Source organism: Anarhichas minor, unplaced genomic scaffold, assembly GCF_050575085.1.
Source record: "Anarhichas minor isolate MPS153535 unplaced genomic scaffold, ASM5057508v1 ptg000003l, whole genome shotgun sequence".
Lineage (NCBI taxonomy): Eukaryota > Metazoa > Chordata > Actinopteri > Perciformes > Anarhichadidae > Anarhichas > Anarhichas minor.
Window position 1 is genome coordinate 7,409,005 of NW_027466449.1, and position 72,089 is coordinate 7,481,093.

Sequence of the window (72,089 nt, forward strand, 5' to 3'; positions counted from 1 at the left end):
TCTGCTTGATTCCTTCCTGGCTGTCTTCCACTTTGCACTCTCTCTCATACTTAGCGCAGTGATACACAGTTTTCCATCCACTCCTCTCCACATCCTTCTGCACCTCTTTACACCAAACTGGTTCTCTGAGAGGCTTCATCCTGGCCGGCACTATTCCAGCCAAGGGGGAAGAGGACTTCCTGACGCTGGCCGCTTCACGGCTCAGCCGCAGGAAACGCGTCATTGGAGCTGCTGTAGGTGTGGCCATGGTTCTAATACTGTTGGTGGCCATTCCCCTGCTGGTCCATACAACCAAAGGGGGCAACGCCGAAAATGCGGGGAGCCATTTTGAAATGCTTGGAAGCTGCAGGATGGTTTGTGACCCCTACACTACGTCTCAGCCTGGCCAGGAGCTGACAGCTGTGTCTCCACCACCCCAGGATTACTCGGGGAAGAAGATTAAGCCTGGGTTTCGTGGGCCTCCAGGGATCCATGGCCCTCAAGGAGCACGTGGACCCCCTGGAGAGCCAGGCAAACCAGGGCCACAGGGGCCCCCAGGTCCAGGTCCTGGTGGCTATTCTCCCTCACTCTACACTCCCAAAATTGCCTTTTACGCAGGGCTACGCAAGCAGCACGAGGGGAGTGAAATACTGAAGTTTGATGACGTGGTAACCAATGTAGGCAACTACTATGAGCCCAGCACCGGCAAGTTCACCTGTCCTCTGCCGGGCATCTACTTCTTCACCTACCATGTTCTAATGAGAGGTGGTGATGGGACCAGCATGTGGGCAGACCTGAAGAAGAACGGACTGGTAAGTAAATGTGTGTGTATGTGTGCATGCAAGAAGGTGTGTGTACAATAGAGGGTCTGCATGTATGTGTTTGTATGTATGCACACACACGACCATGCAACAGATTTTTTTTTCACAGTTGACCATCCTGTGTAACCATTCACTCGCATTCACCCCAGTAACATTGAGCTCTTCAGATTCGGAGCACATTCCACTTAGCAGGTGGCAACATGACAGCCAAAGAATGAAAGAGCAATCTTTCTCCTCATTAAAGGAAATGCATGCTGTACAGTCTAAAATCACAGCTACGGATATTTGCATTCTCATACACACTTTGGCTAAATGACAAGTGGCAGAATGCCGCCGCCGTCAAAAGGAACAGTCTAATTAGTAAGTATCATACACAGAGCTTGATTATCGCCTAAACAGAAGTGCAAAAGAGCACAGGAGAAATGTCTGTCAGTACGTGGACCAGTCAGTTTACATCTCAGCTAAATAAATAATGAATGTAAAATTGACAGTCCACTCATCCACTCGCTCATTCCCCAGACACTAATTAAAGACACGGGCTGATGGGGGGAAGAGGATAGGAGGGGTGGGATACATCACAGGGAATTCACCAGAGGACTCCAAATTCAGGAAACATTCTTCAAGTTGTTTTTTTTACATTCATTCATTCATCAAGGACTTCAAATGCAAATCTCTGCTCAGACCTCCCTTTCTAGACAGGTAGTGCACCAAGGACTCTTAGGCCGTGCACGTGGTCTAATACACGCTCATACATACTGTATGGTTTAATTCGACAGTTGTAAATAAGGTTGATTTAGAATATACCATTTAGATTTGGTGCCACAAAGGTGAATATGTGTTTAAGGCTGCCTACTCAATGTCTTGTATTATCATTCAAGCCATCTTAACCCGCTCAATAATTTTACATCTTGAATTAGATACCATGAACACCCGCTATACTTTCCTCTCCTCACCCCTCCTCAGCTTGTTCATTGATTCTCCATTAATTATCCTTTCACTCAACTCAATCATTTAACCCTGGTCTATCTGACACCCGTCAGGATTCCTCCTTAAACAGTTGTGTTGTAAAGCGCTCTCCGAACAAGGATCTAAGCAAACAGTGCTTCTTATAGATGACAATGGAGTGTCTATAAAGTGCTGAGGCTTTCTTGGATATTTCTTTCTGCCCACTGGGTATGTTTTAAACCCAATAAAGAAGGATTGCCATAGCCACAAATTGCCACCTTCCCTTTTTGGCTTGAGTCGTAACTTCTACACCATAACAGATACGGTCGTTTGTAACGTTGGCTTTGTTAGGCAGCCGGTCCTCCTGCACGTCTCGGGACAGGTTCAGCAAGAATGAATGAAACACAAGAGACTTGACATGACATAGACATGCCGAGGCGTCCACTCTGAGACAGTGAAAGTGAGTAGCAAAACAAGACAAGTGAGTTGATGGAAAGATCAGGGGTGGAGCAGAGGAAGATAGATGACTTAATGGAGGCGTGGAGACAGTGGGCTGGTAGACGAGGCATCAGGGAGGCTGGTGGTGAAGGCCGCGATGAGATCAGGCAGGATGACCAATGGACACCCACTCAACATGTCTCGGGCTTGACAAGTGATCAAGGTCGGCCAGAGAAAGAGAGACAATTGGTTTACAAACTGTATTTATGCACCAACTGTAGATGGGCAGTGTGAAGTGAAACAGTGAATTAATTAATGGTGGATACCAAAAGATTTCCTCTAGGACTTGTTAGAACTCCGATATCTTTGCTAATGATGTTTAAATAGGCACACTGCCTTAGCGTTGGACTCATGTGACATGAGTGTGGTATGATGCGATGCCAGGATCTCAGGAGGATGTGGGGACTGTGGCAGGGCTTCTATGGGATTCCTAGATCCAATACTTATTACCTTTACTAAGTCCCCACTCTGTGAAGCCTACCTGCTCACACTTCAATCTAACTTTCACAAATCATTGCAGCATCATGACAGGGTTTCAGAGTTAGGGGATTTGTGATTGAAGAGGTTCACACTTCAGTTGCTTCCATGTTTGTAATGCAATGGTAATTGACTTACAGTACAATTCCAATGTATGATGTGGATGTTTGCTCAACACTGTTAGACCCCATTCACCCCTTTTTAAATGTTAAATGCATAGTTATGAAACAGAGGGCACACAATGCCAAATTTGATAACCCAGTTGGAAAGATGATGCATTTATACATCACTATAATGCTCAATGATTGAATATTAATTTAGCCTTACTCAAAACAAATAGTTATAAATGTACTTCCCGATTGGTGCCCGTGCTATTATAAATGTGTTTAATCACTCTATTCCTAAATCACTGTCAAGGATATTATGCGTTGTGTGCTACTTAATATTCCAGATAGGTGGCAAATGTTATTAAGACGGTCTATGCTAATGTGGGCATGCTGGATGCTATGAAGGTTGGTAATACGTCATGCGTTCCTTCTCAGCGATCCCTTCCTTTCTCCTCATTAACTGGTTGGCGAGCTGCTCACCTACTTATTTATATTCCCATAGTGCACCACTGTATATCTATAATAAATAATATATTATAATGTACAATGTAGACAAATAGATACTGGCTCGGCTCCCATTTCATTTCCCCTTCTTTTTTTTCCATCAGACTCTTTTAATGGCTCAGTTAAAGGTCAAGTTATTATAGTGTTAAAATGTCATCACTTGCTGTAATGACCGGTACCTGTATTAACTTTCCCAGTACAGAGACATAGATATGCCACAGGTGAAAGATAATAATAAAAATACGCCTCAGAGTGAGGGAAAGTGTTAGATATATATATATATATAACAGAATTTGCTCTAAGAAGATAATTCAGACAAGATGATGTCTTTCAGTCCATTAGAGATCTAAATTAAATGTACAAATGTGCCTCTGATGAAACACATAATTCAAATATGTCAATCCCTTTCACACCGTCCAAAGGTTTTACCATTATAGTGCAGCAGACTACAGACTGTAACACTGAATGGCAGGTAATAGCAATCTAAGGTACGGTTCAATGCTACAGTCGCTTGTCGCCGCGTAATCCCTGGGCTCCCAAAGGAGAGGGAAAACCTATTCAATAAATATTCTATTTCCACAACATCGCCCCCCCACCACCCGTCACCAACCCTCCTGCCATGTGCTGGAGTCCCTTAGGTAAGTTTAACAGCTACTTTTCTATTGTCTCCGCTCTAAGAGGTCAGTATATCACAGTGAATGAATCTTGTCAGTTTTATTACCAGTGGAGCACAGATCCACCGATAAAAACAAGGCTTCATATACCCCCACATCTCACCGGTCTCACAAAATAGCCTCGCTTGATCAGTCTGTTGCTCTAGGCCCCCTCCCCTTTCCTCAACCCCCTGGCCCTTGTTTTTGTTTCTTCCCCCTTTCCTACTTTTTGTCTATCCTTGTCTGCCTTCAGCGCTGCAGCTCCACTTGTACAGACAATGACACTGCAGCTACTCCCCACACCTCCACCACCCCTCTCTACTCCCTCCTCCTTGCCTGTGGCCCCCTCTGCTCCCAGGCGTGTTTACTGGAGGCCCTATAATGAAAGGGCCAGGCAGAGACAGAGACAGTCACAGGCAAACCCTGGGGGCCCCTGCCTCACGGCTCACAACCCTTCAAGCTCCAGGATCAGCACAGTGTGCTGCCTGGTTCACATGGATCAGGCTGTGTCCTCCAGCTGTATCCCTCTCCTCCGTCGGCTTCCTGTCCTAATCCCACCACGGCTCTCTCATGCCTGTCTGTCTGGCATCTGCATTAATGGACGGCTTGCATTATTCCTTCACGCACAGGAACATCAACTGAAGCACCAATTCACATATTGTATATTGGCAAAATGACATCTATACTGACTGATGAATATTATTCTCTTGCGTGAGTATTCAGCCGCACTTTCATGAATTAAGTCATGAGAATCTGAGACGGCCTGAGGGGGGGGAAAGATCTCCCTACATCTCCCTGGGTTACACTGTTTGGATAAAATAATGAGCAGGATGACATATGCCTTGTGTCGATAGGAAGTCACAACAACAGCATAGCTGTCAGCTGCAGCCAAAGATGCAAATTTGATATTGGCTGTCACTACACATGTCAAGCAGAAGAACAATATAACCTTTTCAGATGACAATGGATTGGTGTCGTTATTTGAGAGATGGTCCAGGGGGCCAAAGAAGAGTAGATTAAGTTCATTGTTTAGTTATACTAATTGGGCTGCCTGGGTAACACAAGGGTGCCCCAAATAAAATAAAAATGATATTTTTCTGATTATACAACAAATGATCAATACTCAATGCTCCTTTCTACCTATGACCTGTTCTGAATCTCGCACAGATGTGATGCAATCGCGGTGACCAAATCTGTCCACAGACAAAACACTCAAAACCGCTTCAGTAGATGACTCAAAGATCACATTTTGCCGCGATGACACACATACAGACTCACAAGGTGAAAACGATACCATACACACACTGTCATGGATATAAAGGATGTCAAATAACAGAAGTGATAAAAATAATTCAACTGCCAGATTTATTGGTCAGCCTCTTAACCACAGGATGATGTATAGTGTCTACACACAGCGTCATTTTTTAACATTTTGTGGCTCTACACCAGATAACCACAGGCACACAACACAGTATGTACTGTATGTATCTCTAGGACACGGGTGCATTGAGCATGTCTGCATTCCATATATCTCATACTGGTTTTATATACAGATAACCATACCTTACACTATATAAATTAATGATGTGTGATTTTAATAATATACAGGTTTCTTGTTGTATGAACAGGTGCACCTGCATGCACAGGCATGTCTTTCACTTCTCCACATCCCAGACACTCTCTGTCATATCTAGACAGTTTCTGTAACTAACTTTTACTTCCTCAGCTTTTCGCCACTGAGGCAATGTTTATTCCAATTCTATTTTTATTATTCCAATTCTATTTTTGTTTAACTTGTACTACATGATACGGCTACAGTGCACACTTGTCTATAGAAATGATAAAAGCCGAATAACTCTGCAGTGAGAATTGTAGCCGTTTTAGTCAGGGGCAGCCTAGGATGCCTAAAAACACCCCTGTGGACTACAGAATCTTAAATCTAACAAAACAAGACGGTTGTAGTAGTGTAACAAACGCTGTGGTTGGTTTTTATGTGTGGCTATTGAGCTGTGAAGCCTCAGGAGACTGACTTCTCTGCACCCTTAATCAATCTGTTTTAGACAGGGAGATGCTTAACCACTGGTCACCAACGTGCAGTATCTCGGATGCAACATCCATGACCTGCATTTAATTTAAGGAGAAGACCTACAGATACACAACACCAGGGTAGATAGATGGTGAACAATATGGCTGTCAGACAATGGCAAAATGGATAGGTGCACAGGGATAAGAGCATACTTTTTCTGTGACAGTAATTCAGGCTGTGTTGCTCAGTGATTGACTGTTTTCAAATTGATGCATGCTCGTTGGGGAGAAAGAGGCCCCAGTGATGGGAATGACATGATGGTAGTTGAGTTGCAGATCATATTCTTTGGCTGTCATGGAGATGCGAGTGTCTTGTCTGGCTGCTGACACGGATTGAGTGCTCCCACCGTAGATGGACAGTGAGCCAGACACAAGGCCACTGATGGCTGACATATGTCTGATGATTCGAGCTGCTACACCAGAATTATTGATACACCCTACTTAGGATGTTTAAAAACTGGCATACCACTGAAATAATGCAGTGGTATGCTTGGTATGTCGCAATCCAAGCATGTGTATTTAAATCTCTACAATTAGTAAACCCAATTAAATGTGTTAACAAACAAGTAAAGATCCACTGCTGCTGGGTCAATAACACCGAACCTACACACAGCATGCAGATGTGAAACTGTCTGGCTTTGGCATAGCCACTCAATATCATGCATATTGAATTGGCCCTAGGATCACAAGCAACAGGTCAATAGCTGATGTGGATAGCGATGCTGTTTCTCGGCTGAGCTAGTTTCCCCGCGGACAACCTGTTGTCCCCAATGATTCCGCTTATCTCCACAACCCATTCAGATCTCCACCCTCCGTCCAGCTGTGAGCCTCAGCCACAGCTGATCAATAACAGGCAGAGTGGTCGTGTTCTCATTCCACCTTTGGGGTCACAGGTCACAATCCCATCCATCTGTTTATCCAGCATGACTGCAGAGGTGATGTCATACTCACGAGTGTCTCATCTGAAGGCTGTTAATAATTGATCATGATCCAGCCTGAAAAAAAAAAAATGTGATAAAGGAATGAGATAGTGGTTTTGGTTTTAAAGAGCTGCTGAGCTCCTGGAACTGTTGAATAAGTGGCGGTGACATTTGCAAGTGTTTGTTGAGTTTCCTCCATGTTCGAATTGTCAATGCGTATGTCCTCTGTGGGTGACAGGTAAGAGCCAGCGCCATCGCTCAGGACGCTGATCAGAATTACGACTACGCCTCCAACAGTGTGATCCTGCATTTGGACGTGGGTGATGAGGTGTGTGTGCAGCTGGACGGAGGGAAGGTCCACGGAGGGAACACAAACAAGTACAGCACCTTCTCCGGTTTCCTCATCTACCCAGACTGAATCTAATCCTTCCTCGCGTGGACTGGACACCAACACACACACACTTAGACATAATAACACTTACACAGACATGAACGTATGCCATTCAATGCACATATACAGACATGCAGACTCTCGACATGGACAGACACAAATTTACACACACCAAGGCAAGCAAACACACACATACAGACATGCTGAGATTACAAACAGACTACAAAAGCACGGATCCAGTGAAAGTCAAAGATAAGTGGAATTAAGTCGAGTTGCGTGATTTTGAGCCAATCATAAGCAACTGCAATTAATGGCGCCCTTTGTGCAAATATGAATAACAGAAGATGTACAGTATAGGTGCACATAACAATTGCACGTTGCGGCTCGGAAATATCTAAAATACTTTAATGTGTTCCGTATTAACTGACATTGTGAGAACTAGAATATAACAATCACTATCAGCATAATTTAATGCAATAATGGTGTTGAGGGTGCCATTAATCACAATGACTAAGCTGAGGCAAATACATGGACTGTATTCCAGTCTTTACCTTACACATTCCTGCTGTCCATTCCAGTGACCTCTGACCGAATGGCCTGCCTATGTTCTGCAACTGATCATTGTGAAATATTGTTTTCCCTAAAGTGAATTACACCAGTTGAAATGAAATCCCTGTTGTGATTCAATCTGCATTGAGGCCATACTGATCAAAATAAGGCCATCTGAATGAACACAGATGTCTGACCTCTCTTTCCTGTTGCAATCATGAAGCAGGATATCGCAGCAAGACATATTATAAGGCATCGCATTTTATGGATGGCACTTGTGTGTGATGAAGTTTTAATTGCTAAGTGCATTATTGATAATATATATAATAATATAGTGTGTGTGTGTGTGTGGTCAGTAGTATGAGTGGATACATAGATATTGTAATATAATGCAGCAGTGAAGATGAACATCTGCAGTGTTTGACTTACATTTAATGTTGTACAATACATTACAGGCACGTTACTGTAATTACACTGCCATACCTACTTAGTACTTTATTTTTGAGAGACCCTGTCAAAGTATCATCATATGTATCAGCACAGTAATCCTGGGATGGGCTAACTGCCATGTTGAATAGGCCGAGTAGAGAACTGCTATTAAAAATATCTATACCTACCATGTCTGTGTTCTTGCATGTTGTTTTGGCATGGTGAAGGTCAGGGCTATATAAAGGTATGCATGTTCAACATAAATCGTCAGAAATGCATGCAGACCGTTCAGTTTTAATTGGAGTGACCACTTGGACCGACTGTGGAGAATTGGATATATGAAATGGCTTTGTGGACTTACAGCTGAGATCGAACCAACAGTGGCGGACCATAGCCTCGGTCTGCTACAACATGGATTTCCAATACGTCGTAAGACACAAACATTAATACCGCTATATTGATCTCTGCTCATAACACACCCAGGATCTAAAAAATACAGCCGATGTTTACAAGTTGAATCTTAGAATATAGTCATCAATTGTACAAACAAACTAAATTGGTTCAGTGTTTGATGGATGAGGCTTGACATTGTTTATTAGACTTTTGACCCAAGATCATTTGCTGGCGAGCCCACTAATGACAAGAAATAAATCCAGGGAATTTGTGAAAACTTCCTTAAATAATATTAGTACATTTATCTCAATTTACTGATAATCCCACGCTGATTTTATGGAAGTCATGCTGTGCTCACGCTCTCTTACACACACTCACACACTTATCCAGCCTCTTTGAGAAACTATATTTCTGAATATATATATATAGGGCTAAGGGAAATGAAAAAAACAACTTTATTACTTCCTAAATTAATTGTCGATTAAAATTAATGACTTTTCATTATTGATTCATCTAACAAATCCTTTTGATTAATCTGTTTATTTTTTGGTCTTGTTTTGTCTGACCAACAGCCCAAAACCCAACGACATTCAGTTTAATACCATTAGAAAGAAAATAAGCAAATCCTTACATTTGAGAAGCTGGGGCCGGTGGAGATTTCTTTCCATGAAAATTTAATATTTTGATAAATGGTTAAAAGAGATTAATGATTAATTTTCTATCAACTATCTGACTGTTATTCTGATATTTTCACAATTTGCTAATAATCCGTATTATAGGTGTATTTATTTCAAATTAAAGAAGAAAGGCAATACGTATACAAGATTGGTTCTTGTATATTTAATTAACTCACCCTTAGCTCTTTATTTAAATTACATATGTGTAATACATTTAGTCTTTACGTTTATGAATGGTCTATAAACGCTACTTTGTTACACTTGGCATGAAAGAACTGATGAACACCGAGTGTTGGAACTGTGGGTGTGATTTCACATTACACATAAAACTATATGAGATACAAAACTACAGGCAGTTGATGAAAATGTCCACACTATGCATTGTTTTCTGGTTAATGTCACCAGTTAATTCAAGGGATCCCAATTTCCAATATTGCCACTTTAACAGTTCCTTAAACATGGAGAGATAGAGAGAGAGCGAGGGAGGTCATCTCCATGTTAAAGAAAATGAATCTTGAATACCTCTTAGATTACTGGCAAGAAGTAAAGTGTCTAATTAGAGAAGAGAGCTGACGGCATTCTAGACTTAAAGGATTTGGTGAATCTGTTGCTCCTGAGCGGACACGGAGGGCTGTAGCCCGAGCCGTGCCTGGGCCCAGCCCCCGGCTCTCTCTGCTGGCAGATTCCAGTTGAAAGTTAATTGGACGGGGAGAGGTCTGAGACAGGCCGCGCTGAGACCCATTAGCGATTCCCCTGTCGAATGCAGAGCCACGAGGATCACAGACTCACAAATAGGAGGATTAAAATAATCAATAGCCTTGACTTCCATCGACCACACACATACACACTGAGTAATTAGTAGACAACCTATTCAGCAGTGGACTATGACACCCTCCTGAACCATACCCTCCCACACACACGAGCTGCACACTCCAAACGATGTGGTGCCTAATGAGAGGAAACAGTTGTGGCTGCTTGTGAGGAAAATGAAGAAAAGGTCAGGAAGCCACCAAACAGGCATCTACTGCCAATATCTTCGTGCTTTGTCACAGACTCATTCCTTGGACAATGTACAGCATAGCCACAAAAAATGTCATTGGTTGAAATTTGAGTTTGCAATGTCCCTAAACAATGGCAACCAATTATGAGATACCATAACATGTCTCAAACAAATAATGAAAGAGAAGATTGACTGGAGCGCTAAAGCTTACATTCATGATTTACTTTAAATTATTTATTTAGCAAAAAACAAAACGAAGCATTAAGAGCAGATCAAGATATACCTCTTGTATTATACGCTGAACAATAATTTGGTCCTTCTGACGAGCCGATTCCAGCAGCAACACTGCCCTCTTGTGTTGATGGAAAAGCATCAACGTATTGTGCAAAACCTAAGAAGACTACGCAGTAACAGAGCTCGCACCTTATTCCATCAAATCAAACAAATCAAAACCACCCAACTTAGTTTTCAGGAAAAACATTTATTTAAATGCAGCAACAAAATTGGGGTGAATTAAAACACGGGAACCCATTTGAAATGTTACTTTACATCATGATAGTGTGGTTTTGAATATACCGGTTTACCGCAGGATTAGAGGAGCACATTCCTCAGCCAAAGACGTTCTTAGCCAATGATACAGTAGGTTGCTGACAGCTGTATACCATACATGTACACATTTATATATATATATATATATATATATTAATGTCCCATCCAAAATTGACACACTAGTATCAATATTTACAGTATATCATTATCAATTGATCTCATCTTAATTGCTGCATCTTGGAATGTTATTGCAAACAATGCAAGCATTAAGACTCTTGAATGCATACAAGTTGGTCACATTTGTGAATGGACCTGGCAGCAATAGCCAGGGCCATTTGTGGTCTTTGTAGGGAATGTAAAGGCACTTCTTAAATCAAATGAATGTGGAAAACCAATCCATGGAAAAGGTTGGGTGGGACAGGTGTTGTAAAAGCTATCTGAAAAAAAGAGGGTATATGTGACAGGGTAGAAAAAGCTGGCCGATCTTCGTCTTCACCCGTTCATGACCATCCTGACCAGTTCTGTAAAAGAAGACACAAGAGAGACAGGCGTGAGAGTCGTGCTCTAGATCCTGGGAGGGAGATGCTGCATTTGGAGGCAGATCCCCCACATGTTCTGTTCCCCCGCAGGAGAGAAGGGTTGAAGACGGTACTGAGAGAAAGAGGTGAGACAATCATCTCCATCTCCTATTTAGCCAAAGCATATGGCCATGTCTGTGATCCGAGAAGAGTTGGTTAGAGAAGCCATCCTCGCTGTATGCTTTCCTCTAGTTGAGAAGCAGAGAAAAGGGGAGACGGTCAAGGGAGCTAAGTCCAGTCAGACAGCGGCCAGCTACAAATTCAGCTTCCATGAGTAGAGAGGAGAAAATAATCAGCACAAGAGCAACTCGTTGCATTTCTCTGGTTAGTAGAAAAAAAAGGGACTGGTCCACTCTCCCAAAGCTGGCGGCTATATTCAAATGTAAGGAAATGTCTATTTTATCGGTTTGATAAGAGCAGCACCTCTAACACCAACAGAGGAAAAAGCCTATTTTAATAGCGTAAATGACATGCAAATGAGATTAGAAGAGCTGCCTTGTGACATCCACACCCATCACCTCAAATAACTCGACAGTGGCCACCAGGCTCTCCCCTGAATGAGACCAGTCACTTCCCTGTGTGTCCATCATATCCCCCTTATAAACTGAGGGGAGTCTCAGACACATGCAGAGGGGCATGCGGCAGCCAGGGGTCAAGACAGACGGCCGTAGGAGAGACAGAACAGCAGGAGGCTACACATGGGTCAAAGCCTCAGGACTAAATATGAGAGGGACCACAAGGCTTTCCCACAGGCACCTACAGGTCAAATCTACTTTGCAACAGCACACTGTTCCTGTTCGCAAATTATGAAGAGCAAAACTACAGCCGATAAGCGTTAGGGGATTATTTAACAACTAAAATGCAGGAAAGCCTGGAGGTGCAATCTCATGGTATACCAAATGCCCGTACCGGCCCTCAGCCTGACATGATGTGGCGGACAAATGCTGTGGAGGAAGAACAGTTAACACACCGTTATACACGGCCTCTTACAGCAGTCAATTAACCACAAGTGTAAAGACGCATAAAAGACAGTAAAGAGGATGGATACCCACATCGTAAGACTAAATCAAGCATTAGCTTACTGTGGTGACAGTTTAGTAGTTAAAAGAGGTGCTTCCAATGACTGCCTTCAGATAACTAGGACAGTGTTTTCCCCTGGGTGACTGCTTTTAACACCACAGAAGAATTTCAGCCTGAAAGCACGTTTTTGTTCAGCCTAACATCATTGAAACACAGCAGCGGATATTGGTAGCGGGGCAACAAGTGAACGGACCGCCAGTGTTTGAAAGACATCTTCCTGCTCACATATACACACGGTGTTTATAGAGCCCCGTCCTCAGTGAAACACAGTGCAGATAAATTAGGTAAATAAAATATATATAAATTATATTTTAATCTTTCAGGGGGGCAGGAGGACACACCGCACAGTATAATGCATGTGCCGACTGTAGTTTCATTAACACATTGCTATGCCAGGGTATGAGGTTTCATTGATAGTAGCAGGTATGTGGCAACAGGATTGTCACGCACACCATCAGCCAAATCATGGCAAGTTGTTGTGTATTATACACATTGTTGTGTATTACTTTCCCTCTCACCTTCATAGTTGATGCAGCCATTGGCATCTTCGTGTCCCGCCAAGAGCGTCTCAACTTCCTCCTCTGACATTTTCTCACCTGAAAAAGAAAAACATTAATACATAAGACATGGGTGACATTACCATGATTTAAAAATGAACAAGTAATAAAAGAGAAGTACACAGGTAAGTAAAAGATAAGTAAAAACTAAGATAACACTAAAAACACTTGCACACCCGATTATGCCAAATTAATAACATGCAAATAGGTTACTCTTGATACCATGTAAATTCCGTTTTCAGCAAATACATTTTGCATTGACGCCATGCATTGTGGGGATTACAGTATTTTTGTGTAAGTGAAAAAAAATGTAAATAGTGTGTATACATTAAATCAACATAGTCTTCCCTTCCAGCAGTCTATTCAAGGGTGATAAAAATGCAACTTGCCTAGCGTGGTGAGGACGTGACGAAGCTCTGCTCCCATTACTGTGCCGTTGCCCTCCTTGTCAAAGACACGCAGTCCCTCCACAAAATCCTCCATGGAGCCCTGATCTTTATTCTTAGCAATGGCCTGGAACATGGGCAGGAACTGCTCAAAGTCGAGCATCTTGTGGTTCATCTCTGTGAAAATAAAGAAACATATGAGGAAAGTCTGTTTGCCTCCAGCTGCAAAACACACTATTGCCACCAGAAGATTAAAATCATAAGAAGTGCAGTGACAATTTCATCATGCATGTACATTAAAAGAGATAACTCCCATCAGGTTTATTTTTGTTCCTCTCACCCTCAGCCTTGGGGTTGCCCAGGACCTTGAGCACCTCAGCATTGACAGGGTTCTGTCCCAGGGCCCGCATGACATCCCCACACTGGCTGAAGCTAATCTTTCCATCTCCTGTCCTGTCGAACAGCAAGAATGCCTCCTTAAACTCTGCAGGATACACAGACACGGGACGAGTTAGGGCAGGGATATGAATTATTGTAAAACATGAAGAGATCAGCAGACAGCTATGAAGGAATGACATGGAGATAGTAAGAGACCTGGAAATAGATGAAATCAGAAAAGCCAATAAATGACAACAGGCAGACAAGAAAAGCAAAGATTTTGACATGATCTGGTTTTCTGCCGGTGGGCCTACATTTAAAGTGAGCAGGCAGGACACAGCACTACACTGAATAACCTGCGTATGTTTCATATACCACTCTAGTCTCTCCAGGATAAAAGATGTATGAATAAACTGCACAAATCTACGGGCAAACACAAACTGATGGACACGCTTTGTTCAAATGCTCCAAAAATCAAAAAGTCTTTTATGCATCTCATTACTTGAACCGTTGCATGGTAGACTGTGGTTGCAACAGCTTGCTCTCTAAACACTTTTCTAACTTCCTCAATTCGGCAAATACTGCGTATCCACATTAGTCATCTGGTTGGTCTATTTTTCACTACACCTTGACAAAAACAAGTTGAAACAACTTTACCAGTGCACCACTACAGGTTCTGTTGTAGTTTGAACATGCCAACACTTGTGCATTTAGTTTCCAAAGATTTAAAATATGTCGGAATATCATGGAAATGGGTTTAAATTGTAATGGTAAATATGTATAGCATGCCTTAAATAAAGAACCAAAACAAACTGGTATGGATATAGTATGTTCGATTTTAAAAAATAAACAAAACTCTAAGATAATGGCTAACGGAAGGGACATTGTAAATGCCAAGATCCCCCTGCTTTAGGACTAAACAGAAGCAGACACATTTCCTGCAGAACATCAACGTCAGATAAAAGCTTCAAACGTGTATTTGTAACTCTTAGATTACAGTAAGGGGTGCAAACTCATGTTCAAAGAATATTACAAAATTGCCTCAGATCTTAATGCTTATTTTGTGTGACCAATGGTAGAAAAAAAGAAGATATTTAAAACGTAAAAAGCAGGCAAATCTCAATTGAAACGCTGCAAACAACTAAATATTTGACAATTCCACTTGATAAACATAAAGTATTGAACAAATAAACGAATTGTTTTATGTTAACTGTTGTCTACCAACACCTTTACTCAAGTTACTATGTATTAATAAGAAATAACTAGGCTTTATCAAATGTAATGTTGTCAATGATCACACGGTTGATTAACATAGCTTTGATCCAACATCAGGCATTCTAGTTAGACTCAACAGTCAAACAATAAGCTTAGCTAAAACATAGTAATCAGGGCGACATGCAGTCAGATTACACAATATCCAGGCAGCAGTCTGGTCCAAATGTTATGAGACAAGCAAGCTATTCCCCAAAAAGCTCAGGCACTGTTTATTCCTGTTCTGAGGAATGCGACTCTTCCCTTCTGGCGTGTGAGCACTTTTCCCAACACCATATTTGGTAATAGAGGAGTGGAGCAAAGTAGGTGGAGAGTGAGTGTAGCTATAGCCTATTATGTCAACTGCGATTAAACAAACCAGTCCTAGGACAAACGCATGCACCACTGTATCCAGCACCAAAAAAGGGCACGCTGGAAGATAACAGGCAAAGTGTATGGCTAACTGACACAACCAGGACTGGCTTATAACACATGTGAGCTTTGGCTATATTTGGCTTCATATGTACCGCTAATGCATGATTGACCACATACAAAAACACTGCAGCACACGGTTAAAGTATTATAACGTTGTATGCAAAAATGTGACTGACTTGTGACGGACCAAACAACAGTGCAAAGCGACTCTACTTCACGGTTGAAACAGGTTAACGTTAGGTTTACCCAAAAGTAACATGCAGATCACACCCTAAACACTCCGATCGAGATAGCCATCAGGTCTGTGCTAAGGCGGTCCCCTTTCACGGACTTACCATGAATCTGATCCAGGTTAAACTCAATCTGGAAAGGACAAGCAGTTGCAAGTGGAAAGTGATGAAACAGTACAGAAATTAAGAAGGATAACCTAGAGTTTAGCCTAAAAACTAACGACATGACAGGCGGGCATAGAGCAGGGTGATAGTAGAGATACAGGGGAAAGTGTCATCTCAACCAAGCAAGAATGAAAGCATGCAAAACAAGAGAGATCTTCAAAGTGTCACGACACAGAATCAAAACTCACCAAGGATTTGATCTTCCGAGAAGTCAGACTGTTCAAAGAGAAATTGGGCTACATGATTATGGATCCTTTTGCTCTGCAATAAGCTAGCTTGGGTTAACTTCAAAGGAGTTTGCACATATTTTTTCGGATAGTTAGATTTACTCAAACAATACATTCCATAACAGAAGCACATTCAGCAACAGTTAGTCTACACGCGGGTCTTTGGAGCACATTAATTAGAATGTCGTGTGAATGTTAACTTTAATCCATCTACCGAGCGAGCTAATGTTAGCTTCTCAAAAGTTGCACTTCCGCTAGCAACCCGCGAGCCAATTCCGACATTTCAAACTCAACTTATCATATATGAAAAGCTAAACTATTTTCTTGAGACAAGAAGCTAATTACACAAAGACAAATTGCTACGTTAGTCGAGGGAAGGTAAAAAAAACCCACCATGGCTGTGTTGGCTGAGGTGTGTCCGAGGGGTCGGCAAACCAAAGAATGTGTGACGGTTCTCAGAGAAGGGCTGGGTGGGAAGGAGAAAACCTAAACTATAGCGGCGGTGCGTCATGACGCATGACGCACGACGCACGACGTCAACGCATGAGGCGAACAACTAGACTCCATATATAGGAATAGAGATCAAGGTATGTTTTGTGATATGCACTACATTATTTTAAAGCCTTAACGCTTGAACTACTCACTTTATGATTGAGGTGACAGGTAGGCTACATGTAATACGCAACTGTATACTTTAACTGTTTAATTTCACATATTCTGATCAGGCTGCCTTTACATTAATAATGCACGGATTTAAATACGGATTTAAAGCCTCCCCCCTCTCAGAAATACGTGTTGCTTTGCTTATTGTGCTCACCTTAAATCTTAATCTTAAATCCAAGGAAAGTAAGACTTTGTGACATCACAATATGGGAAATTTGAAGTCTCCAGTGCACATACGGACGGAGTGAACTAGAGAATGAAATCGGTGAAGTAGGACACATCGTGTGTCAAGTATGTAAACTCTTTAGCAATAGGCCAGTGCATATTCATGGTTTCTGGGTTAAGAGCTTTTATCAAGGTTCACTTTTTTTGTTAAAAAAACAAATCAGACACAAATTATCATTCCAAAGACAGTATTTTATCTCAGAGGGGATCTTAAATATATATTACTTTTAAGCAGCCTGCCCTTAACCTTACAAAGTAGGCAAAGAGTCAATGGACCCAATGTTAAGTGATGTGTGTTCTGATTCGGACATGATTTTAAATATGTTTTAAAGAATATTTGTCCCTTTGTAGTGTGTGTTTGACTTTGATCCGACTTGGGTAAATGAATGCATGATTGGATGACTTTGCTAGGCTTTGCAATAAGGATATGAGTGTCCGGCCATGCAGGAATGATGGATTCCTTTAGGCCTGTGAGATCATGGACTGATGTCGTATCTCTTCACAGCCTTGGCTAAAGCACTGTCTTTGCCCAGCAGGAACTCTGGCCTATTGTCATGTCCGTGGTCCCACTGTGAGCAGAAGTGGATGTCTTAACATGACCCACATATCCTCACAGGCTAAATGGGACAGTCTCGCTCCATACAATCGTGTAGTAACAGCAACACAGTGTAACACTTAAAGCACTAGAGAATGGCAGCAAAGCTAAAGCACAAACAAAGATAAAGCACATTAGTACAAAGTCTAATGTGGGCATCAGTATAGTTTGAGTTTCTTCAAGACATCTTTACATTTATGTTTTGTCTGATTGATCTATCCCTGCCTTTTACCTGAGAACACCAATAGCGTGGACATTTGTAATATTAACACTATTTATTTGGCCAAGGTACTTACTTAGTTTACTAAATTCCTGTATTTATTGATATTTTATATTTGCTAATTAAATGTATCAACTTAATATTTACTTCATTTCCAGAGTATACAATATAAAGGACACCGTTTTTAAAGAATCACATTCTATTTGCTCAATGCCTTATTGCCTTATGTGTTGTATAACATAAGCAGCCAACATGTGTCACTACATAGACAGACTGTACTATATCTGTAATATGACAGTAGACAAAGTGCCACAGGTTGGTCAAGTTATATCTGGGATGTATCTCACAAACTGTTATTTCAGTCAAAGGACAGAAGTATGGGGAGGTCCATTTTCTTTGCAGCCAGTTTCTAGCTTTGAAAAGTGGGGCAAGTAAAACCTCTCTAAATTATTAATCGAGTGAAGAATAAAAATGTCCTGACTTTGAGTTGAATTAGTGATTTTCTCTTGTTATTTTGCTTCTTGTAATAATGATAATATTAATAGGTGTGTAGGTCACATTCATTTGTTGGAATCTTCTTCTTGAAGAAAGAAATAGCACAAACTGTGACAGAAAACAGCCTCTTTCTCCCTAAGGAGGTCACTGACTGACATTCTCACTTTCAGTGCCCCATTTCTTTGCTTAGCTTAGATTCAGTCTCATTCCAGATTGAGGCAGTTTATTAGCATCGATATCGTAGAAAGCTACTTAGCAACTAATCATCATATCATGTTTTCACAGAACTAAATGGCAAACAAATTACTATTTAGATTTACCATCTTGCTAAAGATGACTAAACACTGTACATTAAATCATAGATGATATAGTACATGGCATTTCTAAATATAGTCCTAGTTTATGAATGCCCCACATTAGCTTTGTCATAAAAAGCTTATTTAGTCCACACTCACCTCCAAAGCAGTGGGGTCGAATGGTGAATCCGAAGGACGCAGCATCCTAGGTTTCTGCTCTGGAGCCGGTTTTGGATCCGCAGCAGCCACAGGGAGGCAGGGGTAAGGAGGACCCAATCTGGGCTGGGTCACTGTTGAAGGAGACTTCTTAATGGAGGATTCTCTTTTCGGAGCCATTCCTAACGTCGTGGGCAGCCAACAACTTAAAATATCTGCACCAGCTGCTGGTGTGGCTGCTGAGAGGAGGTATCAAGCTATGAATAAAGTGTGTCAGTTGTGCATATCCTGTGGAGCTGTGGGGAGGGGAGGATAAAAGCAGGTTGATGATGCCGATGATGCTCAGGGACTGGCAGTTGGATGAGGCAGAGGTGGACGTATAGAATAGCATGGGAGTGAAGTTGTCAAGCGAAGCGTAGAAGAGTAGAGATGAAAGCTCAAATGTATGAAGAGGGGGATCGATATAGAAAGAATTTGGCTCAGCTGTATCACTCCAAGCCCATGCTTTTATTTGGGTCAGAAATGTGTGTGTGTGTGTGTGGGGGGGGGGGGGGTTATATGTCAAGCTCAATAGAAATATTTTAGCCTATAGCCTATGTTCAGACTTGTGAAGACATGTTATAAGGAGTGTCATATATTCGGTGTCTCATTACAAATCAGCATGCAGTTAATAATAGATGTGATGTTTTTGTCTTCAGATGTTTTTGTTTGGTTTTCCTCATTTCCACCTTGTTTTATAAATGTTATGTTATGTGCATGTTGTTTATGACAGAATAATACACAATACACATTTATTTTTGTTGTTTACATTTAGGCAACTGTATTATCTACCCTTTAGTGGACTTGAGGATTTACATTTTATGCTATGTTATACTTCCACTTCACTATATTCCAGAGGTAAATTATTCTTTTTATAGAATTCTATATTTATTTGTCAGCTGTATAATTACTCTGCAGATTAAGATTTAAAATGCGAATGATTATATATGTGGATCATCTTTAAAGTATGATTCCACAATTACAGTCTGATTAAAGTGTATACAAAAAATGTATAAAAAAGCTCCACCATTGCAACATTACAATGCTGTTTAATGCACCTAAATAATGTATAATTCATATATTTATACTAATATAACACTGACAGTGTCATTCTGCTGCATAATGAGTATATAAGATTTGTTTAAGTCAACTTTTGAATGTATTATTTTGGTTTATTTTCTACTGGTACTAGTTCTTATTTCCCCAGTGGTGGAATGCAGTACATTTACTCAAGTACTGTACTTGTAGAATTGTAGATATACTTCTACTTTGTTGTATTTTATGCAACTTTCTACTTCTACTCACAGAGGCAAATATTGTACTTTTTACTGCACTATTTGTCTGACAGCCTTATTTACTTTTCAGTTAATTTTTTTTTTCATACACTTCCTGTCCATTGAAAACCATGTATCTCCAATCTCTTGGTGATTTTGAATTTGTTTATGTCTGATAAACTGAAAGATGGGGTGTTCCTTTATTGGTTGAGAAGATCTCCCTACTTCTTAAGATAAATAAACAATGAAAACCCCTCTTGTATTCGCTGTAACATGCATGGTCACAAAGCTGAAAACAGAGCTGCTTTCTGAGCTCATGAAAAGTTGATTTTTTTAGAGATACATGGTTTTTACCATGTGACGCCACAAACATATGACGATCTTTGAGAATATAATGTATCGCTGTAGATTTAACTGCTCAATAGTATATAAAGGAGTTCAATTTCCCACAACCTTAAGCAGTAAAATGCAACAGACACATTAATGCAGCAGTGATATAGATCCAGAAACACTGCACAGTATGTACAACATGACACAGCCAAAAGGAGACAGTAGTTCAAAATAGTGCCACTAGATGTCCCTATTATACAGCAGGAAGACACGATCACTAACGCTCTTGGCTTCAACTTGCTTCAACTCAATAAACACAAATCCGTTATTTAATTGAGTTGCAGGTCTACCTCATGCATGGTTTGATACAACAGAGACCCCGTGACTAAAAAAGAACAGTATTTGTAACGATAATAACGATGATGATGCATTGCATTTCTATCTCTCTGTCTGTCTATCCATCCAGTGGTTGAACGTAATAGGCTACATTTACTCAAGTATGTACTTAACTAGAATGTTGAGGTACTTGTACTTTACTTGAGTATTTATATTTTCTGCGACTTTATTCTTTCGCACCACTACATTTTAGCGGGAAATATTGTACTTTTTACTCCACCACATTTGGCAGACTCAAATAATAATACAAAATATAAGCAACACATAAGTTGTTATGTATAGATTATAATACTATAATATAATATGACCTACATAATTAATAGAAATGGGCCATTCGGCACAATCCTTTTTCTACCTGTCCTTTTTCTTTTGGTATAAGACCATATAGGACTAATTCAAGTTGGCTATATTTCTATGGTAGCCTAATACTTGTGTACTTAACTTCAGTAAAATGGTCAAAGCCATGGCTTTAAGAGTGACGCCCTATTTCGATGTTATATGATTGAATTTAAGGTCACTGCAGAGAAAACAGATTTACAACTTCTGGCGTCACTCTACCCGTTCCTCCAATAATCAATGCTCCCCACTCCTCAGTGGATTTTTGGAACAATCCATCGCGCGCTCAATGGGCCTTGAAATTACCGTTTATGTGGGTCGAGCGTCAAAACAATAGCGACATAAGACCCTTGCTGCGAGACCAACGGCACTCCTGGCGCTTTAATAGCGGATCGAACATGCATAATTAAGAGAAAAGACAACCTTAAAAAGTCATTCCGATTATCTACATACACATACAAAAACTAAAACATAGCTTTTTATTATTTTTTTTTTGGAAATTTTAATTAGATTCTGTCAGCCTGCAGCCTATTGCCAGCTGATCGCTGATGAGTCTGCCGAGCAGACAGCTCAGTGGCAAGCAGTTTAAGAAGATTAGCAGTGGCTCACGTTTTCCTCATCATTTGCAACAATAATCCACCACAAGAGGCTAATAATAACAATAGGAATATCCTAAATGTCTGCTTTCAAATAGATTACCTACAATATAGCATACCATAATTAGCTAATTGAAATATTATCCTATATCCAGGTGTCTGCATAGTTCTTAACATGTCTGAAATTAATTTTCTAAATTATTAGACACTTAATTGGAAACATTACCGTCATCGTTTTCCCTTTCTGTAATTTTGTGTGCAGTGTTGTGAAAGCAAATTCAATTACTTCAACTTAAAGGAAATGTTTCAAGAGATCCTTTGAGGGGCCCTATACTGACTAATGAAATTATGGCAGTTCTCCCACTTTAATGTCATTCAAAGTCCCCCATGCTACAGCAAATCTCCAAACCACCTGATTTATTTTTAATGATATTACACCCCTCACTCGGCTGTGTCATGGTAATAATCGGGGCTGCTCCAGCTGCCTCTAGATCACATTAGCCAGGCTTAATATTGACAGTGCTGGGCCCACTAAACAATGAGGCTATGGGGATAGGCGGCTTAGAGGCTGCCTAGCCAATGGGCATACTGCAGGAGGTAGAGGTGGTGCAGGCCAGGATGCTCCAGTTCCCTATGCCCTGGAGGACTGGCACCATCATTAGGCAGCGTCTTAGTTCTGTGGAGCCTTAAACCCACCACTACCAGATCCAGACCCCACCCAGACCCCAGACATCAAAACCATACTGACAAGGGACCATGAAACTAGTGGTAACTTGATTCCCTGCTATTCTTTTATCAGATGGAAAGACCTGCCAGGACAATAACTCAGCAGCTGCACCTTGTGTAGGTTCCTGCTGTTTCAAATGCTTTGGACGGCTCAGGGAAAACTTTTCTGCAGGATTCACCTTGTGACAACATGAAATCAGCTGTTGGAGGTTCATCTTCAAGACTACAGACAAATGACAGCAATTTCCGATTCCTGTAAAGAAATGACAAATAAATAAACGTGTGAAACACTCATGAAATGTTTTTACAATTTCTAATATTTTGTTATTTTGGGTCACGTCCACCAAAAATGCAAGAAAAACCTTTTGCAATCTGATTTGATTGGAAAAGTGCTTTTATCCGTTAGACTAATTCGTGTTGCAGGCTTGCCTAGTTTTTTTGTATTTGCATAATGGTCACACTGGGAATCAGAGGCCACTTGTGGGACACTTGCACCTGATCACAGAGACACGATGGCTCTTTGCCAATCACACCTCCACCGTTGAGGCTCCCAATTAAAAGTCACCTGGATTTGTCCTTGGATTTGTCAGGTTGTACAACATCAGTTAGATGCCCCTGTACGCTGAGGTTTTTTCTTCTGTCCCAAATTGTTATTTGGATCGGTGGGGATTTTGCACGGGGGCCCACAGATTACCGTCGTTGATTAGTGGTTGGGTGTAATCCTTTCAGCCCCTCTCTCTCCAAAACACCCTTGGGATATGCCCGTCTCCCTGAGGGCCGGCAGCATGGCAGATGGATCCTCCTCCCCCTCTTCTGCCCCCTCTAACAGCACACCCAAAAACACTGTTGATGTCCTGGGACGGAGGTTGTAAAGTATCCTGAATATGAAACCACAGGCACCTTTGTTTAGTGGCTCTCTCTCCACTTAGTGAGAATTGCCCTCAGGCCTGATTCCCATTCTGTAGCTACATTTCTGCCCAATTGGAATGTTTTCCAAATCCATTAGCCCAAAGGAAGAGGAATAAGATGCACAAAATCTGCTCATATTGCCTGGATGAGATTCTGCTAGATCTTATCAAGACTCACTTTGTAAACCAGACAACTCTAAGTTGTTGACATCTTAGTTTTACGGATATGGAAAGCCATTTGCCCAAAAAATGTATATGCTGGTGTCAAGTCAAAACATGGGATTATATTCCTACAAAAGGAGATAAAGATAATCGAGTCTATCGTGCATCTTGTGTGTTCATGTGTAAAGATGTAATGTCCATTGATACATTTTCACTGTGCATATTGCACAGTGAAAACCTGCCACCGTAAACTTGAATTTATGTTGTGATATTAATGATTAATATAGTTTGATCTCCACATAGAGAAAAACGGATATATTAAGTTATATTAAGTAAAAATAATTGGCTTGAGGTTTCACTTTTAAAAGGATTCAACATTTAGACTTATCTGAAATATCTCACTTAAATATGTTTTGCAGTGAAAAATAAAAACAAAAACAAACAAAGAATGGTGTAAGAGTCAGTTAACATCAAGAGATTTAATTGAAGTTAAAATATCATCAACTGTCTGTGTGTGTTGATGTGTGTGTTAGACCATTGATGTTCCCCTGTGTGCAGCGGAGTCAGTAAGCTGTCAGTCTCCCTCAGCAAAGTCTGCTATAACCATATTCAGCCTCAGTGAGCAGCAAATGGAGAGAACTGAGCCCTGGGACTTCTTAACACACACACGCACACACACACACACACACACACACACACACACACACACACACAGTTTAGCAATAAAATGGAAAAACTTGAAAACAGTCAGGTAAAATGCATATGTTGAAGATAGACCTGCGCAAGAAACTTTTCTGTTACAGACAAAACTTGGAAAATGGTTGACACGACCAACTTTTATTTTTGGTTTGTCAACAATACAATGTCATCTCTCTCAGCATCCCGTGCCACATGACCCCCACCCCTTACCACGCCAACCCCTCTTGCAAATCCACGCTCCCTCCATCTTTTATGATCACTACAAGGGGCTCAGCTTTCAGAAGCGGTCCAGGGAGCATGTGTGTAGAGCTTTAATTCCTATTGTATTCGTGCAGTCTTGGTGTGTGTGAGTGTGTCTGTGTTTTAGCGAAAGAGGGAGAGGGAGATAGAGATGAAGAAAAAGACAGGAACAAGGACCCATCTGTCAGCGCAGCACACGAATCCCTCCCATTCCACTCTGAGTCCCAGGGGACCAGAGCGAGAGACAACTCACTTGTGGCAGCGTTTTTTGGAAGGACTTGGAAGGTTACCCCCATTAATAGCAACAACAGCACTAAAATAGCTAATGTGAGACTGGTAGGCCCACTCTTTTGGTCATAGACTTATTTCGGACAGCTCATGCCTAAATGGAACATGCATCTTAGCCAGTCTTAGTGTCAAAAACTCAAAATAAAATAAAATACTTGTATTGGCTACACATTAAATATCTTAGGAACATGTTAAGTCAGTAATTAGCAGTATAACTTTGTAAGAACTTGAATTTGTTTGATAAATATTTTGGAATACCCAGGTTAAAATCATGCAAACTCATCAAAAGTTGGTTCAGATCAGATGTGTCCACCGTGACCTCTTCCAGAAGGCTGGTTATCTATGTTACTGCTTAAATGGGAGCAGGAAGCAATTCCCTATCTGTTAGTCAGTCAGTCATTTGGGAAACCAATGGGGATTGTGGGAGACTGCGAGATTCCAATTCCCCATGCAGGCTGCAGGTGTGGTGGAGGCCATTCTCACACTCATGGGACAGAAAGTAGTGCATGTGTGTTGTGTGTTGTGAGGTGCATATACCTGGGGACCTTTAGACACATCACATTAGAGTTGTTGCTGTACATATCACATGGGGCAACACACACACACACACACACACACACACACACACACACACACACACAAACGGCAGGGCTCCTCTTTCTCTCTGTCCACATGCCTGTATGGCCAGTGCATTGTCCAGGAGTGATTAGGGCCGTTAAGCGAGGTGGATAAATGCTGTTTCAGCACGAGACATCATCTTGGACAAGCGGTGACGCGTGAGCATCCAAGCAACAGATGCCCACCCACCCCCAACGCTTCCTATATCCAGCCATCTGTTCGGGTCTGTTCAATTAATCGTTGGATAAGTGCCTGTTTTTACGCGATGTTGCAGATTAGCCACGTGACCACCTCTTATTTCTCAGACATGCAAATACGTTGCGCACTCAGAAACACGGAGAACCAACAGTGCAGTTGGCAAAGTTCAGTCTAAGTCTCGAACACAGCTGTGCGCAATCGCGCGCACAATGGTATCAATGCGGGGGCACGTGCGGCTCGCGAGACCCCGGCTGTCAATGCAGTGATGACAATAGACCCCCACTGCGCGGCGGCTCGCCACGCACGAGGACAGGCGGGCGTTTATTATGCCGCGGTATTTATAGTCAAAACTGGGGAAAATGCTCAATATTGAGAAACGATTAGTGTATAAACAACAAAGGCCATATAGTCGTTTCAAGACCTACACGGATTGCGTTGCATTCATTGTCTGTGTTAATGCTTAACTTTTATAATACAATAAAAACAATAAAAAGATAAACTACAAATTGAGAATTAGCATATCCCGTATTGACAATTTATTTATCATTAACTGGCTAGTAGCAAATATGGAATTACTGTATTTACAATCTCCCCTGCCTGGGTCAGTTGTTGAGCCTATCCCATAAAGTACCTGTCTGTTCATCATTGCTCCAATCGATTAAATAATCAGATAGCCCTTGGGGACAGAATATGACGCTAAAAATGGAAGAAAACAATTGAATAAGTGGGTAAACAACGCACACACCTGCTCTCTGCACACTAAACTGTCAACATCAGTTAAATACGCACACATGGAAGAGCGTCTCTTTACTCAGCGAAGACCAGGCCTACACTGTGTTTAATTAAGTGGAAAATTCCAAATCCACGCGACTAATGAAGAGATGGACAATCGATTAAGATGGTTAATTTATGGATTTAAAACAGAATATGGGATGTTGGGGGTTAGTGCTACATTTCCAAGCGTGGCGATGTATTGGCTAATAACGCACGGGGCAACATATTTAATTCAAGTGCTGTGCAAAGGCTGTGAGTAAATACTGTCCCTCATTTCTGCTTTTTACTAAAATTGCGTCCAAACACGTGTGCAGCGACTCAGCTAAACTTCTTAACAGGTTACATAGTGTAGCCTAAATATGTTTGATTACATGTGAGATGAAGCTAAACAAGTTGGCGTTTGTGCGATGTTGGGCAACTAATCTGTGGCTGGTATAAAGTCTCATGAATATGGGTAGATATGTGCGTTTGTAGCCTACTGTAGGATAGGCTCCAATGAAAGATATACTCTTTTACTCATCATTTATTAAGTTAAGTGTTTTCCAATGTGTGTTTCAGGAACTCATTCTTTACTAATAGAACTCTGTCTACACGTGCACACGGGCGCGCACTCCCTCTCTGTCTCTCACTCATTTGCTGGATTAAATTTCTGGCCACGAGCCCGCCACGCGCGTTTGGCTGAGTTGGTAGTGGGCAGGGCGCCTAGGGGAGGGGCTTACCCGGCTATAGGCCACGATATTAGACCGGTCGTGTCATTTGTAGATGAAAGTTCCACGCGCACTCATGGTTATCTGAGAAAGCAGAGGAGTTTGGGACACTAGCGGATGTGCGAAGAGAGAAACGCAATTACTCTGGACACATCACTCGGCTGCTGATCTTTTTTAAGTAGACCTGTGTTTCTTTTATTTTGCACAGAGCGAGAGGTAAATACTAACAGGTGAGTTTACACATTTGTTCATCATCAGTTCAGTATAAAGAAAAAGGTCTTATTTGTGATCAAAGTCTTGCTACTAAATGTACCTCATGCACTTATGCTGTCCTCTCAGGGGCAGAAAACAATCTACTTCAGTTAATTTACTAATCATGTTGTCGATTTTAATAAACTGAAATAAAAGTCTTATATTTGCTGTGTTCTAGCCTAATTGTGTTTAGTAGCATACAGTCTAGACACAATTGCCTGTCTAAAGTTCTGATTTCATAAATTACAGTAATTTGTCCTACTTTTTTACGCACTAGTGCACAATAATTAACTAGGACAGCTTTTTCTTTCAAAACAATAGAAAATCTTCTGTTCGAGGACATACAAAAAAAGAAACAATCTATTCCTTTCATTTCTTCTAGCGTTTGGGCTGTATGCATTATTATTACATTATTCTTCAAGATGTTAAAAAAAACTGTTGACTTGTATGTTGCCTCTATAATCTTTGAGCTTTATGAGTAAATCCCGTTGTGTCCCAGATTGACAGGGTCTCTAGAGATACAGATCTGTAGCGACTACAGTATAACAGCAGGGGGCCATTTATTCTTAAAACAGCCATCTATTCCTTAATATCAGAATATCACATGATACATTTGAGATAATTATGGAGCTTTGGTATGTTGCCACCAGATCTTGAAAAGAGGAGTGAGCTGTTCAGAATTCAGTGCTGAAATGACAGCGCTCATTTGGTTATTCATTGGACAAGAGTTGCCAGTCACTATGTCAGGCACTGCTTCTTGTTCCTGTTCATCACAATACAAAATATTATGATTACATGTGCATTTTAAGGAGAAGCATCATGCATTTACATTTAGCCCTTAAGATATTACACACTTGAGGTTGACCGACTTTTTGTGCTGTTTTTTCAGATCAAAATGATGACCAAACAATTTGGAAAGAGTGGGGATGTGAGTGAGCTGGTGAGCTCCCTCGGCTGGCTGGAGGAGGATGACGGCAGCTCTCAGGATGGAGAAGAAAGCCATGGCCTGACTGTAGGTGGGCGAATCCGCTCCTGCACAGAACTGGGCAGTGAGGATATGGAGGAAGAAGAAGAGGAGGAGGAGGAGGATGAGGAGCAGGAGATTGGACCAAATGGAGAACAGGCTCCCAAAAGGAGAGGCCCTAAGAAGAAGAAGATGACCAAAGCAAGAAAAGAGAGGTGTCGTACCCGGCGAGTCAAAGCCAACGCCAGAGAACGTTCACGTATGCACGGGCTGAACGATGCCCTGGAAAATCTGCGCACAGTGATGCCCTGCTTCTCCAAGACACAGAAGCTGTCAAAGATTGAGACTCTACGGCTGGCTCGCAACTACATCTGGGCTCTGTCGGAGTCGCTTGAGAGTGGCCAGTCCCCTGAGAGTCATGGCTTTGTGGAGATGATGTGTAAAGGTCTGTCTCAGCCCACCAGTAACCTCGTGGCCGGCTGCTTGCAGCTGGGGCCCAGTCCAATGATGCTCAGCAAGATGGACGATAAGTGTGGCGGCCCGGGGGTGGGTGGTGTGGGGGGTCAGGCTAGCCATCCCCTCAGCTACCCGTCTCCAGGCCTTCCCAGCCCCCCCTATGGCTCCCTGGAGGCTTCCCACCTCCTCCATATGAAGGGATTCAAGGGGCCTCTATATGACAACCCCTCCCCGAACGAGTGCAGCAGTGGCACTCCACCATACGATGGACCCCTCACTCCCCCCCTGAGCATCAGTGGCAACTTTGCCCTGAAGCAGGAGCCCTCTCCCCGTGAGTCAGAGAGGAACTACACATCCCACCCTGGCCACCATGCCCACTACCTCTCGTCCCACCATTACCCCACTTCCACGACTGGCAACCTACCAGGAGGGCCTCAGGGCCACCCACTTTTTCAAGCTTCACGCTATGACCTGCCCCTGGACGTGGCCTTTGACCCCTACACTCCCTCTCACCTGGTCGCCTCTCAGATGGGCAGCATCTGAAATGTGACCATGAACAGTTAAGAGGCCCAGTGATTGACTCTGGTGTGAAATTGGCAGGGAGAGGAGCACTGCTCTTAAATGAAATGCTGTAAAAATGATGGTATAGATAAATGGTTTGCATTATGTTGTCTAGTAATCTGGGAGAGCAGTGGACGCTCAGAGAGACTCACCACCTCAACTCAATCTACCTGATACACACACGCACCCATAACTTTTATTATTTTATTTATTATTTTTTGCTATGATTATATTTCATTTTGATTTTAATTATTTCTGAAGAAGTTGCCCCCTCAGTTGTTAGTGACTCAAGATAATTTGACCAAATCAGATATCCGCACTAAAGCATTACACAGATGTTTCAAGTGTAGAAAATGAACAAAAAGGACTTTGTTAGATGTGCATGTCTGCATATCAAAAGAAATTGAAATTGAAATTAAAGTCCTAACCTAAATTGTGCACTGAGGCCTAGAGCCAATGCCCCCCTTGCCATAAGAAAACCCAATGCATTTATTTATATCTGTATTTAATATTTATTTTGATAATGTCTCGTCCTTTTTATATTTTTTCAGCACTGTTTTCTTGGTTTTGTTGTCAGTCACTAGCAGCTGTACTGTATTTAACTTATTTATTTGAGGTCTTTCAGGTACTTGTTCATTTGGTGTCACAGTTTTTGTCATATTGTACTGTTGTAAATATTTTACTGTTTCGCACTTAATTGAATAAATATTCTTATATTATATGCTATTTCCATAGTAACAATATTTGCCGTGTGTTTTCTTATATGCTGTCATCCCGTACCTAAATTTCAGTTCAACAGAAAGTGCACATCTCCTAATGTAGCTGAGGGTACCTATTTGCAGCTACATCAATTCAAATGGACCCCAACTTAATATTAATATTGTAGTGAGGCTTCCATAAAAATAAAGCTCTTTTTGCATTTCACACTGAACTTATGTGATAAGTATTATGAAATACTTGACAGCCCCCAAACTTTAAGGCACCACAAGTCAGCAGAGCGATTTCCATAATTTTCTGTCAAAAATCCAAATCAAGTAAATTAGGTTCTAAATATTGTAATCAAGTAACTTAATGCCAGCTCATATATCACACTCCCCCTCTGAAAATTCCCTTTGCACACATTCAGTTTCAGGTGTCTTACTGAATTCACACAATAAGGCAGTGATTAAGTGCAGGTTTCTAATGTTATCATGTGTAAGAACATCTCTCAGTACTTTGATATTAAGGTATATCGTCTCCAATACACAAACACAACAATAAATAACTAAAAATATAATAAGTGGGCCAGATTGTTTTCACAATAACAAACACAAAACAAATATCAAAAATGAAGACGAAGTTGCTGAACTAAAGGAGATCTTTGTGACGATAAGTCTGTTGCAGGATGTGTTTGTGTGTATGATGTCATTCAGGGGCTTTCTCCGGGGTTTCTATCAGGTCAGGCGGGACACTGTTGTGGGCCATGGGAAAACAGCTCTGGGGAACAGGTGAATGTGTCACAGAGGCTTTTTTGAGTCTCTGCCTTTCGGTCTCTCTCACACATGTCCCGTTTCCCCATCTAGTTCATGCCAAAACACTGCAGGGCAGAGCTCATTTTCAAAGAATTAATTTAACCCAGAGAGAGAAAAACACTACATTTCAGTTCAGAGACACAGCATATGACTATGGATGCTATAAATCAATTGGTCAGATACAATTATTGTTTAGAAAATGTAACCTCAACGTACAAAGTACATATCTCTAAAACCTTTTTTAAGTTGAAGGAAGAGTAAAGTTGCTACACTGATTCTGATGCCGATTTTTTAGATCAGCTCAAACTGGCGAGGTCCCTAACACATTTATATCACTCATCTAATGACAAAAGACTTCGTTTTGACTGTAATGATTGTGCTGAAGGAAGTGATTGCACTTGAAATAAACAAAGAGCGGGGTGGCAGAGTGTAAAGATGAGGAGGTGAGAGCAAGAGCTGGTGTGTTTGAGTGTGTTTGTCATTATGGTCCTTTAGGCAATTGTGAGAAGGGGAATGTGCCTCGGAGGCTGTTGTCCAAGAGGACTTCCCTCCTCTTCAGCTACCTCTCCAAAGGTTTGTCTTTTTCAGTCCTGGCAACAGGGGAGAAAGGCTGGAAGAGAAAAAGAGAATGATTGTTTTACTAGGCGCCACTGGTCCATTGTGAACGCAGCCTGTTCTTTCTCTTGACCTGTGACCTGTATTGTTGTGGGGCTCCTCGTTTGGGGCGGGCAGACAGCTGGGGGAACTGCGGGGGGGCTGATGGACAGCTGGGCCAATTTAGGGAGAGAGAGAGAGAAGAGAGTGAGAGCATAAGAGAGAGGGATGAGAGAGGGAACGGGGAATTAGTGTTGGGGGGGAAAAGGAGAAGAGGAAAGAGAAGGAGAGGGCAGAAGAGGTGACTAAGGTCCTTGCTCCCCATTCACAAGTTTGTCCTCTCTGCTCCTGTGTGTCAGCCTTGGCATAGCAATGACACATAGCTTTGCACACAGGCAGACACTTGGCCTGTGAGAAAGTACTGGCAGAGTTAGCTGGCGTTCACCCTCTTTGTGTCTTTGCTGTTTTGTTATGGCAAAAACGGTAGGGGGCAGGGTATGGGGATTATCCTTCTGCGCCCAGATACATGAGTGGGTGGATATAGAAATAATCCACATAAATTAATTTTGGATACAAGATTACAAAACACAGAAATGCAGGACAGTCTCTGGAGATTGGGGCATGGTGCTGGAGAGGAGGTTTTATAGTTATATTCAGTTTAGTACAGTTCAGGAAGAAATATGTTTTTTTGTTTTAGCTTCGACTTTTAGTTTCGACATTGTTTTGTATCAAATTTGTGATAATTTGTAAAAATGCTGAAAAAAATAATAAAACTATGTAAAATATCTTTGAAAAAGTGCAACCACTAATCCAGTCTTTACAGGCCTCAAACACAGATTGAGTGTATCAAGTGGCTCTCATCTCTGATAAGGGCACAAGGTCTCTTAATGGGAAGGGAACACATGCTCTGTCATGCCATCTTGGCCGAGACAGCATGCAGCAGAGCGCGACCTGTGGCTGAATCCCCTGGGAGAGTGAGGTCATGTTAGATATCATCCTACAGAGAATTAATGGTGCAGCACTCCAACTCTTGATTCCTAAACTTCTGTGTTTTTTTCTGGATTTTATCTTTATATACATTAAAAGGTATAGATGCCAATAGTATGAGCTCTAATGGCAACATAAAATGATGATGTTTAAGTAAATTTGTTTTGGCAGGGGAGGTTGCCATTACCAGCAATAAAAGAAAAAAATAGTTCTGAGACAAGTTATTAAAGTGCAGATTGAAGCCTTCTCTTGGTCCACTTCTCTCTATCTGTCTCTCTCCCTTGTGCTTGTATTTTAGTTTCTTTGTGCAATACATTTAATCCGCTGGCCAAACAAGAGTGGCTCCCACTAAAATGAAAAGGCCCTGATCCATAGGAGCTAGATAGAGGGATAAAGCATTGTGATTAGGATTGTATTAATGATTAATGGGGCCATAGGATGCTGGAAGGCTTTAATCAGTGTCTGTGTGCCGGTAATCCCTCTGCCTTCAAACTAGGGCCGACACAGTGATCCCCCCCCCCCCCCCCCCCCCCCCACCCCCTCCCCCTTCTTGGGCAACAGTGCGCATGCACACATATGTACACACACAGGGACACACGAATGCCTCTGTGGGCAGCATAGGGATACGAGAGCACAGGTTGAGAGGTGGAGCACCCCGAAACGGAGACGCCCTAGACTTAGAGGAGCAGCTGGTAGAAGAAAGACTGAGGAGATGGATGGAGAGAGAGAGAGAGAGAGAGATGTGGGAAAAGACTGAATCAAACAATAAAAGATGGCAAAGCTGGTGTTATGAGAAGACGTAGAGACTGGGTTGGTCACGGTCAACATGGTGGAAGTGATTAAATAAAAATGAATAAAACTTTTTCTGAATGAACCTGGTGCCATCTATTACCACATCACATCAGACTAGACTATCATGTATAAACTGAACTCTAGTGAGACAGGAAAATAATGAATCCATCCAAGCTCCATCAATAAAAACACCACTGTTCCCGTGTAAACATATGATGGAGGTTTAAGATAATTTTGATGTTATGGTAAATAAAATAATGCATCGAAAAATGGCATAACTTGAAAGCTTGTTCTACTGATGCAAGACAGAAAAAGGAGATATATATGGGAGGGGGGGGAAAGAGGGCCATTCACAGACTCATTACTAGGAGTGGGTGTAAAAGGTGACATTGTGTGCATGAGGATAAGGGGTGGTCCTTCTCCTCCCAGAGTTCTCTGAGAGCATTAGGGTATAGGAGTTAAAGAGCTTCTAATGGGATCTGGATGCTGTCGTGTTTACCCTGCCCCCCTCCCCCTCCTGCACGCCCACTGCATTGTGGAAGTTGCTGGGCTTTGGGACACCACAATGGGCTGAGTGTAGGGACAGATGGAGGTCCCTTTCGAACAGGGCACAAAAAACATCCAAGGTAGGAGGGCCGTGGTATCTGAGAGAACAAGCAGCCAGCATGCCCTACTGCCAGAGACGTGAGACATTAGAGGTGGAGGAGGGAGAGGAAAAACTGAAAAGTAGTTATAATGCAGCAGAGTGTAACGCTGAGAGTCCCTTTGCCCTGGTAGTCTGTCGGTAAACTCAACGTGATCTAGACACATTCACATGGCTTTGGTGCACATTCACTGTAGCTTCTCTGACAACTGCTTTCAGTACCTTTCAGAGTGGAACAAGCGAGCAAACTAAAAAGATTTAGTGAGAGAATTGTTTTAATTCTTATTGCTAATATGTGATATGCCGTTGCTTTAAGCGCTGTTTATTAAGGGTTACACCAAGTCAGGCTGGAGGGTCAATGCTGATGTCATTAATTTAGGGCAGTGCAGTGTATGGAGCATCAGGGGAGAGGGTTTGGTGTTGGATGCTGATGAGAAGCATTGGAGGAGGGTAGAGGGAGGTACCAGGCACAGGAGCAACAGATGGGGTCTGATGGAAAGCTCAGGTTGTAAACTTTGTGTTGGGAACATCTGTCCACTTGTCCATCTGCTACACTCACTGTTTACAGTTTGTTTAGCAGAAACTCATTAATTAGAAAACGGCAGTCGAGGCCATTGTTGCCTTTGTCACAGTATATTAATTAGATCAGAAAACAACCAAATCCATGTGCAGTAGTGCAATGCAGATTCCTATTAGCTTAATGCCTAATTTTAAATACATTTTAATTGGGTTTATACTTGTAACTGCTATAAAACTGGGGTGGGGTAAAACATACGAAGCCAAACTCCCACCTCAGTTATGATCCAATCCAATCAACAGTTTTGTACCATTCCCACAGATAAGCCCAGCCATCACATCTGTGCCGCTGTGGGATAGAAGTCATGCTGTTCATTTTTTTGGAGCACACATAAAGTGGATTGATATGGGAAATGGGTATAAAACCTGATTAGAGATACATTAGCAATTACTGTAAACACACCGCTTATAATCTGTGTACTTATGCAAATACCACAACACTCAACTAGCTAAATGTCAAAACCAACATCTCCCAATTAGTATCTGGTACATTTAGTGGACGTTCCTCGACACACAAGACAGCTACATGCATCTAAAATACATAAGTCCACCCATGAAAGCAAAATGTGGATGAGGGAATAAATAGCATTGATTTAAGACCATAAAAAGCACCCTGTAAAACAGAAGCATAAACAGTTTGATCAGAAATGTTGCATCACCTGAGTATTTTACTTTTTTGGGTAAAAATAGTCTCTTCAATTTGCTCTGCAGGGAGCGGATAAAGGAGAATTAAGCAGCTGATCTGGGCTCAGTGGCTAGAGTGTTACATTAGACAGTAATCCAGAACAGTGGACGGTTGGAGAAGGGATAGCGTCTTTTAATCCTGCACTCCATCCAACCAACCCTCCCATCACCCATCAAACTCAAGGAGAGATGCACACAAACTGAGCCAAACATATTCTCTCTCTACCACATAAGACATTCAAAATCTCACGACTTTACACCAACTTTAGCAAATAATATATTATATTAGTTATAGTGTTACACATTTGTTCTTTAATTGCAAATAAGAGCAGTATAGCATTACAGTGTGATGGGGCTTTCTTGGAGTGTTTACTGCATTGAGCACCTTTTCCACAATTTCCATTGTCAGCAGCAGCATCCTTGAGGGTTTCCTAAATTGAAGTCCTGGTCACAGGGTTAGGCAAGTGTCCTGGTGAGTCCTCTCAGTGCACACTGTCCCCCTATATGTAACAGATGTTACTGGGGCAACAGTTGGTATTAAAAGGGAGGGGCTTCAGGCCATCTGTCCAGGGTCAAGGTTTGAAAAGGGGTGGTAGAGATGGTGGCACGTTCAGGGAAATGGTAAGTATTCGCTTGAAAAGAGGGAATATAGCCTACATTGTAATCCTGCTCAATGTGAGCTTACATTTAAGATTGTCTTTGTGAAGGTTTATGAATGTGAAACTCCAATAAGCGCCTGAAAGGGGAAAACTGCAGCTTCAGTGCAAAAGCACCATCTTGTGGTTAAATACAATACTACAAACAAAGTGCAATATTCCTCACAACTTTATTGATATTTTAAATTGCTATTACATCAAACGATTGAGTCAAGAGTAAAGGCACCCTACACCCTTATTATTAGTGTGGCAATAAAATCACAATATATAAGCAGGAAGTTTGTTTTCAATCATATCACATAGTGTCCAACTGAGATGTGAGGCTCTCAAGTGTATGATATGCCATCCCGCAAGTATGCCATCTTCTTATGACAAACCTTTCTCTGGGGAAATCTACACAGATTGGAGGGACACTCCCAAGGTACACCTTTAGCCTCTCTTTTTCCATTAGAAAGTAGTCAGCCAGTCAGCTCGGTGAAGCCTTTCTTCATGGTTAAGAATCTACAGTTAGGGGGACGTTTTGAGTGTTCAGTCCTGGGCAGAGAAAATGTTATGGAAGAAATTAGTGGAAGGGACAACATCTGAATGTGGCACACAGAGCAATGCTACATTATCATTGACCCCTAATCCCACACAGACCCCAGAGGTATACTTTTTGTCACATCAATCCAATTTTTTATGACTTTCATGAATGTGTTCCTAATGATTTGATATCATTGTTTTCTGTTTTAATTAGTGCCTTTTAAATACCAAGATATCGGGGAACCCCAATGTAAAGCACCCATTTTCAGCCAATGCTAATCTATGGGTGCTAATCTAAAGTATCCCACACTATTAGGGAGGTAGGGACACGCTGTTAGTCGTTTTGAAGGATATAGACACATGTCATTATACTAACTTATGCTGCCTGCCTCTCTTTGCTAGACACAGAAATTGTTCCCCCTCTGCCATCATGGTGGATCTTCCAAGGGAGGAGAGAGGAGGCTTCTGAAGGAGCTGAGAGCGAGGAAACATCTGTGTATCCTTTGAGCAAGTCTTTTCGGCACTCAAGGTGCAAAAGAGCAGTGACACGCAGCTGGAATAATCTCCAACTATGGCAGGACTCTACGAATGTAACTATTCCTTTTGAAATCATAAATTGTAGTTATTTAAGATGACTGCTCCGAGACAAGGAGGTCTCATTTTGCTAAATGCATGTTGCTTGAGTCCTTGCTCCTCCTCCGCTCACATCTCCCATGGGTAGGAGTAAGATGTGAGGAGAGATGATGAGACACATTAGCTTAACGAAAAGCACCCACAAATTTCCTCATGGACACTGCCTTTATTTTTGTTTTAAAGTGAGCCCCCTTTAAATAAACCCAATTGGGATACAATCTTCTGTAAAAGCAAAAACACCAAAACGATTCCAAAGATGGCATCATGCTGATTAAGAAAAAGAAACAGCAACACTATTTGAATCAAGGTAGTTGTATAAAAAAGATATACAGTATATATCAACTTCATGTGGAAGCCATCTTTTCTTCTCATTATCTATGGTGATGTACTGAAAATGAATCAAGTCTTGCAAAGGGAACAGGCAGCACTGAGTAGTATAGACAAATAGAATCACAGATCTGAAGCTATACTCTACCCACTTTACACTACTGGCACAATATTATTCAGTGACTCAAAGATTACATTAAGGTAAGTTAGATAAATGGCAAGGCCTGGGGAAGTTGACATGCTATAATTGATTGTCATCTGGCTCCCAGCCCTCAAGCTCAAGCAGACAGAAGAAACAGCAGGCAACATCAGGCTCATTCTCACTAGGGCAGTGGACAAACCCCGCCGTGGCCATCTGCAAAGACAAACCAAGCAGCAACAGATGTTTTAATGTCTCCACCATACTGTATAATAAAAACAACAAGCACTAAAGTAAGGAATTTTATGAGCTGACAACTCGACGATGAATATGACAAATACAAAAACAAAAGATCATAGCTGCAGGGAGATTAGAGTCAGTGAGAAAAAAAAACAAAAACAGCAGATGATCTTCTGGCTCTTGGGGGGTAAGGAACTGGTAACATGGCATATAGTGTTGCTCATCAAGTGGGGTGTCAGCAGCCCATCCATCATGATAAGTGTGAGCAAAGGGAAGGGTCAGTGCACTGGACACCAGATGCAATGAAACTGAATCTGACACCTGCTTAACTATATATCACAAGTAATATGACAGCCTTGGATAAAAGGCTGTAGTATAAGATTAGGCAATTTGAAGTGTAAACATGGTTGGGGTGAATCAAGGTATTTTCAGTAGCCATAGTCATGTACTAGGTTAACTGTAAATGAATGTCAATGTCTTTTTTCTAGGTGCTTAAGAGCTGTCTGACAGAGCATGAGTAAACTAAGAGGAAACATCCCTCACATTAACCCAGTCTGACCTCCTGCTGGCCCCGTCTCACCTATGAGGTAGTTAGTGCCTTCCAGTGGTGGAATGTAACTAAGTACATTTACTCAACAACTGTACTTCGGTACAGTTTCGATGTACTTGTTTTGTACTTATCTTGAGTATTTCCATTTAATGCTACTTTACACTTCTACTCCACTACATTTTGGAAGCCAACATTGTACTTTTGCTCTTACTACTTTTATTTGACATTAGTTACAAGTTAAACTGAAGATTCAGATTAATACAAAATATAAATCAACTAGTACAATATGATGTATTATCATAGATTAAGCTTCCCAGCAGTATATTAATTGTTAGCATATTGATACTTTTTGGTACTTTTAGGTATATTTTGTTAGCAGTACTTTTATGTAATTACATTGACATTTTGAATGCAGTACATTTACTGAACAGAGAATGTTTACTCTGTGGACTTGCTAACAAGAACTTCTTCCACCACTGGTGCTTTCATTGCAGACAATTTCCCCTTTTTAATATACTACATTGTAACATTGCAATTCAAAAAATGAGCAATGATAAATATTTCAGAAAACCTTTTATAATTCAACAACTGTTCTCCAGCGTCAAGACTCAGCGGCCTTCTTACCTTTTCAGGTGTGCAGTTACCCTCCTGGGTGGGACTCTATTGGGTCACCGGACTACATCGGCGAAAGGTCAAATCAAGCAAAGTTCAGCAGGGCGGAGCCCCTACTGCAGCCACATTTTTACTTCTTTTTTTTTTTGTAGATGTGCGTACAAATTGTACCGAAAAACATTTAAATACTTACAGTATATAACACACATTTTAAATCTTTAAATATTCATCCATTATATGTTTTTTTTTTATTATTGTTACTGTGATTCTAATCATTCTTTATTGCACACTAACTTTAACTCATGAATGCCATCCACCCTGCATTCCATATTATGAGCATGTGACGAATGAAATGTTTCTAAGTAAATCCTCAAAAAACAAAGTTCAGCTGAAAATAACATTTCACCAGTCTGGAGGGTGTATTCCAAACTAATGCTCTTCTTACTATCAAATTCCCCTTTTCCCTCATCTGACTTGATCCACTGAAGCATTGAGGTTACTTAAACATACAAGAATAAAATGTGCTCTATAAAAGATAAATTCAAGACTGCTTCAAAAATAATAATATGTAGTCCTCATGAAACTCAAGGGAAAGTGGATGAACTTAACTCTCCCTGTTGGTATTGAAAGAAATTCAAGGATGTTGTTTACTGAAATGATTTTTGATGTTTTATTGTTTCTGTACTCCTGTCTTGTTATTTTGTTAAATTGTGAAACTAGGGTTTAAACAAAGGGGGTTACATGTGTGATGACATATTCCCTTTACTCTGCTCTTAATGTCATACAGTCTATATATTAAAAGCCGTGCCACATCCCAGATGTGTATAAGTAGGCCACAAACACAATCAAGCATTCTTATTAAAGGCTATTCTTATTGACTTTTCAGGCTGGAATTGCCGTTTCCAGCTGAATATTTTTATGAAATGTAAACATAGACATGAAGTCAACTGTCCGATTTAATGGTTTCTGTTTTAAACTTTACAAGCCTGTGAGAGACAGGGACAGTCCTGTTGAGCAGTGTGTCCCTGTAACACTACCCCTCATGCCCCTTGGTGTTGAAATGTGCTTACAACTGTAAACTGCCGTCCTTTTCCCCTTCTAACCTTATCTTCCAGCAGAGTGCATGGGGGAGAGCTGAGATGCAGTGTGCCTGCTTATAAGGCTGAGAGTGTGGGATTTTTATTCTGCATACGGTGATGCAGTAAGGGCGTATTCAGCAGTAGGCCTAGACTAAGTTGGACTATACATTTGATGTCATGTTACTGTATAGCTCCAAGTGGCCTGTATGGTGGGTGGCTGCTTACTGCAGACAGTGCAGAATAACATCTCGCTCTGAATTTACACATGTGTGTGTTACGTTAAAATGTTTTCGCTGTTTTTGGACGTTTCTTTCCACACTGCTGCACCATAGGTGTAAGGTATACCAGTTTGTCCTGTTTCATTCCCAAATGTTATGCTGAGAGAGGTCGTCTATGTTGCCCCAGCAAAACGTTTGTGTGGTTGAGAGCTTCAGCAATAATAACATTACAAAGGTTTAACATTTGTCTTTAATACGTTCCCTCTCCAACTGGGTGGTCCTTTATGACAGTTTTGCAACTGTTTTGACCGTTAGACAATTTGTGTAATATGTTATACCACAAATCACCTTTTCATTCGTTGATACTTCTCTGAGTACTGCATCTCACTTTTGCTCCTCATGCTTCAGATGATGTTTATTTCTTCCCTGCTACTGCTCTTCCTTTCTTCTGATACAACTGCCCTCACTTATTAAGGCCTGCCACGATTAGCTACTTGACCCCAGTTTTGTTTTCACACGGGGCTGAGAGTGAAAGAGAGGGAGGGAGGAGATGAGATGTAGAGAGGTGGAGGGAAGGCGATAGATGTGTTTGTGGTCGCTATTTCCACATGTCCTTTCCATCGCCAGGCATAGGGCTATGCTGTTTGCATAGACAGCTCTTGGAATCTTTTCGAATTAATAAAAACAGTTGAGGATCCTTCTTGATATTTTCTTCTATCTGACCAGTTTCATGCTGGGAGGGATTTCACAGTGGAAGTAGTTGTTTCTCAGTGTGACTGGATAGGAGATTGGACTCACTCTCAAAGGAGCTGCAGGAGGACTAGAGGTGCAATGTGGAGCACAGGTAAGAAAGGAGTTTATTACCATCTGATACTACGATATCTGTCTGCTTCTATTACTGTCTCTGTGTGTCGCCAGAAAAACATCTTTTTTTTAATACCATTAGTGTATATGCAGCTACATTGAGTTGATTATTGTGTGGGTTTTTGGTGATATAAAATGGCTGGATGCAGCACAAAACATTACAATTGTTTCAATGAATGATCGGACGAATGCGTGTATGTGCAATTGATTGTCATACCGAGTCTTCGTTCTTGACTCAAATATATGCACGTCCCCGTGCAGCTGACAACTGTCCTGACAGCTCCACCTGTCCTCTGCTGCCCTCACACAGACTGAACACCCCACATTTGGGTGAAGCTGATCTTAATCTGTGCACAATGTGTAGTTTGTTCTCCCAACAAAAAAGGAGAAAAACTTTTTAACCAGGGATGTAGTTGGCTTCTGACTTCCATGGTGATTTTGCTCATCTGCCACATCACTCTCAGCTGCTGAGGAATGTCTGAGCTTTAGAAATAGACCGTGATCTACTAAGAAGATAATTATTTGTTGTCCCTTAAAATACACACATCATCCTGTAAAAACGACTAAGAATGTGTCAGCCTAAAGTATTTAGTCAAGTAGAAGCAACATAACAGAAATTGTAGTGAAGTTGCAACTGCAGTTATGGCGCAAATGTGTGATCTGAGTGTGGTTGGAAAGAAAGACGTCCTGTCCTCTGTGGCCAGTGTAAAAATGTCAGGGACGTGTGAGAGTGTATCAGTCAACATCAACATTCTTCATCTCTATAGGCAGGCGTGGATTCCCAAGAGAGTCACACCCACCTGTGTACACACATCACGAGTCCTCAAAAATCTGCAGGCTCTCTAAATCTTTTTATCTCTGTGAAGCTTTATTAATATGGCCTTTTCATCAAAACACATGTTGCTAAGGCATAAACATAAAGTAAATGGGCTGCAACTTCTTTTCCGTAAAGATTCTTTTTGTGATTGGTGGATTAATCGGTTGGCTTAAAAATGTCACAAAGCAGTTAAAAAAATCACAATATCTAGAGCAGAACACTTTGAATGTTTTGACCGACCTACATTTGAAAAAAAAATTAAATTGACTATAATGCAAATTCTCACATTGGAGAGCCTGAAACCAACAAATGTTTAGCATTTGTGCTTGAGAAAAAACTTAAATTAAATATTGATTATCAAAATAGATAAATATACTTTTGATCGACTAATCAGTTAATCATCGAATTATTGCGTATCTGATAACACTTTAATAAACAATCAGCTGGAAACATTTCCTGCATATGTCAACACCTGACCAATAGTCTAAATTTAGTGAGATGATTATCCCTCACAGTTGCAAACTGATATGCTCAACTGTCAGACTTGCAGACTCAGGCCACTTCAAGGGGAATGCAGAGGTCCTTTTGTTCATATACTAAGCAGGCTTGTTGTGTGTGCTATGCATGCTCTGAATGAAGCTATTGAATAGATTGTGTGCCATGACATTATTTAGTAGATATAGAGAGGTAATTCCTTTTATTAGACTTCATAGTCTAATAATGTCATTTATTGTCTGGTTGCTTTATGCTTTGTAACATTATGACGGGCGTGCATGTATGCTGGTACCCGGGGCTTGCCTCACCCCCTCACCTTTGAGATTCACAGGCAGCCTCTAAATTCACCACCACAGGGCCAGGAGACACCCAACGCATGATATATGACCAATGAGCGGACTCTGTATCGACAGAAATCCTCTTCATGACACCATGCAAACAAACTCTAGAAGAAGAAAAAGGATGAACCAACGTTTCTTGGAAGTCACATACTGCCTGCGGGCCCAGAGTCGTAAAATATGATTGGAATTTATGATCAACAGAAGTTGCATTTTGATACTGCTTTTGAGCTGTTGTGAGGAAGTGAGTTACAGTCTGTCTGGCAGATTTCAGTGAGTGTAGATTTACTGTTTTTCCTTTGCAGGAAAGAAAGAATGAGAACGATGGATCACAGCATTTTATGAATGAAGGCATTTGATGTCGCTCTCTCTCAGGTTTGATAAATCTCTCACAGGCTGTCACAGCACAGTATTTAGTCCTTCATACTTAGCAGTCGTTCCTGTCACATTTGACCTGCTACACTCAGGATCTGTGCACTTTGCCTAATTCACCATTCTGCTCATAAAAACAGTTCCAGTAAGGATGCTGGCCTCAGCAGCTTTGTCATGTCTGTTGTACAGATAGGTGTCTGCATGAGTAAGGTATTTCTGATTCAGTCTGACAGTCACATCAATACTACCAGCTGTGCCTCATGTCTGTTTGATTCCCTTATTTAACTGTGTGTGTTCATATGACTCTGGAAACATATTAGCCTCTCAGTTTACGTGGCACGGTTTTCACTTCTCCAGACTGCTGTCTATTAGTAGGGTAGCTAAAGATGGAATATTCAGACAGATTACCAGAGTCCTGTGTTTACAGATTTACACCAGTAGAGAGCAGCATAAGTTAACTAACAATCACCATCCAGACTCAGCAGTGGTGTCCAGAATATCAAGTCCCCTCTCTCTCTCTCTCTCTCTCTCTCTCTCTCTCTCTCTCTCTCTCTCTCTCTCTCTCTCTCTCTCTCTCACCATGTGTGTAGGCTTATATGAATGCCATAGTGGGACCTCATCCTCAATCTCTGCACCTAAACTGGTCCTCACAAGGTTAACCATTTATGTTAGGGAGACTTGGCAATAGTGTTGAGGTTAGAATTGGGCTCACATTAAATTTAAATCTTAAAGTAAGGCCGTATGATACGTATAAGCCTCCAGAGGATACATTTGACTGACTGCAGCAGAGTGAGAAAGTCATGTTTGTTGTTTGAATCCACTGATCTTCCTCAACCTCACCGTCATCGTGTACGGTGGCCCCGAGGTTTAGATCACAACAATATTTGATACAACACAACAACAGAATAGAAAACACAACAACAGGAATTAAAAGTAAAAGTATTTTTCATTTTTCCCATAGACAATTATTATGTTACTCACAGTTGGAGCACTTCTTATTCCGCTCTATTTTCTTTAGTCTGATTTGTCGAGCATTGTTGGGTTCTTCAATACATTCTCACACGAAAACAATCATAAAACTACAATATAATAATACCAACATCGACTTGGTTCACACAGGACACAAACAGCGGCCTCTTTGGTGAAAGTTCAGGGTTTGTTAGACCCATCCAACCTCCAAACCTATGCAGACTTTCTCGCTCCTTATACTAACTCAGGTGCTATGACAGTCTAATAATGACGCGGATGGATCCTTATAGTCCCTATAATTAGCACATTACACAGAAATGTTTCTAGGTCTGTCATTTAGACCTGTAAAATAAAGCTTTACCATATACTCTATTTCTCCCTTCACATTTAAAGAGGCATTCGTGAGTGAAGTACCTCTAGCAAGTCACATAGATTGCAAAGTAAATAATGTTAGTTCTTTATTCACTAAAGATATACCCCTAGTGGTCACTCAACACGTGCCCCATGATGCCCTTCCATCCAAAAGGTGATAGAGGTCATCCTAAGAATGATTGATCTGTAGCCAATGGCAAACAGAGGGACCTATAGCCTGATTTCCTTCCCTCTATCCTTTCTCTTCTTACTGTTTCTCGCCACCACCCCTCTGCCCCATACCTGCCATCTGTTTCCCCCCCAGTGGCCTTCAACCCGCCCCTGTGTCCTCACTCCTCTCCTCTGCCCTGTCCTCTCTCCTTCTTCTTACCTATGGATGATACAGGATCTCCGTGCTCCGATTTCCCCCTCTCATCATGACATCCATTAAAGTGGTGCTGGGCCCTGGGCCCCCGTTGGCCTGACAGCACATTAGCACTCGGCCCATTGAACGCCAACAAGGACCGGCTCTGAATTATTGATACCAACACAACTAATGAGGAAACCCAATCTTAACTCTTTTGCTGACACACAAACACACACACACAGACACACTGCTCATGGAAGGACTTGCACGCATCACCGTATTGATGATAACTATTGTTCCAGCTGCTGGTGTCCCATTTTCAAAAACTAATATCCTCGGCGCTCAGTCCATTTCCTGCAGACACTATGTGTGTTTGTGCGTTTGATCCAAGGAGCCACAGGCTCAAATTCCTTTTCTAACCTGTGTGTTTGTCCTTTTGCACTCTAAAATGTGTGTTCCACATACGTGAGTCAATTACTCTCTGTGTATAGCTGCTTACTGCTGCAGGTGTTAAATCTTGTGCAGCTTTGTTAAAAGAGCCACCATATGTTCCATAACACCAGCAATATAAATTTGGGTAAAATACACTGACTACCAGGTGTATTTTACCCAAATTTATATTTACAATTTGTAAAAAATTGTGTGGGTCTACCAATGTATACTGTACATGCAATGGCTTAAATGTATGCAGTGGAGCTGCTGTGCAGAGAGGTACTGAAGGTGTCAGCCAGCCTCCTTAGTATTCACTCCAACACCCTGTGACTCACAGCCTCAGCCTGAGAGCCTGCGAAAGGGGGGGGGGGGGGGGGGGGGGGGGGGTGGTTAGAGATAGAAAAGAAAAAGAGAAAGAGAGAGCAGGACAAGAGGAGGCAATACGAACATCAGGCAGCATTTTCTGTAGCCCCAGGCTCACGTGTTTGTATCTGTGTGTTTGCAAGCATAAGGGGGATTCATTTTTTGACAGCTTTGTTAAGCCTTCTCTTAAGCGCCGAGCTTCTCAACAACATCGTGGCTGTGTGATTTTCAAAAGTGTCACTCTGGCTATCTTGACTCTTCACAGGGGAAAGTGTAGACAGAGAGAGAGAGAGAGAATAGTGCTCAGACATGACAGGAGACGTTGTTTGAGTGGTTTCTTGGTGTGGAGGAAGTGGACCTGTGAAGCTCCTCCTCAATTGGTGGCTGCATTGCTATGGTCCACACAGTTTAATTCTCTGCAGCCGTTCTCCTGTGTCCGACTGTCTTTGTCTATGTATTCCATCCTCCCGGTCATCTCCCCTTGTCACTCCACGTCTCTTCATCCCTCTGTCAGTTGTATTTAGTTTAATCTCTGCCCCTCCTTCTTCTGTTTCCTCCGCTCTGTCGCTTTCTATTTCATCTCTCCTTGCCTCCCCCACTCCACTCCCAGTCTAAATTCCATCCCTTTGACGAAATAACAGTGGTTGATAAAATGCGTAACCTTGCCTGGGCAAGTTAAGACATTGAAGGAGAAAGGGGAGAAGGACAGAGCCACAGAGATAAAAGGTTAATCCTTTAACAAGTCCTCATACAGTCATACAGTCAAAGGACAGAGAGGGGGGGAACAAAACACAATGAACAGTTTTGACAATCATGCTCTCCATAAAGGGGGAGATGGGTGAGAAGAATTTGGGAAATGAAATGGAGAAACAGTGGTTGAGGGAGAAGGCATTTTCAGTTAAGCTCTGTCTCTCCTTCATGACTTCCACTCTGCATGATGACAAGTGTCTGCCGCTGATTCCATTGGTCGAGGCTGCCACCAATCAGAGCAGAGGCATGTAAGGTGCCTTTAGGTTATACCCAACCCCAAAAACAAGAAGCATAGAGAGGGAGAGAAAGCCAGAGTGCGAGAGAGAGTGTGTGCGTTTTACTGGGAGAGACCAAAGCAAGCGCAGACTTTACAGTGCGTTGAAGTCCTACCCTCTGAAGCTCCCTGTGAGATGACACCGATCAGAAGACATTGCTCGTCAGCTTTTTGTTGGAGACCACTACAATTCCTCCTGGCTGCTGTGGAGAAGAAGATCTTTGCTCTGTAGCCTCCCCCTATGATTGTCTGTCACACTTTAGGCTCCCCCTCCTCTCTTTGACCCCCCTCCCCCCCCCCCCTTTTTCTCTCGCTCTCTCTCTCCCTCCCTCTCTTTGCTACTTACCCCCTCCATACAGTCCTCAGGCTTACCTGAGCCACAACTGCAGAAACGCTGGACCCCCCTCCACCACACACATACTCTCACACATACACACACACCCTCGTGCTCTCTCTCTCTCTCTCATACTCATACTCATACTCATACTCATACTCAGCATTTTACCTGGAGAGGGCAGGCGCAAGGGACGGCATGTGCACAGCAGCAGCAGTCTCTCCTCACATCTAGCGCTGCCCATCTGAGCTGGCTCTTTCTGTAGAGTGGAGACGAACTCTGAAAAGAGATTTTGGAGCCATTGTCGCTTGGCGAAAGCAGGCAAGACGGGGGCAGTGAGGGAGCACTTGTCAACCCAGGGACACCAAAGGCAACGCACATCATGATTTTGGGTGAGTTGTCGCTTTTCGGTGCATGGGATTTTGGAGAGGTCAATCATGTTGTTGGATCACTAATCCCTACTTAAACTTGGCCGCCAGCAGCTCTTTATTAATAGTGTGCTCTGCTTGGTTTCCATTCCACACAGACATCTGTCAATACTGACCGCTGGGATGAACCTTTAAATCGTGGTTAGTGCCTGTAATTACGATAATAGTGTGCCATAAATATGGTAGGTGTGAGCGATGACAGGGAAGGTCAAAGTGTTTGAACCTGGACTATATCATTATGGTTTGTTTGGTCACGTGACCAGGCGCCACCATTCTCATGTCCTGCGAGAAGAGGTGAAGTGACAAAGGTTGGCTTTGTACCAACCTACTGATAACTGATGGAATGCTAATGTCTACAAATAGTCAAGACAGAATTCCTCAAGCATATATTTCTCTCAGGTATTTATTACCCCACCACCTAGTTTCTACATACCATTTCCTTTTCTGACCCTGCTAACCAATGATGACCAAACAGGTTATCACACCAAGTGGCATTTTTTTAAACAAAAGATTCAGTCCTCAGTTTGCAGCACAGTGTAGCTTTTAGTGATCATACAGGGCTGTTCTGTTCTGAGTCAGCCAGCACTTTCTTCTTTAGTATTCTGGTCTCATAGTTGCATGTCTGAGAGAGGGCATTCTGTGTGGTCTCTGTGTTCTACATCGTCAGCTTGCACATACATACAGAGGATGGGAGCTTGCCATTGTAAATCCAGTGATGTGACCGATCCTGGTGTGCTGCTGTGGATAGGACAGTGTGTGTTTAATAAGCAACACAGTGCGTGTCAGCTTGTGAAAGTTTTCTGTCTTCTAATTTGTCTGTGGGACGATGTGAGGTTATTGTGTGTCCAATTGTTTTAAGTGTGTGTGTGAGTTGCTATGTTCTTTGCCGGAGAGGCCGCTTTGTTTTAACGCATGCCTGGGCTGATTCAGGCGCAGCTCTGCTCCTCTGCTCTCCCGGCAGGCATGTTTTTCAAGCAGACATCTCTAATGATTATAGGGAGTCATGTAGTCTGAGGTGTGCACAATGAGGGATATGTATTCCTGTGAGCTAAATGCTCCAAGCAAGACAGTAAAGTTCATGTCTGTGAGAATGACTGTTAAATGGGTAACTTTCTCACTCTCTCAAGTTTTTCTTTTCTGTGTTTTATATGGTCATTTTGTGTCTGTCTGTTTCGGCGTTGGCTCCATTTCCACTTTTATGCTCTGGTGAAAATGGAGCAATTACCTGACTTTATTTAACAGTAAGACATGCACTGTCTTGCAGCTCCAGTAAATGATATTTTACCACAGCCATACCACAGCTGTCTCACGGTAACTAACAGTAGGGAGACTTGCTTATAAGAGCAAGAGGTTTGGGCTTATAGTAGTTCTTACATTGCGTCTATTTTAACTGTTTAGCACTACAGTTGTGGTATGAGTAATAAAACATGGAATGTGACTTCTGTGTGCTTCTGGAGGCAGTATCATGGATGCTGCATTTGCAGGAGCACTGAATGCTGCCACTATCAGTTGACTGCATGTACTGCTGATTTTTTACAGAAGACTAAATAGTGTTCAAACAGTAATAATGCACTGTAGCTCGGATATACCAAATCTGTGTGTTTTTCATCACGTCGTTGGTCTACAAAATCTTCCCCCTTCATAACTGCCAAAAAAGCTTACCCAGACCTATCCTCATTAAATTGTCACTGAGATAGGTATCTTCCATTATTTCCATCTGATCATTGAGATTTTCCAGTGCTTAACATTCTGCTCCATTTGCGTTATGATGTGGCCGCTGAGCGATTTGACATTTCTGGCTTTCCTCCTCTGAAAAGGGTAATGTCATTGTAATGACCTTTACAATTTTGACGCTGGCTGATCTGGACCTCCAATCAGCAAATTTCCTGATTCTGCCCACTGATATAAATCTGCAAGGTTGTGATAACATATCTCCGACAAAAGGCAATATATATACCATTAAAACCAAATAGATAATAACATGTGATATGTGGATGACGTGGGAGTGCGGCTGTGTAAACCACATTACCAGCCGTGTCCGTACGGCTATTAGTCTTTTTCTATCCTTTGTTTTGTATGACCTTGAGCAAACAACCGTTCCCAGTGTGGCTCTGTCCTTGACGTTGTATTCACAGGTCCATAGTAACTAGCTTCGTAGGCAATCCGGGCCCGTGGCACAGGTCTTTGGCCGCTGTGATAGCGATGACAGCCCTGATGCTGATAATGGCAATGGATGTGTGGTTGTGCTGTACAGTGAGCTCTTTACAAAGCCGCGGGCAGTCAGCTTAGCTCTCTGCCTGACATGGGCTCTGCACCAAGTTAGGGGTATGGGGCTGCTGCTGATGCTGTTTGTGTATTAAAATGTGTGTGTGTGTGTTATCTGGGCAGAGAGCAGAGCGTGGCAGCAGGAGAACAATGGCAAGCTAATAGAGAACATGATCACCGTGCTCCCGTTGACGTACAGGCTCTCGATTGACTGTGTCGTCATTGTGATCAGCCACCATGTCGTCTAAAGAAATCCTCCTACGCTTTCAGCACAGCGATGCCTGGAGGGAGCTCTTGGTATGGAATCTGCTTTTAGATACGAAGTGTCTTTCCCGTCACCGTCACCCAAAATGCTGCATGATGACGAGCTGACAAGCGTTCCTGGGACATTCCACTCTGTTAGCTTTATCTCAACATTTTTTTGGGGAAGCCTTGGTCATGTTCATCAGTTCATGTTTGGACGTTGTTGTACGTTTCATCTGTCCTGTCTGTTTGAGTCAGAGCTGACCTCCTGAGTGCAGGGCCATGCAGTCTATCTGTCTCTTTGTCTTTGTATTTGTGTGCCCACTCCGGCCTCATCTGTCTTCATAAAATCTGTCTCTATGTTGACCTGTCTGCATAGCTATTGCTCATTCCATTCAGCAAGCTCTCCACCCCCCTTCCTCTAACAGCCTGCACACACTCACCTGGTTACACAGATCAGCTCAAAGAGACACCGGAGAATGCGTCTTTGAACACATCAGCAGTTTTCCCCCCATTTTCTCCATGACTGCTCTGCTCTCTTTGTTTATGTCGAAGTGCCACTGTAATTATAAATCCTTAATGAGCCAGATATTTGGTATGCATGGCACAGTTTGTTCAGTTTGGCTTTTTTTTGCATATCCAAGATATAACTGGAACGCTTTTATGCAGCGGCAACCTGAGAATTCTGCAGTTAAACATGCTGAACAAACTATGCATGGCTAGTGCTGAATCCTTTGGCAATACACAGATATAAGTGATGAGCACCTGTGAAGGCTAAATCTCGCTAAATCAATCTGCAAACTCACAGATAAATTGAATGTTTTTAGTTACAACTCAATGTGCCCTCTTTGCATTTCTCTAGCCACTGGGCCACTGGCTTCAAATTTCATCAAGTTGTTTTGCAGAATATTTTTTTTCCATTCAGAGGAAATAATTTCTTCTGGCAAGTGGGGGGATGGCTGTGACATAGTGCTGTATGATGATGAGATAGTTTACTGCATTTGACCCAGTATTGCTCCTCTATGTGGCACGGCATTCATCGAGGAAGACTTATCCCCATATTTGTAATTAGAATAGACCACATATTTTAGGAGTGACCTAGGTTAAAGGATTCATGTGACATTCATTTGAAGGGGGAATCTACTGTGTGTGTGAGAGATGATGAAGGTCTGTGTATGTGGACACTTTTCTCTTCTTCCTATAAGTATTGCTCTTTCCTGGTTTGCGGAGTGAACTCCTCAGTCAAAAAGCCACTATAACATGTCTCTTCCCCTCCCCTCCTCTGCTCTTCTCTACTGCTCCATTTGTTTATGCTGGAGTGACTGTGTGTCAGCAGGTTGTCAATACCGTCTGTAAGAGACTCTAATGAATAGGCCTGTTATTGGACTGGTGGGAAAGCAACCTATTGTGGTTTTGAGTGCATCTCTGTGTGTGTGTGTGTGTGTGTGTGTGTGTGTGTGTGTGTGTGTGTGTGTGTGTATGTGTGGCCCATCAGTGTGTGTAACACTGCAGAGCAGAGGGAGGTGGAGGTGTCTGTTCTGCTCTGACTCCCACTGCTTCATTGGCCTCACTGCAGTGCCCTCTATCAAAGACCACGCACTAAACAGTAAAGGCCAGAATGGCGCAGGAGCATGCATGGTTTAATTTTGTGTATGACAGTGATGAGGTCTTTTCTTACTCTAAATACACACTGAATGTATACATGATGCAACACTTGAATAAAATGCGCAGTTCATGCAACACACACCAGTGCCGGCACCTGCCACCACCAACAGCCCACTGCTGTTGCTCCGTGAAGCACAAAAAATGCACCTGTCTGTGATTATGGTGTCACATTAGTGCATTCATCAAGGCAGCCTGGCTGAAAACTTACTGGGGATCCTCAGGCTACAATACACCTGGGAGATAAAGCCTGGAAAATGTTCTTTATGCTTCAACAGTCACTCTGATCACAAAGTGGAAAGAGGCACAGATGATTCTTCACACTGCAGATCTCGACTGTTTGCACTGGTCTCTTTGTCTACTTTCCTGATGCCTTTGCATTACTTACACTTACAATTTAATTCTGATATATCTTATTGATATCTTGATTATCATTTGCCTTTTGTTTTGTTGATGTTTGGTGACATTGTTCTTTAGGACTTCCCATGCATTTTGATCTTGAGAACTATACAAATGATTTGAAGTATATTTCCCATGTGTACTTCCATGAAGGTGCACTCTTTTGCCCACACAGGTGTTGGATTACCTATAGTGACAAAAATTTGCTCTGACGAGGGTCTAGAGTCTGGCTTTATTATTAAATGCTTGCATTATACTGAAGTGTGCACAACCTTCTTTATTACTTGTCACTATAATAGAAAGCCAGTTTACAGATTGAGACAATTAGGATAGTGCAGTGACATAACTGATACTAAAATATCGCTCAAATACTGACTCAGATATAAACCATGAAACCAACAATGTACGAGTGGAGGTGCACTGAACGACATATCAGCTATCTTCAAAGCACCCATGCTTGACCACTTTTATTTGTATGGTACACTGTCATTTTTTCAAGTCACATTTTAACGTTTTAGTATTGAATGCAAAAATCTGCTGATGTTTATGAAATAAGAGGTACGTGTTCTGTCAATGTCATATCCAGCCCTTGTGTTTTCCTCTTTTCTGCTCATTAAATTTGAAAATTCAAACTGTTTTATTGATCAATTAATGTGATAATTCAGTAACAGCGTTTGAAGGGGCATGAATAACAATTTCCCAAACAGCAGCAGAGCATAAAAAGGTTGAGCAAAGCTAACGTTTGGCGTCAATAGATGTTGCATTAATCATGCCTGCTCTATTTCTGTGTGCTGAGAAGAGAAGAGGGGTAGAAGAGGAGGGGGAGAGAGAGAGAGAGAGAGAGAGAGAGAGAGAGAGAGAGAGAGAGAGAGAGAGAGAGAGAGAGAGAGAAAGGCAGACAGATTAAATGGAGTCAAAAGTGTCCTCATGAAAGAGAATTAGCTCCATCCAACTCTGGGAGGAAGAGGAATTTCCTCTGAGTGCCGTTGAGATATAGGTTTCACACAAAGACCAAAGAAAAATCAATTCTCCTTGAGATGCAGCAAGGTCAATTCATAGGGGCATGGCTAGAGGAGAGGCAGCTGAAGGAGGAGGAGGAGGAGGAGGAGGAGGAAGTTGATGAAGCAACCAAAGAATGGGAGAGCAGGATTGAGTGAGAAGTGTAGGAGGAGAGAGACTTAGGAGAGCATTGAAGGGATAAAAGTAGAGAGGAAATGAGCAAACAGGGTGACGAGCTTTCAGTAAAAGATGGCCGCCGAGGAGGAATAGACGCTTCCGTCCATCAGCAATGCATCTAGCTGTAGTCTCTCTGTATCATCTGACTCATGCAAAGGGGAAATGTGAGCAGTATATCTGACACACTGTTGGGAATGTCACCCTACAGCTCTGCATGAACTTTACTTATTGCCACAAGGACATCTCCTCACTCTGTGACCTCATCCATCAAAACAGCTCTCACCTTACTACCACAGGGTTGCAGGCACACAGACTGAATGAGTAGTACTAGCGTTTGCTTCCAAGAAGCCTTGAGCTAGCGTTTAATCCTTAATGTTACATGAACAGCTCAAAATAGCTTAAATCTCCACCCCTAATGCCTTCCGCCTGCCAGCTAAATCTGTCTGTTTTGATGGTGTGTGTATTGTGGCTGATTGGATGCAGACAAGCATGGTGATATAAAGGTGGCAATAGTTTGAGCTCAGACCTGCCCTCTGTGGAATCTTTCCCATTGACAGCGACTGTATGCAGCTAGCAGGTGGGGTTTAGTTCAACGTTGGATGAGAGTTGGGGGAACTTCGCTAGCAGGTAGTTATAGGATCTGCGTGGCGCAGGGCCTAATACAAGCGTCTGGTATGCACACCTATCTCCACACAAGTTCTTCCCTGAACAAGCGGCATTACCCCTCAGCGAGAGAAAGAAAGAGAGTGAGAGAGAAACAGGAGAAGCAGCTCTGCCAGGACCTGCACCACAGCTCCCTGCACCTGCCTGGGGGGAGTGGGGGAGGAGAAAGGGAGGATCGAGAGGGTGAGGTGCCAGAGGTGTGGATTAGCAGGCTGTAAGGGACACAGGGGTAATGTGGTATCTGAGCTCATCCATTAACAGTATGTTGCTATGTTTGTATCTTGTTGCTGGTTTGTCACATGTTGTGTTTTGGGCTCTTGGTTTCCTTCAAGGTCAGTTCTTACTTACATTTAGTGGAGAGATTTCTGTGCTTGTGGAATCTGAAAATCTAAGTGTGGAGATTGTAGCCTGGACTGACTTTTCAATCCCCCACTGTCAGTGTCTCCTAATACAGTAGCAGTCTGTATGTTACGCGGTTGGATGAACTCCTGCTCCAACACAGCTCTCAGCTAACACTGAAACTCAGACAGTGGCTGGTAATGTGGTTCAAAAGAGCACTGGTGAAATGGAACAAATCAGAGGCAGAGAAGAAGGATGAAAACAAGCATTTCCATAAAATTAGAATAGCCGGTATGTGCAATTGGCCCGATGAGACAGGAACAACAGCATAAACATAAGCGACTTCACATTGAATTCTTCAGATCTGAATAATGTCGGTTAATGTTTGGGCTTGTAATGGGATTGCTTATTAAAGTAGCATCAGGAGTATGACAGCGTGTCAGAGCACAGCAGTAACATATACAATGGAACAGCAGTGGTTCTGCCTCCATCCTAAATTTTCTCATTTGAGCCAGTGATGGCTTGCGTAAATGTGAGAGATTGTATTTACAGTAGCACTGAAGATGGTTTTTGTCTCTGTGCTGGACCAATAATCATCAGCCGACCAGCGCCACAAATCTTCATTAGAGGATTAGCCGGCAGGGAGACAGCTTGTGTTCTTTTGCTTTTATTGGTGGCCCGGCGTCCAGTCCTTTCAGCCTCGGCTTCTCCTCTCCCTGTCTCCTCTGCTTAAAGCTGGGAACATATAGCTGCTTGCTCACTTGAGAATCACACACTCGCACCCCATGCACACTATACATACACTTTCTCTCTGTCTCAATCTTTACCCTGCTCTTTCTATCGCATTCAATCTCTGTCTTTCTCTCACATATGCTCAAACCCACATGTACCTAATGCTCAAACATCCTGTCAGTTTGTTCCCTCGAGGTGCATCAGCAGCCCGGTGGGCACTCATACTCAAGACAGAACAAATTAAGGTCACAGCGGGAAAGCCGAGCCAGTAAAGGACAACGGGATCTGCCAAGTGTATCTGTGTGTGCCTATAATGTTTTGTCTCTTCTGACCTCTAAACAGTGGCATGACTCCAGAGAAAGCTGTTGTCAAATGGCTCTTGTCCCACTCAAAGGAAACGTGACCCTCATTGCACCATTTTGCGTGATAAAAGGAGTCATGCCCTCCCTTTGAATTCAGGCTAGAAAATAGAGGGAAGAATGACTCTTTGATATCACCTGATGAAGACTCTTGTGTCTGCTGGGAGTGTTGTTGGCCCATCAAGGCTGCTATGATGTCTGAGGGTTTCTTTCTTTTCATACACTTTGGTGGTGAGCATACGGTACACAGCAGCCACGGACACTCAGATGGAAAACACTGAGATGGAAGATACTGATGTCTGTTCTTCTTTTCACCAGCATAGAATAGATATAAAGAAAATTACATTATTATATGTCCTGTTGCTGTGCCTCTTCTGCTCCTTTCTACCCTTCATCACTTGATGGTAGCTACGTTAGCATACTGGCTGGTCCCGGTGGGGTCCAGAAGTTCCAGAGGGCTCATCTCTTCCAGTCTGGGCCTCAGACCTCCCCTCAAGGGCAATATCGTATTCTGCCTGACTGTGCTCGCCTGTGTAATCCATAGCTGCAGGGAGCGTGACCTTCACAGCAGGCAGCCTCACAGCAGGCTGCGACACACAGGCACTCAGGGAAAAGGACAGGTTGGGCAAAAAGGGTGCTGGGGGCAGGACATGACTGTTCTTAGATAATTACCCTTTCATATTATGATGAATATTAAAGTGTTCATTTCCAAAAGACTGTTTTGATTTCAAGAGCAAAGGAACATCTGCATCCATTTAATGTCTTAATAGCAGATTCGTTTTTTAGATATATTGTCATTATCACAAACATAGATTTAACTTGTATTTCATCAAAGTTTTCTAAATCAATCATTTTGTAATCACCACAATTTCTAATGGTGTATAGCTCAGTCTTGTTCGTCACCAACCACTATGTTAATAAAGCAGCGTCCTGCCGTTTGCTCTATGTGGCGAGAAAGAGAGCTATTTATCACTGAACATGTGCTGTGCATCCAGTACAGCCAGCTGCCGGAGTAAAGGTAAAGTCGGAGACAGAGAAAAAGTTATTGACAGTTAAGTGATGAGATGACGCAGCCAAATAAGTCCCCGCTCATGAATGATGCATCCACCGGCTCTGATGGAGAAAGAGAGCTGGATGACAGCTGAGGTGCTGTGTGTGCATGGTGCAGAACAAGGTGAGACTCTTTATGGTAGAGCCCTGCTCTTGCTCACTCCCTCTCTTTCCTTTCTCGTACCCTCTCACGCACAAATGTACACAGAATCAGGAGTTCTCAGTAGAGCTGTTACTCTCTACAAGTCTCCCCTGAGCCTGTATAGCATTTAGAAATGGTTTACACTAATGCACTTTATCTTGTCTTTCTCTCTCCACCTTTCCTCTATCAACTCTATCATCCTTTCAATCCCTCTTTCTTTTTCCCTCTCTCTTTTAGCATCTCCTTCTCACTGAGCCCCCTCTATTTTCGTCAGAAACAATCACTGTATTTTCCGTCTCACTGCCCTGCACTGCCGCAGTCTGAGACTCTGATAGCAGGATGGAGAGAGAAGGAGGGAGATGAGAGTAAAGGGGATGGGCGTTGGACGTGTGCAGCACGCCGGGGCAGAAACAGGAAGGGCTACATAATGGTTTGTTGTCGTCGTCACTGTAGCGTCACATCTGTCTGTCCTTTTAGCAGCAGTGGAGCAGCAGCTAACGCACACTGTCGGGCATCACCAAGGCACAGTAACATGTACAAGCATGCAAACTGAATACTACACCATTGCTTAGAGTTGCTGCCACAGTGCCTTTGGTTATTTGGCTACATGCGCCACGTGTAAGAATAAGAACATCAAGACCATGGCTGTACACAGACATGGTCACATCTGGAATCCCTCCAAGAACTGCCGTTGCAGCCTGTGATAGGGTATGAGCGTAACATTTAAGCACAGTACACATTTTCAAAATCCGAGCAACTGGGCAAAAAAATGGGGAGTGAAATGAAAATGCTTGATTCCTGCGGCTGTATCATTGCAGATACAAACCAGTCTACCAGCTCACCCTCTTTGTCCTCTCCTTTGGACACTTTCACAAACATATACACACACACACACACACACAGCCATCATTGGCTTTAGGGGCTGCATCAATATTCATTGAATCTGAAACTCTGACTTGTCCCATTTGCTTGGTCCGAGGCTAGACGAGGGAGGGTATATTACTTGGAGAATAATTGCTCGTGATAAACTCAGACGCAGCTGGATTGACTTGGATAGAGCATTTGTGTAAGGGAAAGTAACAGTGATAGATCTCAACACTTTACCAACAGACCCAGCAAGCATTTGAATAAAACATTGTGCATGGGAACAACAGCGTTGGGGAAAGCCATTAAGTCTCAGATTAGTAGCAAGTGGTTAATGCAGTCAGTCGGTGTGTAAAGCTGCATGTGTAGCTCTGCACCAATCAAACAAACACATCAATCTGACTAACAGTGTGTGTCAACATGCTCCATGATTACCATGCTAATCCCACAGCAACACACGGAAGATCATTACAATCCGGTGAGGGGACCGGATGATAATCTCAACTCAAATGTAGAATTCATTCACTCACAAACATTAATATTCTTCCTTTTACGGGCCATTGGAAAAGGGATGTTTTTCGACAATCAGCACAATGCTGGGTGCTGAAACTGCCGTTGTGCTTTGCTATCACAAGTACGCACATGCACACAAACAATGCATCTCTGGAGTTGCTATTCAGGCACCACATTTTATAGCACTTCAGCGTTAATGTCATGTAAATGTGTTGTGAGTGTTGGAGAGTTCATGGTGTGTTAGTGGAGGAGGGGGTGCCTGCAGGGGTAGAGAGGAGGACTATGGTGTGTGCGCATGTGTGCACGAATGTGTGTTTGAATGCACGTAGTATATGATGATGATACGATGTGATGCTTATAATGGGAGCAATTATAAACTTATGAAAAAGAGAAAAGATGTATGATAGTGAGATGGGGGTTATCCCAAAGATGTTTGCATGAATCTAATGGGTCTTTTTTAAACTAGTGTTTAAGGGCAGTGTGCCCATGCTCCTCTGCGTTCTTCTTGTGTGAGACCAATATTGATATTGACTTGATAACCCTCCAGTTTTTGGAGCCATAGTTAATTAGTGATGGTGTGATGGGTGAAGGTTTACTTCTGGTGTGTCTTTAGCTTGCTTTTATTCTGTCATAAAATAGATATCACATAGCCCACTTACCTATCTGTTTCATACTTTGTAGAATGCGTTATGTACTTAATGAGTGAGTGGCTTTACTCTGTTTGTCTTTCTCTGTCTTGTTTCAGTCAGCTCACAAAGACAAATTTCAGCCAATCATGTTGATATGGCAATACATTATTAAATATTGAATTGAACCTGAATCACACAGCATATAAAATAAACGAGTTATGCATACAATTGAGGCATGACACAGGATAAAAACCCTAAATGTCAATCTCTGCCATGATGAAAAGCGTATGGGGTCAAACGGTTGTCATTTTAAATCATGAATATGTCTGACTAAATACTGCCATTCAATGCGCCTATACCTTTTCTTCTTGCTTTGATTACTTTTCCTTTGTTGGTGACCCTTCTTTTGTCATTTTCAAGAGAACTTTTCTGGGTTTACTGCATGTGAAACTAATTGGCCACAGCACAATATAAAATTAAACTTAGAAATCCATATTTACTCTCCAATGGCGCTCTGGCTCTGACTGAAAACTCCAAAGAAGAACAAGATCGTTTTTAGTTTGTCAACTGAGCTGTATGTGTGTCAGAGAACCCTAAATCAAACAATACATACTCATAGCAGGACTTGGCAAAAAGACAAAACATAATCTGAATTGTAGCTGAGAAATATGAAAAATATCTGCGAGAATGGCGATGGCTAGGGCGCTTAGGCTGTTTGTTTACATAAAGCACATTCATATTAAAATGAATCTCTGATAGCAGCCTGTGGTGGATTCATTATGTCATTATTAAATCTATCCAGTCTATTTCATGCTGACTTTGTGACATAATGTGCATTTGTGCTTTGCTGTTTCTGATGTGGAAGCCCTATTACTCCCACATGTCGCTGCGCAATACTATACTTCATTCAAATGAGACAGGTCATGGAGCAACTAACATGAACTTCCCTTTTGCAGTGTTGGGCAGATTTGGGATATGAGTACTTCTATGTGCTTGACATCTTTCATTGTCACCGTTGGAAATGTGCTGGTGCTGCACATCCCAGTTACACACACACACACACACACACACCATGGTACCATTGGGCTGTCCTCCAATATTAATACACAAGGCTGACAATGTTGTGGTACTGCATGCATGTAACAGTGTCACAGCAGAACAGAGGAGGACAGAGGGAGGGGGAGAGAGAGAGAGAGAGAGAGAGAGGGAGGAGGGCTAATTTTGGATGCATGGCATGTGGAGTTAGGATATCATCTTTTCTGCAGCTCTCCACCACCACACTGTTTGTTCAATTACCATTTACTGCAGAGAGAGAGAGAGAGAGAGAGAGGGACACAAAGAAAGAGAGGAAGATGAAGAGAGAGAACAGGAACAGAGGAAGAGAAGAGCAAGGGCAACGGAGGTTGGGGGGTGGGGGGGTGTTCACTGATGCAGGGATGAAGAGGTAGATGTGAAAGAGTTGGTGAAAGTAAAGTGAGTACAAAATCATAAAGGGGAAAAGAAAAAGAAAAAACATTATGTATACAGAGGTGGTGAGGGGGTGGAGAACACGGGGTGAGATGTGCAGAGTTGACAAGAAGCGCAAAATCACACTGTCACATAACGGTGTCAGGCGTCAGTGTCACGTTGTTATGGTACAGCGGTGTATACAACAGAATCTCTGCTGTGCTTTGCCTGGGCCGGAACACTAATATAATAAACAAAATCTGTGCAACATCATTTCCTTGTATAACAACTTCTGTACATGCAGGGTTTCTGTTACAAAGCATTACTGTTGTTGCTTTGATAAGTGGCATAGGCTGTAACTACAGCTTTAAAAAAAAACGTATTCAAACAGAATATTTCCAGCTCTCTGCATGGGGTCCCATCCGTACCAAATTGAGATATACAGAGATAGCTCGGTTCTTGCCCTCTCTCCCTATCTTTCCCCAACTCCCCCCCCCCCCCCCCCCCCCCCCCCCCTCTCTCTCTCTCTCTCTCTATCTCTCTATCTCTCTCTCTGGCTCCAGCATACCAATCAATTACAGAGATGATATCCACTGTCAGTCAGCAGCTCACAGATGAAGCTGGGCCTCTTTAACATGCTAATGGTACGCCAGATTCAATCAGGCCTTTGTATGGCAGAGGGGAGGGCAGCACTGCTCATTAAAAAATAAATCATAATAACAATGAGGCCCAGGCTGCAAACGCAAGCAGCACCTAAGCCACGGCATTGAACTCTTCCTCTCTCTCCCTCTCTGAAAACACTCCTAGTCCATCGTCCCTCTTTTCTACCCGTCCTCCATCTTCTCTCCGATCTTCAGAAAAACCAAGCCGCCAAATATTGGCGCTGCTGGTGGGCAGGGTGGATGGTAGTGAGGAGGAGGAGGAGGTGGAGAACTGGCAGGAAGCATGAGGGTGCAGACTCCCTGAATCATATGACAAACAAAAAGAGATTATTTCAACTCAGCACTCTGCCCTATCCACCTCTCTCCCTCTGTTCTCAGTGTCCAATAAGGCTCCTGGCCACAAACCCTCCTCCATACAGTTACATGCACACACATTCTACAGAGCTAATTTGTATTCTTTCACTTCTCCATTTAGAGCACAAGGTCATCCACAGGTCTTACATAAGGTCAAACCCCGATGCATTCATACGACTTTTAGGATTTACTTGCAGGAACTGTTATTTGTTCACCCACTGAAACACACTTAAAGACTGTAGTTCCTGTGTGTCTGTAAACACTCAGGGATAGCCATTTGCTCAGGTTAAAAGAAAAGTTAGACATTTTTGCAAAATTGATTTATTTGCTTTTCAGCTGAGAGTTTGATGAGATACCGTGTTCATATCTGTTTAATGAAATGCTACAGCCAGAAGCCAGTTAGCTTAGCTTAGCTAGCCCGGCTAGCAAATCTGACACGTTATATTTTGTTTGTTTAATCAGTACAAAAAACAACAATCCGCCTTCACTTAATTTTCCCATGGATTAAAGTGAACTCAACAAACTATTGTTTTGATTTCAGTATTTTGTTTAAAATAACACTCCAGTGGTTTAATGTTTCACTTCCATGAAGTTGGGGGACTCAGAAGAGATTAAAAAAAGAATAGTCAAAATGTATGTAGTAGAGTCATCCTGACTTTTAGCCCTTAGTATCAGTCCAAAACATATTTCTCCCATAATGCAAATCAGTCATCCTTTCATTAGACACTTCCATTATATCTTTCAAAGTCCATGCTCCAGTCTCTAATCTCTCCAAACCCAAAATGATAGCTCAGACTTCCTCCAGAGCCAGAGAAGACATAATGCAACTTCATGCGTAGTCCTCCTAGTCAACTTATTTTGATCCATGAATTCTGTGGAATTGCCCTTTAACTCCCTCTGAAGTTATGTGATCCTATGACCCTCCGGCTGCAGACAGGTGTTGCCTACCCTATCGCCAGGTGTGCCTGCTTCCCTTGTTGTAGGTTTCAAGTGTGGACTTTTCTACAGTAAGGTTTCCTTAAATATCAGTGTGAGCTGAGGAAAGGTTCGGCCATGGGACAGAATATTTGCTTCAGCGGTGTTTTGCTTCACAGGGGTGAACCTCTGATGTAATTCAGCTGTGACATTTAACAAGCACATTGCACCACGTTCGTCTGATATCCTCATTACTCTCATTACCATGCTGCTTCGGATAGCTCTTCAAAAGCCCAGAGCTCCTTTCATCCATGGTACGCTTTGTTTAAGATCTCTCCATGGCGGTGTGATTCATAGATGGTCACTTCCTTTTTTTATTCATCATGCATCAACACTGGAGAATGCAAGTTTGCGTGTGTGAGTGTGTGCGAGTTTATGTCCACGTGTCTATAGACCACGGATTTATTGCAGCCAAGATCAACCAGTGCTCACTGAATAATGCATCACCTGCTATCATGGAAACAAATGCTGAATAGGCTCCAGCTGAACTTGAAGGTGTGGGAGGAGGTGAGAAATAGCACAACGCTTGCTCTTGACTTAGCTGTATGAGACTGCAGAGAGAAAACACTGCTCTGTACTTTGACAAACGAGCTCAGGTCTGGTTCGAGGAGGTTCCCCTCTTTCATTAAATGAGCTATGCCAGGGGAATTAGCATCTATGGGTGGAACTTTGTGTGTGTGTGTTTCACTTATAAAGTCTCAATTACAATATGTCGGCACACAATCTCAACCCAGCATTTTGCATTTTAGATGTTGTTTTAATTCTCGGTGGCTTGCCCTGGATTCTCTGAGCGCGCACACCTCCCCAGCTGCCAGAGGTTCTTTGCAGGGGGAGGTGATGGATGCTGAATTAAGCAAAAGTGTCATTTGTGGTCACACCAATGACAAGTGACATTACAGAAGAGACCCCCAAGCACTTATAGAGATTGGGCTGTGGTTGGATTGCCCAGGGATGAACAAAGAGCACCGTGTTAGAGGACATGCTTGTTTGTTGGGTTACTCCATATTCATAGACACTGCAGGACTGAAATGAAAGCAATGGCCGACCAACCACAAAAAGACCTCCTCCCCCACTCTATTAGGCTGATCGCATATTGTCCTCTACCCTCCTTGGAGAATGGAAGTCAATAAAATGGACTGTCAAACACTGGGCAGGGGTACATTATGGTTGCTGTTCTTCAAAGAGCACCTATATTATTTTCTTACACCCCCTACAACCCCCATTCACCAACCTCTCAAGCTTCCTTCTCTTCCCTTAGAGCGGGGGGGGGCCTAATCTCAGAGAGAATCTGGTGCTTTTGTTTCCATCCCCCGAAGTGTATTTGGGTTGATCCACCTGATTGTGACTAAGTGATAGAATTCCATACCTGAGGGCACAGATGTATGGGAGGTGCGTGGGAATGAAGTTGCTTTCTATTGTTTCACCTGGGTGTGACCACTGCCATGAACAAGGGAAGAAGAGAGGAGATGGAAGAGAAATGTGGGTTTGGGAGGCGGCTGGGTGGCAGGGAACAAGTAGGAGTGGATTTGAACAGGCTGCAGAGAGGAAAACAATGGACATCAGAGGACAGGTGGAGAGAAGCAGAAAGGGTACATGCTCTGCTGTGCTGCCTTCTCAGGTGAAGAATGTCACCTTGTCCTTTTCCTTTCCCTCTTTCTGGTTTTCTCCCTCCATCCCTTTATCCCTCTGTTCCCGGCTGCAGTGCACTGATATATTGACAGCATTTTCCCTGCTCTTTCTACCAGTGCCATAAGTCTAATGTCCTGCCGCTGCGGAGGTGGATCACCGTCTTTCAACAGACACAACAAAGCAATGCTTTGGTTCCTCCTCATCCAACAATCTATCCATCACTGCCTCTGACATCGCCTACAGCCAGAGACATTCAGACACATCTCCACTGGACAACTCTGTGATCATCTTACACACCTGACTGGCCCTCGGCCAAGGGAGGAGCATTCATTACAAAAGGAAAATACATGAAAAGATAGAAACCTGAGCAAGAAAGAGAACAGACAGCAGGGGGTTTAAAAAAAGATGGGGGAGAAGGAGTTGAAGTTGTTTCCCATTTAGTTTATTACGGTGTAGTTACAGTGAAATCAAACCATCAACATGTAATATAATTCCCCCTCATAATATGTGAATATACAGTTTTTTGTTTCTTCATTTGTTGTTGTGTAGCCTCTACCTCAGTGCTCACTAGGTTGTCATAAGTGTGGAAATATAACAGACCTAAAGGAAAACTCCACAAAAAATAATTTGCATATCAAATACTTCCCACCTGTCACTTACTCCTTTGCTGAGGATGGCAGCTTGTCGGCTTAAATTCACAGCAGCGACAATGTATTCCAGCAATGAGTCACAGCAAAAAGTCTCAAATGTCCATAGAAACGTCTCATATCACTCATCACCACCGCAAGATCCATTTCCCTGCCTCCTGCGGCTGCAGTCATCTCAGAAAAAGAAAGCTACAATCTTTTCAGAGCTACCTTTCAAGCCTACAGAGAGTGAGTATTCATAAGAGAATCATAGATTTTTTTACGGAGAATTCCTTTAGGCCCAGGTTTACATTAGATTTAAGGTTACATAAAATAGGGTTAGGGAATGACTGCCAGTGCCCACACAGGGGTGTGTGTTTGCGCATATTTGTGTGTTTGCTTTATGCTCTCATTGTGACTCTTCTCTGTGTGAACACCGTAGCAGCGCTGTATGCCTTGTTTCCACAGTCGGACTGTGTTGAGCTGCGCTGTTCTCTGTGTTCCCGTCATCCCTGGCTGTCCCCTACCATTAGCCCTGACAGCTATTTGTCTGTCATTACTGACCTCAAAACAGCACAAACACTGTCCGTCAGCACACACACACACACACACACACACACACACACACACACACACACACACACACACACAGGCACACTAGTGGAGCCTCGCAGTGCAAAAATCATTTTGTGCCTGTGCTGTAGTTCAAACTTAATTACATAGTGGTTTCATCACGTTAGGTGCTGTGGAGATAAATATCACATTGGAATGTAATGAGACTGAGGCCAATTCAGACATATTTCATTCGGTACAATAATCCTCTCCTGAATGGGCTGGTGCAAGTTGTAACATAAGCCCAACACACAGCTACTCTCCCAAAGTATCATCATTATCAGAGCTGTTATTGATTTAAGGTGGACCCAGAGTCAAACAGGAGATCATGTGGGAGGGAATATAGCTGTATTATTTTACCTGCCCACATTTACTCCTTGGATGGATAGATAATACAGATCCAGTGTAAAAAGAAAGGGGAAATTACCGAGTCATAGGATTTGGCTTCGCAAAGCTGATCCCAGTGCTGCAACATATCTACAGCATGAATCAGGAAGGTCACAAAGAGAGATCAGCCCACTAGATCCGTGTGCATGTTTGTGCATGTCTCTGCGTGTGTGTGTTCTACCAGCACACAATCCATAACCCCACAAGTAACAAAAGCCAACAGCCTCCAAAAGTTCAGTTGCTGCCAGACGAGGAGCCAGCAGGACATTTATCTGAAGGATTAAAGGGGTGTGCATCGGCTTCTGTTGATCAAACACGTGCAGTGGCCCTGGTCTGTATTCTGGACACTGTCTATTGTGGAGTTGATGGTTGACAGGCAAGGTAGGCGTGGGCATTAGAGGCAAGCTGTCTTCACCCTCATTCCATGCCATTATTTTTGCATCATACCTCCTCCCGTAGCTCCCATCTTTCTTCTCTCTGTCTCTTTTGAAATCCCCAGTCAGCTCCTCTGTGTATACCAAAGAGACCGACTGGCAATTAAATCCTCCCAGCCTTGATTTAGCTACTTAGGTGAGATCAAGTTTGAATCTTTTGGGGGGCTTTTTGGGGCCTACCACTGTCACATTGTCTCACTAGGGTGTGATTACCACCTTATCCACTCTGTCATTATGCACAATACTCCCCTTTGGAATAGACAGGTTTACCCTGCCTATCTGTGTAGCGTGTATATGAAGAGCTGGTGCGTGTCTGGTGATGTTTGTTATATGCAATATTTTTTGGAAATTTTTTTTTGTAAATTGTGTTTATTCTCAAAAGCAGAGTACACAGTTATACATTGCACATGTCATTTGTCATTTTCTCCCCCCCCCCAACATTCCCCCAACACAGAACAAATCGCACTGCTTCAATTGTCAAAAAGCGCATTACAGTATTAGTAGCTCAAGTATACACAAAAGTAAAAATGGTGTAGGAGGGTATTACAGACAAACAGAAACCAGTAATGAGTTTCTGGATAATTGGAAGTTATTGCTATTCTTAATTCCTACAACAACGTCAAGATAAATCGGTCAAGGCCACAGAGATGGCTTATGAATCTAATGAGTCTTCAATTTATCAAAGTATCGTATGATCGGACCCCAAATAGATTCGAATTTCTCAGGCTGTCGCCGCAGCGAGAACTTCATTTTCTCCAATTTTAAAAAGAATACCAGGTCCTTTAACCACATGGAGGAACTGGGAGGACGAGGTGACTTCCAGTCCAATAGGATAAAGAGAAGCTGTTCTTAAAATGGACCTGTCTGGAATTAAGTTCTATGATTGCAAACGGCAACAAATTGAGTTTCTGGTGTGTGTGTGATGTGGAACGATGGGGATGATGAACTCACACTTGGGTTGTCCCCCATGTGTCTGAGTCTTCAGATTTGAGTGGCATTGATCATACATTGGAAGCTTTTTCTTTAACTTAGTTTGACCCTCTGCTGCTTTAAAATCCCAGCCACACTCTGCAGTCTGTACTTTACTTGTACCTTACAGTATAATACAATTAGTAAAATTGCTGTTCTCCAAATTGTTAGGTTGGGTAAATTCTTAAGGACCTACAATTAGAGGGGAAGGTTTAACACCCACTGATGCAGAAACATGTACACAGACACAAACATGTTGCCTGGGTAAGGCTACACTGACACATAAAAAAAGAATTCAGAAACTGGCACAGTACTGTAGGGTTATTTGCATTTTTGTGAGTGTGTGTGTCCATAAATCTCACTTTAGTGTGTATTTGGATCAAGGACCGAGACATGTTCTGACTAATACCTAGCACTGTACCGGAATCTTGAGCAGCGACTTCACACTAACTAAGCTCTCATAACCTTTTTACACTACCTGGCATACACACACACGCACGCACGCACGCACGCACGCACGCACGCACGCACGCACACACACACACCTGACATGCAACATGAATGCAGACAGAGAAGCCAACTGGCATTTGAAGCAAGGGAACAAGTTTCAGCTTCCCTTGCTTTCCCTTACATAATCCTCCCATTAAAGTGTAACACCAGCAGTTCCAGGCAGCAAATCAAACAGATCTTTATCTGCATCCTCCTACCTTGTTTGCATGTATTAACCTTCACAGAAAGCTAGGAATTAGCATACCATGATTAGATAAGATGGGAACAATAACGTTTAATATTCGTTTTTTTATATTTCATATTCATTTTCTGGCTCCAAAAAAAGATTAGGAAGTGACTGCTTTGAAGTTTAGGGGGGGGGGGGGGGGGGGGGGGGGGTCTCAGCATCACACCCTTGTGGAGACTTAGAGCCCCACTTACTCAGGTTTTGGATCTTTTTGCATGCATTTGTGCCCGTGTGACTCCCAACACTATGTCAGCCTTGTTGCACTGCGTGCTTTCTCTGATGAAGCACATCATTACCTCTGATTCAGAGGCTGCGAGTTCATAATTCATTCCTAGCAGAGGCTGAGGCAGCTACCTGGTGGAAGGCTGCTGCTGCCACAGCTGTCTGTAAAGGGAGCATCCAGGAAGGTAAGCAGCTGAGGATACAGCCGCCAGACAAACACTCAGGGCTTATGACCTGCATAGCGTTCTGTGCTGCAGGGTCTTGAGGTGACAGGTAAGGCATTCGGCTGCTTTGAATGAATGTGAGAGAGTGTGTATGTATGTGGGGGCAAGACTGCTTCATGGTGGACAAAGGTAAAGGCAGAGAGACCTGTCAGAGGAATGTTGCCTTTCACTGTGCTGGCTAGATAATCCTCTGTGTGTGTGGAAAGTGGGTGCACTGAAGTGTTGGAGAAAAAGTGAATTAAATCTTTTCGAAAACGATGTGTGTGTGTGTGTGTGTGTGTGTGTGTGTGTGTGTGTGTGTGTGTGTGTGTGTGTGTGTGTGTGTGTGTGTGTGTGTGTGACTGCTTTTTTTCTTTGTGTATCTGTGCAGGGCTTTTGGTTGGGCTTGTGATCCTGTTGATTACGCTTGTGGTGAGGTGAAAGGGAGGCACACAGTCCTGCTGAGCCAGACTGGAAGGAAATACTGAATGACCAAATTTTCATTCTGTCTTCCTCTTGTACCCTGTGTCCAAATGCTGCCTCCACCGCTGAAATTAATTGGTTAGTCCTGTAGGCCTGGGCACAGCTGTGTTCAGCGCGGAATACACACTGGGCTGATCATGAGGGAGGCAAGGAGCGAATGAGACCGAGATGAGAGAGAGATGGTCGGAGAAATGCAGACAGACAGACAGATGGCCAGTCATTAGTCACACACTACAACCCACACCAGCAGGGAGAAAACAAAGAAGACCGACAGCTTCAGCTGACCACAAACTAATAATACTAATAAGCCATGTAGGTCTCGTGAAGTCTCCTCCTCAGCGGTTATGAGATAGTGTGCATGGAAAAGAGTGTGTGAGAGAGGGAGAGAGAGAGAGATAAAGAAAAAAAGAGGTTTGATGAGGGAGACTATGTTGGGGAAGGTAAAGCATCTCACTGATTCAGAGTTCCCTCAATAATGTATACATAAGCCGAGGTCAGGTTTTCTCAGGATTTAGAGCCAGCAGTTATCTCAATCTCAATGCGCCGCACACACTAGTTCGATAAAGTACATTATGAACACTGCACAGATAATCACTAAAGCTGCTGCGTGGCCCAAAACTTTGAGATGCCAATATATCTTAGTTGTCATTTCATTTTGTTTATCCCAGTTGGATCCTGTATTATCTAAAGTATTCAATCTTCTGTCAGTAATATTCCCATACCAAACATATCAGCACTAACTATAAGCTGATGTCACCCTCCCCTCTGGGCCATGTGGAGGGCAGGTGCCTGCTTCACGGCCCGGCAGAAAGGCAAGTTGGCAGCCTGACTGTTACCTCCTCCTTCTCTCTGCCTCTGCTGCCAACAACCCTGGCACATCTGTGCCTGTCCAGCGTGCTTGGTGCCAACTACCCTGCTGCCATTGTTCTCCCCTGAATGCACCCAACGCCCATGGGAAAGAAGGCTGAACACAGTGTGACACAACCTACACAGCCTGTTAGATAATCTCAAGACATGAAAAGATTCTCTTAGCCTAGATTCTGGAAACAGCTTTTTGTTCTCCACCGTCAACAAGGAAAACGCCCGATGGAGATTTTTCCTCTAGCTTCAGTTTCTAGAGTTAGACATTCACTGGAGAGAACACAATCCTGAAAGAGCATAACAACTTCACATTGATGAAGTAATATACAAAACAGTACATAGCCTTTCATTTTAAAATCATCATGTGAAACCCCTTTGTTTGATTGATGAGTAGATTTTGGTTGATGGATCATTAGGTTGATTCTTTGAAATAGTTCCTGAGCTTTGTTTTTTTTACAATCATCATGATACATCATCAAATCATAACTATTGCATGAGGTGGGAAACGCAGGAACAGGAAACACTTTGCTTATGTGTTATTTTCATCCATTTGTTCAAACTCAAACACACAAGAAAGAATAGGACTGGAAGCACTGATTTGTGTGTACGTGCATATATTTATATATATATACAGTATATGTATAAGTGGAGATGGGGATGTGGCCAAAAGCAGATTTATCAGGACCATGAAGGCTGGCGAATTATTCCAAATAGGAGAATTAGTCACTCTCGCTTTTGATCTTTCTACTGCCTGCTCTCTAATTTGTAACCTTATTAACATGCATTCCCTGGCCCTCAATGCTGACCATTACAAAGAAAAGTCTAACCCAAACCCTTACTTTTACCAAAGATCTCCTTATTTTCAAGGTCCAAACTCAAAATGGCCCTCACAAAGATAGAACCCTAAAAGCTCACGCACAGGCACACTTAAAGCAAGCCACTTGCTGCAACACAAAGCCCTCTGGTGGTGTCCCGCAGGCCTTTAAAAGCTCTGATTATGGCCCCTGCGAGTCTGGCAGGATTCCTGGCGTGTCAGAGGGTTTAACTACATCCAAATCACTGTCCGAGTCCTCTCAGCTCTTCCAGACTGGCCTGTCTGTCACTCTGTGGCACACAGACACTCACACATATCGGGCTTCAAAAACCCGTACAGGGTTGCCCGGGTCCGGACCTTTGAATCCACCCACTCCGCCAAGTCTGAGTGTACTGAGTTGACAGTTCTGTCTGAAATCAAGTATAGGGAGAACCGAGGAAGGGATTAGAGCAACGACACTGTTATGTACCAGCTCATTTCTATGTGACAGTAATACTTATCTGTTTGTAATTGTTTCAATCAGCGTTAATCAGATAATAGAGAAAAGTGTCCATCACAGTTTAAGATCAAGGTTATGTCTTGAAATTGCTTGTTTTGTTTAACTGGAGGTTTTTTAAATTACAATGATCTCACATTTGAGAAGCAAGACTCAGTGACTGTAGGCTACAGCATTTTTGCTTGTTCAATTAATTATCTGTTGATTAATCAAAGAATTAATTCAGCACTAGTGTTACAGATGTGCACGGTAGCGAACTGTGGCTGTGGTTTTATTGTGGCATGTGGTTATCTTGTTCTGTTAGCAAACATTTTTTTTTAAATATAAGAAACACTTACAGCATATCATTTTATTAGCACTGGATCTAATGCAATATTTTGTCATTCTGCAGAGTAGAGTCTGGTGGGACCACATACAAGCATGCACTCACACACACTGCTCCAATAGACATATGCACAAAAACAGGTCACACAGGCAAACTCCGGCTCCATTCAGCGATTTGTTTGATTTACAGTGTGGGAAGGTCCCCAACGAGAGGTTTAAATTAATGGGGTAATTATACACTGGCAAAAGAAAGCAGTCACACACACACAGTGTCCCTGATGGGACAGATTGTGTCTTTGCCCCAAGGACGACCACTCCTCCCTCTTCTCTCTGGTCCTCATCTCCATTCACTTCCTCAGATCTCAGCTCTTCATGCTGCTGCAGAGACACGTTCTGTTCCATGGTCAGCCACTCTATCTGCTTGTCTGCCTGCCAGAGGCTGGCTGACCCAGTGCCAGCATCAGTCTTCATGTTCAAGTGCAGACTCACTGGGGAGCTGCAAACATTTCAACTGTGCAACTTCAACAGAGGCACTCCTTCCAAACAAAACACACACACACACACACACACACACATTCCTGCACAAAGAGCCACAGAAACGAACGCAGGCCATGTATCAACATGTGGTATAGTGTCATGACAAACGCAGTCAAGAGGAATGTATTAGTCATGTTGTTAGTGGTGCAGCCCCAGAGGAGGAGCTGCCTTCATCAGTCATAGAGGTAGAGGAGGAGAGAGCAGCTACAGGACCTCCCGTCCTCCCTCATCACAACAAACAGCATTTAGGAGGAGCTCAGCTTAAAAGACTGCCTGAGGAAACTGGATGTTTGTAATTCTAAATTTCTTTTTGTGACATACACTTAAAAATGAAGTTTGAGATTTTCTAATTAGGAACAACACACAAAGATGTGTTACTTTTCGATATTTATACGGATGTTTGACAGTGTTTAAGAGTGCTGAGTCAGCCTGAGATGATGAGACGAGTACAATCCACCAGCTGGAAAACCATCAGGCACTTGTTTCTCATGTTTTTTAAAAAATGGTTGTGTTTGTGAGCGTGGGTTTCTGCATTCATACGTATGCGTTCATTTGTATATTTGTGGAAAAATGCCCAACTACGGGTAATGATGCAGTACTCTCCACCTCGAGGCCCACAGATGCGCAGCAGAAGGCGGCTGGGCTTCTGCTGAGACAGCACTTTCTCTCAGTCTGACAAAGTCAATCTCTTTCCCTCTATCTCTTTCTCTCTCGCTCTCTCTAATCCAAACTTTGGAAACTGCATAGATCTTCTTACACCATATTCCTCCAATGCGGCAGCCATATTATTTTCTCTGATCAAATTCAGTTGACATAAAGCTTGATGAAAATGCAGAGGTGTCAAATAATGCTCAAATTGCTATGTGACAGTGTCGAAGCAGGTAGAAGCGAGTTTGAGCAGGATGCAGAGCGAGGGACAGCAAGTAAT

General features: G+C 42.5%; 3 protein-coding genes across 5 annotated transcripts; 2 read left to right on the forward strand and 1 right to left on the reverse strand.

Annotated features, from left to right (window-relative positions):
• Positions 1-239: 239 nt before the first annotated feature.
• Positions 240-7,407, forward strand: c1ql4a (complement component 1, q subcomponent-like 4). Its single transcript, XM_076090961.1, has 2 exons — positions 240-791; positions 7,228-7,407. The coding sequence occupies exons 1-2, from the start codon at positions 246-248 to the stop codon at positions 7,405-7,407; spliced, it is 726 nt and encodes a 241-aa protein (XP_075947076.1). The 5' UTR covers positions 240-245.
• Positions 7,408-10,889: 3,482 nt separating this feature from the next.
• LOC142954606 (myosin light polypeptide 6) lies at positions 10,890-19,094 on the reverse strand. Of its 3 annotated transcripts, none has more exons than XM_076095729.1 (6): positions 18,918-19,094; positions 15,978-16,005; positions 13,919-14,062; positions 13,582-13,755; positions 13,154-13,231; positions 10,890-11,498 (listed from the first exon to the last, which is right to left on the reverse strand). In XM_076095729.1, the coding sequence occupies exons 1-6, from the start codon at positions 19,092-19,094 to the stop codon at positions 11,470-11,472; spliced, it is 630 nt and encodes a 209-aa protein (XP_075951844.1). In that variant the 3' UTR covers positions 10,890-11,469. The 3 variants fall into 3 exon arrangements, with proteins under 3 accessions (XP_075951844.1, XP_075951836.1, XP_075951854.1); XM_076095721.1 differs by lacking the exon at positions 15,978-16,005 and adding an exon at positions 16,226-16,253; XM_076095739.1 differs by lacking the exons at positions 15,978-16,005; positions 18,918-19,094 and adding exons at positions 16,226-16,253; positions 16,658-16,768.
• Positions 19,095-28,352: 9,258 nt separating this feature from the next.
• Positions 28,353-29,420, forward strand: neurod4 (neuronal differentiation 4). Its single transcript, XM_076090962.1, has one exon. The coding sequence runs from the start codon at positions 28,353-28,355 to the stop codon at positions 29,418-29,420; it is 1,068 nt and encodes a 355-aa protein (XP_075947077.1).
• The last annotated feature ends 42,669 nt before the right edge of the window (positions 29,421-72,089 follow it).

Coding starts and splice junctions, on each gene's coding strand:
- neurod4 (XM_076090962.1), top strand. CDS start 28,353: ATGATGACCAAACAATTTGGAAAGAGTGGGGATGTGAGTGAGCTGGTG.
- c1ql4a (XM_076090961.1), top strand. CDS start 246: ATGGTTCTAATACTGTTGGTGGCCATTCCCCTGCTGGTCCATACAACC. Junction 792..7,227: donor ACCTGAAGAAGAACGGACTG/GTAAGTAAATGT, acceptor TGTGGGTGACAG/GTAAGAGCCAGCGCCATCGC.
- LOC142954606 (XM_076095729.1), bottom strand. CDS start 19,094: ATGGCTCCGAAAAGAGAATCCTCCATTAAGAAGTCTCCTTCAACAGTG. Junction 16,006..18,917: donor TCGACCCCACTGCTTTGGAG/GTGAGTGTGGAC, acceptor TGTCCTTTCCAG/ATTGAGTTTAACCTGGATCA. Junction 13,232..13,581: donor TCACGTCCTCACCACGCTAG/GCAAGTTGCATT, acceptor TTTCTTTTTCAG/GTGAGAAAATGTCAGAGGAG.